At 43.7% G+C, this 71,933-nt stretch overlaps 4 protein-coding genes across 4 annotated transcripts; 3 read left to right on the forward strand and 1 right to left on the reverse strand.

Annotated features, from left to right (window-relative positions):
• The first annotated feature begins 4,678 nt into the window (after positions 1-4,678).
• LOC136487614 (chaperonin CPN60-2, mitochondrial-like) lies at positions 4,679-11,455 on the forward strand. Its single transcript, XM_066484731.1, has 17 exons — positions 4,679-4,943; positions 5,434-5,565; positions 5,834-5,993; positions 8,121-8,296; positions 8,387-8,482; positions 8,877-8,981; positions 9,072-9,158; positions 9,248-9,337; positions 9,406-9,486; positions 9,576-9,644; positions 9,751-9,828; positions 9,910-10,005; positions 10,139-10,238; positions 10,354-10,457; positions 10,533-10,638; positions 10,754-10,832; positions 11,049-11,455. Exons 1-17 carry the CDS (start codon positions 4,875-4,877, stop codon positions 11,149-11,151), a joined length of 1,731 nt encoding a protein of 576 aa, XP_066340828.1. The 5' UTR covers positions 4,679-4,874; the 3' UTR covers positions 11,152-11,455.
• A 3,780-nt stretch (positions 11,456-15,235) lies between these two features.
• Positions 15,236-16,930, forward strand: LOC136487626 (GDSL esterase/lipase At5g33370-like). The gene is made up of 4 exons (XM_066484738.1): positions 15,236-15,605; positions 15,702-15,829; positions 15,927-16,169; positions 16,276-16,930. Exons 1-4 carry the CDS (start codon positions 15,251-15,253, stop codon positions 16,762-16,764), a joined length of 1,215 nt encoding a protein of 404 aa, XP_066340835.1. The 5' UTR covers positions 15,236-15,250; the 3' UTR covers positions 16,765-16,930.
• A 9,112-nt stretch (positions 16,931-26,042) lies between these two features.
• Positions 26,043-27,214, forward strand: LOC136487637 (uncharacterized). The gene is made up of 2 exons (XM_066484742.1): positions 26,043-26,671; positions 26,762-27,214. The coding sequence occupies exons 1-2, from the start codon at positions 26,175-26,177 to the stop codon at positions 26,919-26,921; spliced, it is 657 nt and encodes a 218-aa protein (XP_066340839.1). The 5' UTR covers positions 26,043-26,174; the 3' UTR covers positions 26,922-27,214.
• An 8,193-nt stretch (positions 27,215-35,407) lies between these two features.
• Positions 35,408-36,841, reverse strand: LOC136459057 (uncharacterized). Its single transcript, XM_066458960.1, has one exon. The coding sequence runs from the start codon at positions 36,773-36,775 to the stop codon at positions 35,408-35,410; it is 1,368 nt and encodes a 455-aa protein (XP_066315057.1). The 5' UTR covers positions 36,776-36,841.
• Between the last annotated feature and the right edge of the window lie 35,092 nt (positions 36,842-71,933).

Consider the following 71,933-nt stretch of genomic DNA (forward strand, 5'->3'; position numbering starts at 1 on the left):
AGAGTTTCATTTTTCATTGGTTCTTATGCTGATTCTGTTGATTATGATATGGTACCTATGCAAGCCTGTTCACTTTTATTGGGTCATCCTTGGGAACATGATAATGATGCTACACACCATGCTAGAAGTAATAAATACACCTTTGCACATAAAGGAAAGAAAATTACTTTGGGACATTTGACCCATGCTCAAATTGTACAAGCTGATAGAGAACGCGCTGCTAGTTTGAATGATGTTCAATCTGAAAATCAGCAAGTTGCTCATTCTATTCTCCCACCTAAAAAGGATAAGTCTACATCTATTTCTAAGGTTGAGGGGATTAAATTGAAGGGTGGTGTTATGCTTGCAACAAAATGTAACTTTGCTAAAATTTCTGATGATGATATTTGCTATGCTTTGGTATGCAAACGAGCTATGTTTTCGTTTGATGATATTGTTAGCTCGGTGCCTTCTGCTGTCACTAACCTTTTGCAGGAGTATGAGGATATTTTTCTAGCTGAGATACCCCCGAGGCTGTCACCTATGAGAGGGATAGAGAATCAAATCGATTTGATTCCGGGAGCAACCTTGCCCAACCGTGCTGCCTATTGAACCAATCCCGAGAAGACTAAGGAAATTCAGCGATAAGTCCAAGACCTTTTGGACCGTGGGTATGTACGTCAAAGCCTTAGTCCTTGTACCGTTTCTGTACTTTTGGTTCCTAAGAAAGATGGAACTTGGCGTATGTGTGTTGATTGTAGAGCCATCAATAATATTACTATTCGGTATCGTCATCCTATTCCTAGTCTAGACGACATGCTTCATGAGTTGTGTGGTTCTATAATTTTCACCAAGATTAACTTGCGAAGTGGCTACCATCAAATTAGAATAAAACTTGGAGATGAATGGAAAACTGCGTTTAAAACCAAATTCGGGTTGTATGAGTGGTTAGTAATGCCTTTTGGTTTGACAAATGCACCTAGCACTTTCATGCGCTTAATGAATGGGGTTTTAAGACCTTTTATTGGTCGTTTTGTGGTAGTTTACTTTGATGATATATTGATTTACAACAAGTCTTTTGATGAACATATGGATCACTTACGTGCTATTTTTAATGCTTTACGTGATGCACGTTTATTTGGTAACCTTGAGAAGTGCATCTTTTGCATGGATCGAGTTTTTTTCTTGGCTATGTTGTAACTCCACAGGGAATTGAGGTGGACGAGATGAAAATTGAAGCCATAAAGAGCTGGCCAGTTCCCCAAACCGTCACACAGATGAGGAGTTTTCTTGGTCTTGCAGGATTCTACCGCCGCTTCATCAAAAATTTCAGAACCATTGTTGCCCCGTTGCATGAGTTGATGAAGAAAGGGGTGGTGTTTCATTAGGAAAAGGCACATGAGGAGTCCTTTGATACTTTGAAGGACAAGCTCACACACGCACCATTGCTACAACTTCTAAATTTTGGTAAGACTTTTGAGCTAGAATGTGATGCTAGTGGAGTTGGCATTGGGGGTGTTTTGATGCAAGATGGTAAACATATTGCTTACTTTAATGAAAAATTATATGGTCCTATTCTTATTTATTCCACGTATGATAAGGAATTGTATGCACTTGTCCGTTCTTTAGAGACGTGGCATCATTATTTATGGCCTAAAGAATTTGTTATTCATTCTGATCATGAATCACTTAAGTATCTTCGCTCTCAACATAATCTGAATCGTAGGCATGCTAAATGAGTTGAATTTATTAAATCTTTTCCTTATATTATCAAACGCAAGAAAGAGAAAGATAATGTGATTGCTGATGCTTTGTCTAGACGATATACATTGCTGTCCCAACTTGATTGTTGTATTTTTTGGCTTGAATCAGTAAAAGAACAATATGCGCTTGATCCTAATTTTAAGGACGTGTTGCTAAATTATAGAGAATGACGTACATGGAATAAGTTTATGATCAATGATGGGTTTTTATTTAGAGCTAACCGCCTATGCATTTTAGTTGGCTCCGTTCGTCTTTTGTTGTTGCAGGAGGCACATGAAGGTGGATTGATGGGACATTTTGGAGCCAAGAAGACCGATGAGGTGCTGTCCACATATTTCTTTTGGCCTAGGATGAGGTGAGATGTAGAACGGTACGTGGCTCGGTGCACCACATGTCAAAAAGCTAAGTCGCAGTTGAACCCACATGGTTTGTATATGCCTCTTCCTATTCCTTCTACTCCTTAGGCTGATATATCTATAGATTTTGTGTTGGGTTTGCTAAGGACTAAGAGGGGGAATGATAGTATTTTTATGGTGGTTGATCGTTTTTTCTAAGATGACACATTTTATTCCTTGTCATAAGAGCGACGATGTTGTTCATATTGCTGACCTTTTCTTTCAAGAAATCATTCGCTTGCATGGTATGCCTTCTACTATTGTTTCAGATCGCGATGCAAAATTCTTAAGTCATTTTTGGCGCACTTTGTGAAATAAATTAGGGATCAAGCTGTTGTTTTCTACAACATGTCATCCCCAAACTGATGGGCAAACTGAGGTAGTGAATCGAACATTGTCCACCATGTTGAGAGCAATTTTTAAGCGCAATTTGAAGATATGGGAAGAGTGTTTGCCGCATGTGAAGTTTGCATATAATAGGACGGAACATTCCACTACCAAGGTAAGTCATTTTTCAGGTAGTGTGTGATTTTAACCCTCACGCTCCTATTAATCTTTTGCCTTTACCTACCACTGAGAGAACACATAGTGATGCTAGAGAGCGTGCTGAATTCATTCGTAAGTTGCACGAAACAACTAAAGCAAATATTGAAAGAATGAATGAAAAGTATAGAATTGCTGTTAGTAAAGGTAGAAAAGAAATTAAACTTGAACCGGGTGATTTGGTTTGGTTATATTTGAGAAAAGATAGATTTCCTGAGCTGCGTAAGTCTAAATTAATGCTAAGAGCAGCTGGTCCTTATAAGATAATTGAGAAAATAAATAATAATGCCTACAAACTTGAGTTGCCACTCGAGTTCGGGGTTAGTCCCACCTTTAACATTGCAGATTTGAAGCCTTATTTGGGAGAAGAAGATGAGCTTGAGTCGAGAACGACTCAGTTTCAAGAGTGGGAGGATGATGAGGACATCACTCCTTCGGATGTACCCGCTGATCCTCCAACCGTCATGCAAGGTCCAATGACCCGAGCTCGAATGCATCAACATAATTTAGAGGTGAGCTCGTTCTTAAGAGATCATTTTATACTTTTGAGAATAGACTACTACCTAATGATGTTATCTTGCTTAGGAACATTGGAGAGGGTCATGAGGGACTTAGAGGAAGAGGTGGAGGCGTTGATGACAAGCAAGGATGTTCAACAGGAACCGGAGGCCCGGTCCAACATGATTTTGAGTCTGCCTCGGCCTTCAGGACCAGTCTGCCTTAAACTGGTCACCCAGGACTCCGGACTCCGTTTTTGACGATCCACATATGGTTGGAAAGCTAATTTTATAAGGAAGCCAATCCAAGTGGTCTCACGTCAAAACGCCTTCAGAATCAACGGGAATCGTCGAAACAAGTCAGCGTCCAGAATCTGCCAGGGTGCTGCGACACCGTCTTTTGGTCCGTTGGACCGTGTATCGTGTTTGGGCCTATTAGGGGGCGTGTCCAGGGTAGACGACGATCCTAAGACCTTTATAATCATACGCTGCCGCCGTCATTAGGTTTTAGGTTTTGCTTAGATTAATCTGTCAAGAAGAGTTTCGCCGTTCATCGGTTTGTGAGACTCCAACTTCGTGATATTAATCATTCATCTGTAATTTAGTTGCTTTCTTTCTTGTTCTTGCTTGTGTTCTTCGTTGCGCAAGCAGGGATTAGCCTTCTTGGCGAGGTCATCCAGATCCGTGTCTCGGTTGATAACCAGAGGAGTTGTGGTGCTAAGATTGCAGGATTTGATCTTTCGATCTGAAGCTGGATCGGTGTGTCATTCTCCACCACAACGATAGTTACCTATACCTGACGGAAGATCGGGATCCCCGTTCCCATTAATAACCCACCGTAAAATAAAAATCCGGTTACGCTTGTTTGTGAAGGAGCCTGGCTACCATGGAGGAGCTTGTCGCTAGCGAGGACACACCTCCAATGTGTAATTCATCGTCGAGAGACACCCAACCATGGAGAATTTTATAGTCGAAAAACACCTCACCATGGAGGTGTCCACTTAGATCCACGTGCCGCCAAGGAGGCAAGGTAGGACGCCGAGCGGGTATAGTAGCGAGGGAAGAACAAAGACAGGCGTGGACAGGGGGCGTGAGGGAGGAAAGCAGTGAGGGAGTAAGGCGGTCAGCGACGTCGAGGAGATGAGCAGCCGCATCAGGCCAGCGTCTTTATCAGGAAGACGAGAAACTACGTGAGGGAGACGAGATGAACATCGTTGGATCGTTGGCACGCTGTATATACCGTGGTCCAGTTAAAAAAGTGTCCGAGCAGGAAGCAGGTCGGACAGAAGCATTTCCGAAAGCAAAAGGGATATTTTCCATATTCGCTGGGTGGGCCTGCGCCGTGATATTCAGATTGATGGGTTGGAAGTGCCGGGCCGCAGCCCAGAAACATCTAAGCCCACTTGGACGACCACAGCGCCTGTGCTGGCTGCCGCGGCCGCACCCCGCCGCAAAGGCGATCAATCAACGAGTAAAACCCTAAACCCTAGTGGATGCTTCTAGTGCCGCCGCGCACCTCCATCCGTCTCGCCCGCGCTGTCTCTAAAAACCACCCGTCCCCCACCTCCTCGGCGCCTCGCGTCCTTTCCCCCTCCGCAAGAAAGAAGCGAAGCAACTCTCCGCCGCCTCCGTTCTTCCACACCACCCAAAGCTCTCGCCGACCACAGCCTCGGTCCCCGCGCCTCCTTCCGCAATCATGTACCGCTCGGCCGCTAGCCTCGCCTCCAAGGTGCGGCAAGCCGGGAGCAGCTCCGCCGCTCGCCAGGTGAGAGCAGACTCGTGTTGCTGGGCGTAGTTGTGATGGGTCTGATGAGGACCCCGCTCTCAGATTTGGTAATGAGGGTTCTGGTAGTTCTGCGTGCAGGGCTTAGACCCTCTTGAATCTTTTGGACTCTCTGCCACTTTAGATTGCTTAGGATTCAGTGGGTTTGGGGTTTGCTGCATGGTGCCTTTTGTTTTGGTGGCGATCTGCCGGAATCTGTAGTTCGCTAGTGCAAGATCTAGGCTAGCTCTCTCTGAGGGGCTTTACATTAATCTACGGTGGTGATCTCGTCGCTACCGTGCTCCAGTTAGCTGTTAGACCTCGAATGCACTGATAGGCAGCTGGGAAACTTTGATCTGATCCAGCAGAAATCGATGTCTTGTGAAATTTGTTATATTGTTGTTGTGTAACCTTGGGCAAGGCAGTCTCTAATTGATCACGTGGCTTCAAATTAAATGTGCTCATTCTCGGCTGTTGTGTGTGATGCTTACAGGTTGGAAGCAGGCTTGCCTGGAGCAGGAACTATGCTGCTAAGGACATCAAGTTCGGTGTTGAGGCCCGTGCTCTGATGTTGAGAGGTGTTGAGGAGTTGGCAGATGCGGTGAAAGTGACAATGGGTCCTAAGGTATAACCATGTGGTTATACAGATGACAAACAATTACCTGAACAATATAATGAGTACCAAATTTTCTTAATAGAACACGACTTCGCCTTCTAGTTATGCTGAGCACTTCCATATGTCAGTTTCCTTCCTTATGCCAATATTCTAGGAGCTACAAATGCTCATTATTGCACTCACTGATTCCAATATTGCTTGGTGTGTTTTACTCTGTTGTAATACTGTTGCATTAGTTGTTTGTTTTGTACTTGAACTTATTTCCTGCCTTCTGCAGGGGCGCAATGTGGTTATTGAGCAAAGCTTTGGTGCACCGAAAGTCACAAAGGATGGTGTGACTGTTGCGAAGAGCATTGAATTTAAGGATAGAGTAAAGAATGTTGGTGCAAGCCTTGTGAAACAGGTTGCTAACGCAACTAATGACACTGCTGGTGATGGTATGGCATCCTTTAGTCAACCAATTTCAACTTTGATTAGGTTTATACAAAATAGTATTAATATTTGTATCTCCAAATAGGTTTACTATGGGAATATATGACGTGATTAATCTAATGATGTTTATCTCGTATCACAAATATTAGTATTTTTTGGTATATATTTTGTCAAAATTAAGATTGTTTGACTTCTTGGAATGCAAGAGGAAGACTTATTTTGGGACGGAGGCAGTACTTGTGTGGAAGTATTCTGTTTTCCTGGAGTAGATGGTGCTGTTTCTTCAGTTCCACTGTTGCTACACATTTGATATACTGTTTGGATCTTTGGGAACTGTAGTATGTGATTCCAATCTTACTATATGAAACCTGCGCCCAAACCGCGGCCAGCCAGCGTGCCACGTCACGGGCTTTTCGCGGCCGTTCGATCGGGCGCGCGGACGGATTGGGCGATCCGCGGTCATTTTACGAAAAACCCCTTCTATTTTTCGGAAATCAACCGCGCTCTAGAGGCCCTCTCAGAATATTTTGCAAAAAACACCTCAGATTATTTCCAAATCAACCCGCAGTCCAGAATGGATGGGCTCTGGGTTTTTTTTTGCAAAAAAGACCTTCACTTTATCGAAAATCAACCCACGCTCTAGAGAGACTCTCAGCAATTTTTGCGAAAACCTCCTCAGATTTTTCTCAAATCAAAATATAGGCCACCTTTGATTATATCTCTTTTTTTTCAAAAAATAAATTAGCTGAAACTTTAAAATTGCATAGTAAATCACAGAAAAATTGTAAATTAGAAAATCAAGTTGATCTGAAATCCTAACGAGTAGAACTATGCAGTGCATCCATAATATCACATGTTTTAGTAAGGATTTTTTCATATAAACTTTTACCTATGCTTTTAAAGGGCAAATAAAATTATACCTTCATGATGATAAAGTCTCGAAAATACATAAAAATCATAAAATGAACAAAAAAATTGCTGAGTTTCCCATCACTACACCTATATTCTTATTGCCACTGGCCTAATCGAAAGGTAAGGCACGACAAAGCCGCCCCCGCGTTTCTAGTATGTTCAGTATTGCTACTAACAGCCTTTGCTATTTTGTGAAGTTTGTTAGCTCTGGTGGTGTGCACGCTGTTATTTTCTCTATTGGTGTGAATACCAGCTTTGATTCTTCATAATAAGATTATATAAGGTTATCTAATTTCTTGCTGTGCTGCTAATAATACAAGGGGACATCCCTTGGTGTATGCTTTTCGTGGACGATGTAGTGCTAGTTGATGAAAACCGGACAGGAGTGAATCAGAAACTGGAGTTATGGAGGGAGACTTTAGAGTCCAAAGGTTTTAGACTCAGTAGAACTAAAACTGAGTATATGAGATGTGACTTCGGCACTACTACTCGGGAGGAGGAATATATTACCTTTCGATATTTAGGATCAATGCTACAAAGAGACTGGGATATTGATGAAGATGTTAGCCATAGAATCAAAGCAGGGTGGATGAAGTGGCGCCAAGCATCTAGTGTCCTATGTGACAAAAGGGTACCACAGAAGCTAAAAGACAAGTTTTATAGGACGGCGATTAGACCTGCTATGTTGTATGGTGCAGAATGTTGGCCTACGAAAAGACGACATGTTCAACAGATAAGTGTCGCGGAAATGCGTATGTTGCATTGGATTTACGGTCATACAAGAAGGGATCGAGTTCGGAACGATGATACACGTGATAGATTAGGGGTAGCACCAATTGAAGAAAAGCTTATCCAACACCGGTTGAGATGGTTTGGACATGTCCAACGGAGACCTCCAGAGGCACCGGTGCATAGTGGAATCCTAAGTCAGGATATTAACATGAAGAGAGGCAGAGGAAGACCGAAGTTGACTTGGGTAGAGGCAATAAAAGGAGACTTGAAATGATGGAATATACCCAAAGACTTAGCCTTAGATAGGAGTGCTTGGAAAACAGCTATTCACGTGCCTGAACCTTGATTGCTTCTGCTGGGTTTCAACTCTAGCCTATCTCAACTTGTTTGGGGACTTAAAGGCTTTGTTGTTGTTGTATTGTTGAATTGTATGTAGCTTGTTGATGCTTTCTTCTAACCGTACCTGATCTGATATCCAAAAATTTCAGGTACCACATGTGCCACTGTTTTGACAAAAGCAATATTTACTGAGGGGTGCAAATCTGTCGCGGCTGGAATGAATGCAATGGATTTAAGACGTGGAATCTCAATGGCTGTTGATTCTGTTGTGACCAATCTTAAGAACATGGCCAGAATGATCAGCACTTCAGAAGAAATTGCACAGGTATATCTGCAAGGCTCTAGGTTACTTTATTTTGTTCTTATCATGTCCATCCCTTCTCTCTCTTTTTAATTCTTTCTCTATCCTGTAAAGGTGGGTACAATATCAGCAAATGGGGAAAGGGAAATTGGTGAGCTTATTGCCAAGGCTATGGAGAAGGTTGGCAAAGAGGGTGTGATTACTATTGCGGTAAGTTAAAACCAAAGCTTACCTGAGTTATTTTTAGGCTATTCCTCTACGGACCCTTCTGTTTCCACTGTATGATTAGTCCACTTGCACTAGTATTCTAATGCACACAGCTTCAGTGATTCTAATTGTCTACAACTCTACATGGTTCTGTTTTTGAGGTGTACTTGTGCTGATAAATGCACATTTTGATTGTTTCCTTGTTTGGCCACGTCACAACGTTAGTTATTAGAAATATTTCTCAAAAGTTTTGAGCCACAGCATTGGTACATGTTATTAGAAAAAGATCAAATAGTTGCTACAGTGCTGTATGCTTCATTCTTGTCTTTTCTGGCTTCCTCAAATTGCTCTTTTCTGCGTTGTGCTGTTTCAATTTACTGATCTAAATGTTCTATAGGATGGTAACACCCTTTATAATGAGCTTGAAGTTGTGGAGGGTATGAAACTTGACAGAGGTTACATCTCTCCGTACTTCATTACAAACTCAAAAACCCAAAAATGTGTAAGTGCCCTTTACCTCTATATATGTTTTTCTGAGACCTTTGGTTGTGTACACCACAAAAATATCTTAGTTGTACTTTTTGTGTAACAGGAATTGGAAGACCCATTGATCTTAATTCATGACAAGAAGGTTACAAACATGCATGCTGTGGTTAAGGTTTTAGAAATGGCTCTAAAGGTAATCTGTTTGCTGTCATTTAGTGGTATCAGTATTGGTATCATTGTGGCCTTTACTGATTCATTTTTTTCATTCTTTGCTTGGAACAGAAACAAAAGCCTCTACTGATTGTTGCAGAAGATGTGGAAAGTGAAGCATTGGGCACTCTGATTATTAACAAGCTTCGTGCAGGCATCAAGGTAGGTTGGTTCTGCCAAGTTTCTGTGTTTGGTACCATTTCTGTAGTTCTAATTGGAACGGTGTTCAGGTCTGTGCCGTCAAAGCTCCTGGTTTTGGAGAAAACAGGAAGGCAAACTTACAGGACCTTGCTATCCTTACTGGAGGAGAGGTAGGCTTCACAGTTGTTCCTGTTGTGCATTTTGTTTTTCTGCATAATTCAAAATAGCATGTCTGATCTCTGCATCTATCATGATTCAGGTAATAACTGAAGAGCTAGGAATGAACCTTGAGAATGTTGAGCCTCACATGCTGGGTACATGCAAAAAGGTATAGTAGAGGATTTAATAGTATTTTCTATTTTCTGACATGTTTATTGATTCTTGTGCTTTGATAATACTATTTTATATGCTGAACGACTTACTTTTCAATGCAGGTGACCGTCTCTAAGGATGACACTGTTATTCTTGATGGATCTGGAGACAAGAAATCTATTGAAGAGAGGGCAGAGCAGGTTCATGCAATATTACTTTTATTGTGTGCTTACTTAAATTGCTTCTAACTTTCTGGTTCTGATAGTTTATGGATGTTGCAGATTAGATCAGCAATTGAGAATAGCACTTCAGATTACGATAAGGAAAAGCTCCAGGAGCGGTTGGCAAAGCTCTCTGGAGGTGTTGCTGTACTGAAGGTGAGGTTATTGACCTATGTATTTACTAATGGCAGATTACATGTTTCAAACAGTTTTGTTTTCTATAGTAATAACTGTTACCTGTGGCTGTCTGATATTTGCTGATTTTGTGCCTGTGTGCCTCCTTTTCTAGATTGGAGGAGCCAGCGAAGTAGAAGTTAGTGAGAAGAAGGATAGAGTGACAGATGCACTGAATGCTACTAAAGCTGCCGTTGAAGAGGGTATTGTACCAGGTACATCATTTAGAGTTCATGGGATGTTTATGCTGATTTCCTTTGTGTTAGTTACTCCTATTGATTTCCTGTTGCGTCCGTATGCCTGATAGTCAATCTTTAATTGTATATGTAGGTGGTGGTGTTGCTCTTCTCTATGCATCGAAGGAGCTTGATAAATTGCAGACAGCGAACTTTGATCAGAAGATTGGTGTGCAAATCATTCAGAATGCTTTGAAGGTCTGGGAAAGTTGGAATTATTTTTTCTGGACTCGTACCTGTGTGCTAAGCTGACGTGGAATATTTTGTAAGCAGACACCTGTACACACCATTGCCTCCAATGCTGGGGTGGAGGGAGCAGTAGTTGTGGGCAAGCTTTTGGAGCAAGAAAATACTGACCTGGGTTATGATGCTGCTAAAGGTATGATGTCTCAGCATTTGGCTGCCAATTCATTCAAACAGTTAAAAGTGATCAGATGCTAAAGGTGCGGATGTTTCTACAATTCTACATATGTTTTATGAATGATATTGTACAGGCGAATACGTTGACATGGTGAAGGCCGGTATCATTGACCCACTGAAGGTGATCAGAACTGCTTTGGTGGATGCTGCTAGGTAAACTGACCTTTTATTTTGAACAGTAGGAAGTTATTGACTAGTTTCCACAATAAACTATCAGCAACAGCCAACGATGACGAAGAACGTTCAAAACTGCTCTATGGCTATTGAATTGGCAACAATTTGTTCATCTGGTCTTCATGACTAAATTTTTTAGGTATTGGTGTCTGCTTTTTACGCTGGTGTTAACAAGTTTGCCCTCCCATCTTGCAGTGTGTCGTCCCTGATGACCACCACGGAATCCATAATTGTAGAGATCCCCAAGGAAGAGGCACCGGCTCCAGCAATGGGTGGCATGGGTGGAATGGATTACTAAGACAAGCACACCCACGATACACATGAAAGCAGAGACTCTTTTTTAGGCGGTGCAAGTTCATCTTTACTGTATTTTGGTCGATGATGAGTTGGTTGTCAGGCGGATACAATTTTGAGTATGCGGACGTAGGACCTCTCAATAACTCCAAACGGAGCTGTAGTGTGGGAATAATAAATATGAACAGTACTTTGAGGTCTGAAGCTGTAGATCAAGATTGGATCCTGACACCTTGTGCCGAACCAACTGTAGTCTGATTATTAGTACATTGTTTTGGCTGAGGTAAAATCGGATTGCCGTTCTGTTTTGTCAGTGTCGGACACATCTTGCTTCTCCGCTACGATCCAATAGTCGGACACGTCAGATTTAGTAGCTTTCAGCTGGATGAGAGATCAGCTCGGAGACTTGGTAGAGCGGCATGAGAGCGTGCATCTGCATCACAAAGATTAGCGCTAGTTACGATCATAAGGTTTTTTGTTTGTTTGCGAAGAGTTACATTCATAAACTGTAGTACTGAGCTAACTATCATGGATGGCACACGTGATAGAGGAAGAAAGGCCTATGGCGGAGGAGCATTATATGCATTTTTTATAACGTTTTATTTTGATGAGAAAAAAATATTGTGCATTTGTTCGATTCGCTGAAATTTGACTGATACTGATACTTATGCTGATTTGTTGTTTTTTCGCTGAAAAGTATCGTTGAAGTAGTGCTAAAGAATAATATGATTTGTTTGGTATGGTTTCGGATGATTTCGTCTCTGCCACTTTTCATCCCTATTCATCCACTGTGGATGAGACCAGAGCCGCTGCACAACAATGTGCTACAGTCACGAGCAGGAGGACCTAGCTAAAAGGCCAAGGGAGCCAGGCCAAAGAAGGTTCTAGTCTCCAAACTAGCTGATCTACTGCTGATGTGGCTGCCGTGCTCCTTGCTGCACTTGCACAGCCTGCCGCTAGCGCGTTGCCGTCACGGCCGGTCGGCGCGGCGGTCGGCGACGCGACGTCTTGAATTGGTATCAGGATCAAGCAGGCGGCGGCGGGCAAACGAAGTGGTTAGGGGCTTAGGGCTAGCTAGGGCGGGCGGGGCTTGCCGATTCGGTCATGTCCCTAACTCCCTAATCCCTATGAATGGCCTGAAAATTGAGTTGCCATGGTACTAGATTAGGCGAGCCAATGCTGCCAAGCAGGACGAACGACAGGCGTCACTACTTCCTGGCCTGGCCGTCTAAAGACTACAGGTTACGCTTACGCCGCACTGCCGCAGCGCGTGCGTGTACCGTTCCGTTCGCCGACGGTGTAGTGCAGTGGAGGCAAAAAAAACCCCTGCTGCCTGCTGAGCGGGGTAAACACAAAAGGCTGGGCCGCGGATTGCCCGATCGTCGATCGATCACGCATGGCTGTACATGTCCCGTCGTCCCGATGCCCGTCGTCTCCAAGACCTCTCTTCTCGTGAGCGACGGCAACGCAGGGGATGGATGTGGGAAATGGGAGATGCAGTCATGCAGTGGGGCTGTACGTACGGTACCTGCAGAGAGCTAGGAATGCGACAAGACATGCTCACACCAGTCACTGATCCTGGCGTGATTCCATCCACTTTTGAGGTGCCACTGAACTGCCGGAACTGGCACGTATTTAATTTAAGGACCTCGACTTATCTTACCGTCTTTCTCTTTAATTATAACTCTTGTAAGCTCATCACTGGTGACGACCAGAAAACAATCGGAGGTTAATGAGGGGTCGTACGAGCGATCAGTAACTGACAATCGGAGTATATGATGGGCTAAACACGAGGTTTCATTAGTTTGTTGTTCGTGTAGGGGGTTGTTCCACGGTCACATCTCACGACCAAAAGACAGAGAGAGATGCAAGTACCAACCATTCACTACCGGAATGAGAAAGTTTGCCGTGTTGCCGTGTGCCCACGGTACACGGCGAAGCCCAAAAAACACTCGACAAAGCCTTTGCCGAGTGTTACACTCGGCAAACGGCACTCGGCGTACACAGAGTCGGCAAACGTTTCTTTGTTGAGTGTTTTTATCGGGCGCTCGGCAAAGACTTTGCCGAGCGTTTTTTTGGGCATTGACACTCGGCAAAAAAAAAATCAAAAAATATATAAAAAAACCGCCTCCGCCGCCACTGCCACCACGCGGCTCGCCCCGCCGCCGCTGCCACCCCATGGCTCGTCCCGCCGCTGCTCGCCACCGCCACCTCGCGGCTCGCCCCGCCGCTGCTCGCCCGCCGCCGCCGCCACCGCCACCACGCGGCAAGCCCCGCCGCTACTCGTCACCACCACCACGCGGCTCGCCCCGTCGCTGCTCGCCCGCCGCCGCCACCACCGCCCGGCTCGCCTGGCCTGCCGCCACCACCACCTGTGCAAAAAAAAGAGGGAGAGGGAGGGAGATGGCGGCGCCGGGAGGGAGGGAGGGGGCGGCTGCGGGAGAGGGAGGGTGGAAAGGGAGAGGGAGGGAGGGGAGGGGGTGGCGCCGGGATAGGGAGGGGAGGGGCGGCGGCGCCGGGAGAGGGAGGGGAGGGTGGGAGGGAGGGGGCGGCGACCGGATGCTTTTATAACGTGCCGAGTTTGCCGAGTGTCGGATCGAGGACACTCGGCAAAGCTGGCTTTCCCGAGTGTCAGATCACATCACTCATCTTTGCCGAGTGTCTAGGGTTTGGGGTACTCGACAAATATAATTTTTTTTTATTTTCTTGTTTTTCATAACGTGTTTTTCCTTGTTTGTTCGATGTACTTTGAAAATACCTGGTCAAATTGACTCAACAATATATATATATATATATATATATATATATATATATATATATATATATATGATTTTTCTACGAATATGATTCCATTATTTTATGTAGTTACAACTCAAATTTAATTTATATCAATTAAAATTCTATAATTGCACTTAATAAATTAAAATTATCAAACGGATCCAAAAAAATTACCAAAATTTCACATGAAACAATCTATGTTCTCTATTGTCTATACAAAAAGTTTTGAAGTCAAACCCCAATTCGACCGTCACTTCGACTCCAAATCTTACCGATTCCTTCTCATCGCTACGATTCTTCTTCTGAGATGCTTTGGTTTGTAAACATCGTACGTGACAAATTATGCGAAACCTTCTCAATTTTTTACCACAGCCTCCACGTATGATATCATCACATCATGACAAATCTCATGATTTTCAGACTTCGTTTGCCTTTTTTAGAATTTAAAAACCATTCGGCCACACGTTCGTGGTCGTGTTTCCTAAACAAGATGTTCGAAATTTCTTTTTACTCATTTTATTCTATTATTGAAATCACTTATAGTTCAAATTTGACTTATACAGTTCCTAGAAATACAATAAATTAATTAAATATAGCAAACAAATCCACAAATATACCAAATTTTAACATGGAATACCACATGTTGTATGTTGAGGGTAGAAAAAGTTTCAAGGTCAGAATAGAAAAAAAATAAAATTATTTGCCGAGTGCCAAATAGTTACACTCGGCAAACATATTTCTTTGCTTAGTGCCAGACAGTTACACTTGACAAACATATTTTTTTGCCGAGTGCCTAGTTTTGCCGAGTGTTTTTTTTTCTAGTTTGCCGAGTGTCGAACTTTGCCGAGTGTTTTTTGCATCGTTTGCCGAGTGTATTTATTTTACCAAGTGTTTTTTCGCAGCACTCGGCAAAGGGTTTGTTTGCCGAGTGCCCAAAAAAATACACTCGGTAAATATAAAAACACTCGGCAAATAGCCGATTTCCGGTAGTGCATCTTAAAGCTCCGGTACAAATTTATTCCATAAAAAATGTGAGTGATGGCATTCTAATCTACACGTTCCGAGAGAAATGACGTCATCTTAAATAATCCTGAATTGTATATATGCGTGATTACATACGAGTAGTACAACTTAATGCTGATGGACTGATCGGGAAAGGTGGAGTGTATATATGCAGGAACGCGCAAGCAGCAGCTTTGGAGGTTAATTTATGAATGAAGTGCGGAGCAATTTAATTAGTTTCATGCATCTAAGATTGTGGCTCGATTAATTCCGTCCCATCGGATGCGATCATTCTGCTGCCCCCATGAGGCCATGATCGAGCAATGCCAATGCTTTATAAACAGACAGCCCTGGAGCTGCAGCCTGCAGGTGGCGTTGTGCATGAAGAAGCCATGATTGAACGCTTCACCTACTCCAAGGACCGATCGACGATGAGCAGGAGCGGCATTGCCTCCTTGTCCTTGTGGGCGGCCGTGCTGGTGGCCGTGGGCATGCTGGCGAGGCCGTCGGAGTGCGCGCGCGCCTTCTTCGTCTTCGGCGACTCGCTGGTGGACAACGGCAACAACAACTACCTGATGACCACGGCGCGCGCCGACTCGCCGCCGTACGGGATCGACTACCCGACGCACCGCCCCACAGGGCGCTTCTCCAACGGCAAAAACATCCCCGACATCATCAGTACGGCCGGCCGGCTTCCCTCTCTTTCTCTCTCTCGTATGTGGTGCTGCCACGTACGCGCGCGCTAACGACCCCATGCATCTGTCATGCATGCAGGCGAGCACCTCGGCGCCGAGCCCACGCTGCCGTACCTGAGCCCCGAGCTCCGCGACCAGAAGCTGCTCGTCGGCGCCAACTTCGCGTCAGCCGGCGTCGGGATCCTCAACGACACCGGCTTCCAGTTCGTGAGTAGTGCTGGTCGATGGTCGTCGTGCCCAATCCATCAGGAACTCTTTATATATATTTGATTTGATTTGAGGACCCATGCATATATATATGCAGGTGAACATCATCAGGATGAGCCGGCAGCTGCAGTACTTCGGCGAATACCAGGGCAAGCTGCGCGCGCTGGTGGGCGCGGCCCGGGCGCGGCAGATGGTGCGCCGCTCGCTGGTGCTCATCACGCTCGGCGGCAACGACTTCGTCAACAACTACTACCTCGTCCCCTTCTCCCTGCGCTCCCGCCAGTTCTCGCTGCCGGACTACGTCCGCTACATCGTCTCCGAGTACAAGAAGATCCTCATCGTACGCAAGCACAGCAGGGGCTTGCACCCTCCTGTTTTCCTAAAAAAAAAAACACTGCTTGCATTGTTATGGTGTCTCTGACTGCTGCACGCGTGCATGCATGCAGAGGCTGTACGCGATGGGTTGCCGCCGCGTGCTGGTGACGGGCACGGGTCCCCTCGGGTGCGCGCCGGCGATCCTGGCGCAGCTCAGCCGCAACGGCGAGTGCGCGGCGGATCTGATGCGCGCGGCGTCGCTCTTCAACCCGCAGCTGGCGCGCGTCCTGGACCAGCTCAACGCGCGGTTCGGCGCGGGCACCTTCATCGCGGCCAACGCGTTCCGCGTCCACTTCGACTTCGTCAGCGACCCGGCCGCGTTCGGCTTCGCCACGGCCAAGGAGGCGTGCTGCGGCCAGGGCCCCCACAACGGGCTGGGGCTCTGCACGCCGGCGTCCAACCTGTGCGCCGACCGGAGCAAGTACGTGTTCTGGGACCCGTACCACCCCACGGAACGCGCCAACCGGTTCATCGTCAGCCAGTTCATGTCCGGCTCGCTCGACTACGTCAGCCCCATGAACCTCAGCACCGTCCTCCAGATGGACGCCGCATTGGACTAGAGACAGGCCTGATCCCCAGACGAAACAACCAATGCAAGCCTGCCTACGTCGTTTGTATCTGTGACTGACCCGTGTGTCAGTGTGTGTATGATGATCACATAAGCAACATATATACCGTGAGTTCATTATAAAAAAAAATATGTACTGTGAGTTTGGGGGTGTGGTTCTGATTTATCCATGTTTGCTTCGGATGACGTGTCAAATGCAGAGTGCTTGTCTAGTGTACACGCTGAAAGAGAAGAATTGGAACGATCGCGAAAATCATGAATTATATATTTGAGTTCAGAACATATATACTCCCACCGTCCTAAAAGATAAGCATATTTTAATCATGAAAGAGTCAAACATAATAGGTTTTACTGTTAGTTTTTACTAGAATAAAATGTGAGTTGGGTCCTTAAACTTTTGGGTATTTCCATTTGTGTCCTCGAAATAAAAAAAAGCGACTACTGCCGTCGCATGCCAACGGTCTAAAACCCGCCACGGCAGCACCAACATCTGACGTGGCCATGCTACAGTGACAGCTGGACGCTGGGGCCATGCCAACCTCTCAAAAAAACCTTCCCCTTTCTCTTTCTCACTCCCAAATCCATCCTCCACACCATGCTCTCCTAGCGTGCCGCGGATGCGCGCCTCCTCCCCACACCCATGCCAGCCCTCTCCTAAAAAATTCATAACTTTTTCAAATGAAGTCAGATGAAGACAAATTTTATATAAAAGTTATATATCTTGAAGATATCTACAACTTTATTGTTGACTACCTTTTTATTTGAAATCATTTGGATCCAACAAATTCAGTTTGAAGTTCTGACATTTTGAAATTCCATTTTTTAAAATTTTCCTAACAACCTCGGATGGAGAAATGACCAAAACCAAAGTTATAGATCTCAAAAAAATATAAAGCATTGCAGCTGATAAATTTTTCATTTGAAATAATCTATGGTCCGAAAATTTTGTTTGAAACCCTCACGTATTGAAATTTAAAATTTTCGAACGACCTTGGATGGAGAAATGACAAAAATAAGACTTGTATATCTCAATGAGTTATATGGCTTTGTGGATGATAACTTTTTTATTTGAAATCATTTATCCAAGAAAATTTTTGTTTGGTTTTCTCATAATTTGAAACTCAAAATTTTCAAATGACCTCGGATGGAAAAACAAGCAAAACCAAAGTTGTAGTACTTGATATCTACAATTTTGCAGATAAAACCTTTTCATTTGAATTTGCATAGGGCCCCAAATACTCATTTCAAAATTGGGTGAAGTGAATAAAGAGAAACTTGGGGGTGGAGTGATCAAGCCCGCTACACGTGAGGCCTAAGAGCATCTCCAATATTTTCTAAAATAATCACTTGGTAAATTAATGAGTTCTCCAAGTGACTAAAAAGCTGGGAGCATATTTGTTGGCTTTCCTCCAATAGTTTCTAAAATCTCATCCTAAAAAGTAGAAGGTAAAATTAGTTTTAAATTACCCCAACCACTTTTATACTTTCTATATCTCTTGTACATTTGCATCAGGAACTCTATCTTACTTCTTATTCTTCCCGTCGTCCTTTCACCATGGGATTGGCATGATGGATAACACACGTATTTATCCACATGTCGAGGTCATTTTTTTCCAAGTGTGGGAAGATTGGGAGTTGAGATAGGTGTCGGCGGTCCTTAACGATCATATCCGACCGCCAATTAATATCCAAAATAGGAGAAACAAGCAAACTTTCGACACATATGCATTTACTATTAACATATTTTCACATGTATTGGATACTTAGAGTTTTGCAGGACATACATATGAAATACATGGGAATATAATAAAAAGGCGCAACACATGAAAACGTAAAGCAGAAAAGCACAAAGGAGCCAAGCACCACCGAGGAAGCAACCCAGGCCCAACCAGCAGCCCACCGGAGCAAGGTGGTGGCGAGCGGGGCCAGCCCTGATGCGGCCGCAACAGGGGTGCGCCCGCACCCCCCACCACCGCCTCTTGGGCTCACCTTGCTCCGGCGGTTGCATGGCGGCATGCAAAGGTGGCTCTCTACAATGTTCTACACAAAGTATGTTTTGGTTTGGCATATGACTTTTAACGATCATACTTTTATAGGCTTTTTAAATTAAGCATGGTGCTTAGGTTGATCACCCTACCTTGATCAAATTAAACTAGTTTGATCATTGAACTAGAACTACTAAGTATAGACATGGATGGACATGGATGGAATAAACAAAGTATAAACCTATAAGAAAAACCATATAAAAAATAATAAGTACTAAATAACCTACCTCGGAATCATCATCCAAGCAACTGGCCATGAGCTAGCTTGGGGGAGGACCCCGTATTGGTAATTTGTATCTTTTATTTTTTGTATTTTAAATTTTCGCATTTATTTTCTACATTTATTTATTAGCATTAAAAAAATATCAAAAAATTAAAAATACCAAAAAATGAAATATGATAAAACAACAAAAATATGAATTTCACTCTCATATGTGTTTTAAGAATATTTAGTTTCTAATAAGTTGAAATGATGAATAGTTACTCTATCTATAATTTATCTGTGCATAGGCTGTAACTTAGTATTTCCAAGATTTAAATTTGTTGGCTAAAAAAATATATCATCCTAAAAACTTGAGAACTTTGGGGTTGCAAAAGCATGCTCCTTTTCTAAGTTGTTACAAGTTATGATATGGTATAAATAGAATTAGCTATGATTTTATACTTAGAGAGACTAGACATCCGGAGTTTTTAATTTTAAAAGTGCTAAAATTCAAAGTTCCTCAATGATTATGAATACCTACCTAGGCGATATGACATGATTCAAATTCAAACCTTAGTCATATGCTACTTGTTTGAGCATTGAGCTTTGTCAAATTGTTGTGACCCTTGTTGAGATTCTCGTCATGCGCCCATGATCAAGACACGTACACCCACAAATAAAATGCTAACTCTTATACTAAGAGTTATGCAAAAGCATGTTTTTTTCCGTCCACCAAATACTTACTCCATCAATGTTTCATGAGTCTCTCTTTCTAAAGTTTCATATTCCAAAAAGAATAGTATGGGCTATGCTAAAAAAAAAAGAAGGAAAAGAAAAGAAAAGTATCCATGCCAAAAGGCATGAGAGGAAAAAAATGCATGCCAAAGAGCATAAAGAAAAAAAAAGAAAAGAAAAAGAGAGAAAGAAATAAAGATAGCCCATACTTTTAAATAAAAGGCATTCTCCAAAAAGAGAGAGATTCATGAATCAAAGGAGTACCAAAACAATATTTAGAATTAGGAAGTTATAAAAAAATCCACACACTTGCACGTCTTGATCAAAGTGTATAACTTACATCTCCTTAAGGTCCGGTTTTTGACTTAGCAAAATATGCGATGCAAGTATGCCTCAATTTCATACATACCCAAAACTCCACAAAAAGACTTTAGTCATAGGATGAAAAGAAGGCAAAATATCAAAATGGGTTTCATACACATTGAGCGATCGAGAGAATCATTTGAGGAACTTACATTTATTTTGCAAAACTCATAAAAACTCCGGATAGACAGTTGATCAAGGAATGAATGATTGGTGATTCTATTATAACTGTTCTATCTTGCAACCGTCCAAGAACTTGGAAAAGCTACACGTCCCACAGGGATTAAGTAAAAAGGGTGGATAAAAATGCCAACTTATTTGAATTGCGGAAGAATACTTTGTTATAGGCATGGCACTTGTGAAATATATTTGGCATAGTAGCAACTCCTGATCAACAACCATGTATTAAGCTATTTGCTTGGGACGAGTAAAGGTTAAGCTTGGGGGATTTGTTGGCAGTCCTTAACGACCATATCCAACCACCAATTAATATCCAAAATAGGAGAAACAAACAAACTTTGAACACATGCATTTACTATTGACATATTTCCACATGTATTGGATAGTTAGTGTTTTGCAGGACATACATATGAAATACATGGGAATATAATAAAAGGCGCAACATAGGAAAGCGTAAAGCAGAAAAGCGCAAAGGAGCAAAGCAAAAGCCCACCTACAAGCCAAAACTAGGCCAAGCACCACCGAAGAAGCAACCCAAGCCCAGTCAGCAGCCCACTAGAGCAAGACGGTGGCGAGCAGTGCCAGCCCTGGTGCGACCGCACCAGGGGTGCGCCCGCACCCCCACCACTGCCTCTCGGGCCCACCATGCTCCGGCGGTTGCATGGCGGCATGCAAAGGTGGCTTAGGGTGGTTTTCCTAATTTACCAGCGCCAAAACCGACCATAGGGTAGTATAAATGTAGGGGTGGAGTTCATACTCAACACACACCTTATGTGAAGCCAAACACCTCACACCTCTCTTGTAATCTTTTCCCCTTTAGTAGTACTTTTGTGAGCAAGGCAAAGCTATCAAGGAGAGCTTGGCTCCTTGGAAGAAGAGAAACATCTTGGTATGAATACTATGAAGATTTCTTACAAAGTCCTGCTCTCATATCTACAATATAGTTGTGCTATAGAACTAGAGTATAATTTTCATGTTATAATCTTAACATATGAACTAGCATATAGTTTGTGTGTTATGAGCTTAACATGTAGAACTTTATGCTTAATCATTCATATAACTTGTATGAGTAGAGGTAGAGCTATGTTGAGGTGGCGGCTCATCGTTCCTTTGGGTTTGCCCATGTCCTATGCTTGTCGATCCGTAGGGTCGGAGTCTTGAGAGGTTATGGGTAGTTTCTTTGTACACGGGCGTGGTGCCCGGGTGCACGGGAACCTTTGGATATGATGGTACTCCCCGGTTGAGGGGTAGGCGGTAGGTGGTGATAGCCCTGTCCGTCCCTCGTAATCCCCCACGTTCGAGTATTGTGTAGGAGTCTTAAAGTCCCCCTGGCTTGCTAGCAGACCAGTGCCCGGAGATCTCCCCGTTCATCTTACACTTAGTTCTAACTCTAATAATAACTGTTCTTTGCACGGCTATATTTGAACATGCCTGCTCCACTTAGGAACAATCTTTTATTCTTTGTTTTTCTTTTATCCTTGAAGTTGGCCCGAGTGTGTGTCCACTATCCTTGAAATACCATTTTGACCCCTGCCATAGACTATTGGTTCACTATGCAAGTATGTAAATCTTGTTCATATCCATGCTAGACTCTTTATACCTTACCCTGCTTTGGGAAAATATAAATAACGATACCCTGAATACTTTCGGGTGACATGCTACAACGATAGATCCGTACGCTTATGGATATTATTTTTGTAATCGTTAAGAACTATCGTGGTTGGTGTTTCTTGGCAGTGTCGCTAAGGTTTACTCAATCTTAGTGATGGTGCTAAGAAATACCAATAGGCGTTTCTAGCGCCACTCTATGGATGGACTCTAACTCCAAACTTGGTAGTGACGCTAAGAAATGCCAACAATAGAGTGTTGTTGGAGAGCATTTTTTTCAATCTTTCTAAAATGGTAGAGCTAGCGCTCGGACGTCTGGATGCCTGCCCGCGCCTGCTCCGTGTCACGCGCCCCCAATCGGATTCACATGCTCTGTTTCCCATGCTCACGCGGGGACCGTCTACGCCTACTCTGTTTCACGCGCACGCGGGGGCTACCCACACCGCCTGGACATCTCGCCCCACCCACACCGTCCACCGCATGCGAGGACCGTCCGCGTCCCTTTGTTTCTCACACGCACGTGTGGACCACTCATGCTTGCTCCATTTCACGTGCACACGCGGGAATCCACATCCCCCACCTGCGGATGCGCACTACGTGAATCTGTCCGTCCCATACAAAAGTATACACTTGAAACATGAAACACTTGATGCAACATACATCTGAAATGGCTAAAGCATTTGGAACATACACTTGCAACATATGTGTGAAACATATGCAATATCTAGATACAAGCACTTGCAACATACATATGAAACGGACAAAACATTTTGAACAGACACTTGCAACACATGTATATAGCCATTGCAACATATGGATCTACTTTTGCAATTTATATGAAACACTTGCAACATACATACGAAACATCTGAAACACTTAAAAGATATGTTTGCAACATGCGCTTTCAGCTCAACATCTTCTTGCTGAGGTTGCGCATTGCAGCGGCCACGACCTTCCTGGTAGGGAACTGCAGTAGCAGTAGCAAGCTTGGGTCAGTGGTGGCAGGGCTTCCTGTCATGGTATCTTCAGCCAACCACGGGAGATGATGTCCCGACCGTCAGCGACCTTCTCCTGGTGGCGCTAGCATGGTGGTGGCGTGGTGCATGCCATCGCCGCGATGGGCAAGGCAAAGTGGGGCGCGATAGTGGATGGGGGAGTGACTGGGGATGGAGCGCGGCGCGGCGGTGGACGCAGCGTGAGATGGAGGCACGGCGGGGGATGGCAGTGGTGGCAAGGCAGAGTGGGGCGGGCAGACGTCACGGTGAAGCCGCAACGGGTGAGGAGAGGGGAAATTTCTGTCGCAGGGGTGCTGTATTTTTTTGGGTGCAGCACAGAGTAGAGAGATGGGGGAGAGCGTAGAGGGGAGCAGGCCGGTTGCCTGTTGGGCCGGACCGCTGCGCAGGCCTAGGAACGCAGTGTCTGGGCGGACAAACGCCCTACACAGAGCATAGATTGGGAATGGGTTTTGGAAAATTAGAGATGTTATAAGGTTGTAGGTTCGAACCCTTACGGTCACACAAGCACATATTTCGCATGGAAAAAATAACGTGACCTATGACTTGACGGGGCCGCCCTAGATTAAAAAATCTCATTTCTAAGGGCAACCGAGGAGCCGCCTCTACAAATGCATACTTATAATAACAAATAAAAAATTAGAAAAAGAGGGCTACTAGAGGATATATAGGGTTCTGAGCGCTCGGAACCCATGAACCCTATCCTAACCTGCACAATATCATAAAAAATAAAATAATATAAAGTATGAAAAGCTACTTTGTTGGCCTTAGAACCTATTTAATTCTCTAGTCTAAACTTTTGTTGGCTAAAGTTGAGAACTAAAAACTTTACACCATTTTGTCTAAAAAAAGAAATTTTAGACCACTTTAGCTTACTTATGTGGTCAAAAGTTTTTATGAGATTAGCTAAATTTTAGACAATACTTTAGACCTGGTGTTTAAACCATGAAAAGCTAAACTGGTCTAAAGTTTAGTCGGCTAAATTTTAGATGGTGAGATCCAAACAGGGGGCTTAGAGCATCTCTAAGAGTTTTCTAAATCCCTTCCTAATTTTTGGTTTTTAGCAAGATAGAGAAAAAACCCCTCTTCAACAACTCCTAATCTATCCTCCTAATCTTTTAGAACTTAGGAAAAGTCACCCTGTTCCACGTAAAGTTAGGCGCTTCCAAGTTGCGTGTATCATCTCTCTCCCGCGCGTGTTTGTCGGCCAATCTAAATGTGGAAGGACGTGAAAATAATAAAGAGTAGAAAAGGGTTCCTGATGTAAATGTACGAGAGAAAGAATATATAAAAGTGGTTAGGATAATTTAGAAATAGTATATGAGTCCTGATGTAAAATTATCTTCTATATTTCAGGAGTGGATTATTAGAAACTCTTGGAGATGGGCTTCTTTATTCCTTCCAATACTTTTTTAGGAGTTGTAAAACTTCATGTTTTAGGAGGAAAATATTGGGTACTCTTGGAGATACTCTACTTGTTGCTTACCACATCACTTAGAGCGTGAGTTAGGAATGGCCTCAATCTCTAGTGCTTGGACTGTGAAAGTTTTGCATTTTGGTCCTTTTAAAAAATACTTTTTACAAATAGAACCATGGTGAAACATTTTCTGAAAATAGACCAACAGCTCAGTGCATTAGGACCTGACGCCAAGGTCAGAGGCTCGGCGTAGCGTCAGGTGACGCCGAGGTGGTGCCACATTAGTGACGACGTCGGTCGAAGTATCCGCCATGGCAATTGGGCCCACATAGCTCAACGTCGTATTAGTTAACACTGAGCCATCAAACCTTGGTGTGGGCCGACTTGAGTCGAGGCCTGGGCACTTAAGTGGCGCCACGGGCCCCTTCTTCTTCCTCTCTTCTCTCTTCTCTGTTCGGCGTGGCTGCCTGCTCTCTCTCGCTCTCTCTCTCTCCCCTCCGCCCCCACAAACCCTAACTCCCAAATGCTCCTCTAGGGCGGCCAGATCTCGCTTGCCGACGGTTCCGAGGTAATGCTCCTTCCCCTCCTCCAATCTATTCGCATAGATTTAGTTGCATTGTCTCTGAACTTGTGAACCCTGGGTATATGGTGGTATGATATTTTTGTAGATGTATTTGTGGAATGTATGGCTAGTTTGATTTGGTGCCTTCTTTGTGGTATGCTTTTTAGGATGGACTTGTTAATTTATGGTTTGTTTGTCAACGAGTTGTTAATTGGTCATTAGGGTTTCTTGTTGACTGTTGGACAAATTAGTATTACTAATTATTTGGTTGAAGGCAACTAACTACACGGTTGAAGGCAGTTCCCACCACCGTCCTATTCAAAAAATAAAACCAATTTCGTTCTAAGAACTGAAACAAATGAACTGTACAAATCAATCCTATGGTTTCCATTTGTTGCAAATTGATATATTAACGGCAAAAAAACACGATGGACAGAGGTTATCTTGGTTTACTAGATTTACCACGCCTTGGAGTACCTACGGTCGCAAATGACATCAACCAACCAATCAAAGCCACTATCCAAAAGATAAATAACAAATGCAACCGAATCTAACCGGATACAATAGAAGAGGGAAGGAGGAGCACCTTGGGGAAGCGTTAAAAACCTCGATCTGACCTCCCTAGAGCTGCGTTTAGGGTTTAGGGTTCGTAGGAAGAGAGGGGGAGAGAAAGAACGCCACCAAGGAATGGAGAGAATGGAGGAGGGAGGAAGAAGGGGCGGTGCTCGGCCTTATGTGCCTGGGCCTTGGCGTTGAGTCGGGCGACGCCGAGGTCTGAGGCTCAACCCTAATTGGCTTAAGGCCGAGGTCGGTGGGCCCCAGTGCCACGCTGTATGCTACGACCAGTGTTGTTGCCGACGTGGCAACTGCTCACGCCGAGCCGCAGACCACGGCGTCAGGTCCTAAGATGCCGACCGTTCGGTCTATTTTTAGAAAATGTTTCATGAGGCGTCAATTTATAAAACACAATTTTTAAAAAGGACTAAAATGCAAAATTTTCACGCTTGGCCTCAATACCGGAGAAAAGCATGTCCCGAGAAAGTGAAAATTAACCATGCTACCCCGCGCGGGCGCGTCTCCCGCTAAGCCGCTTCAAGAGAAACCGCTGCATTACAGCATTATATCCGAGCGGCATGCAGCATGGTGGCCCCTGAAAAGCTTCTCCCCACCTTCCCCAAACTTGGCAAACGCACCATCCCCGAAAAGCTTCTCTGTCGTTAAGCCAGGCCGGCGAGGCTGCGTGCGTGCATGCGGCGACGTCGGCCGGCGGCTGCAGCATGGCCCTGATCGACCTCGGGCGAGGAGGAGGCGGCGGTGGCCGCGCCTCAGGCACCGCGCCGGCCAAGCCCCGGCTGGTGATGGTCGTCGCCGATCCCGGCCGCGAGTCGACAGCGGCGATGGAGTGGGCGCTCTCCCACGCCATCGTCGAGGGCGATGACATCCTGCTCCTCCACGTCAACATGCCCTACCCCCACAACGGGGCCGCGGGCGGAGCCGCCGGGCCCTCACGCTCCTCGTCTGGCGGGAGCACCGGTTCCCCGATCGCCGCGCTTCTAGGCGGTGGCTCGGGAGCCGGTGCGGATCCGGTGGATTTCGTGGAGGCGATGCGCGCCGCGTGCAAAACGCGGTACCCCCGCGCGCGGGTGCACGGGGAGCGCGTCGAGCCCGCTACCGAGGGCCGGGAAGCCAAGGCGCAGACCATCCTCGCCGAGTCCCAGCGACGGGGCGTCGAGGTCCTCGTCATTGGCCAGCGCCGCGTGTCCTCCTTCCTCGGGTAACTGCGCGTCGTCTTGCATTGCATGGGCTCGATCGATGCCACTCATCAAACACTTACTAATGATCTTTAATTTAATTTGCTCATCAGGTTAAGGAGCCCGAGCGCGTCGAGCCGCGGGCACGACACCACGGCGGAGTTCTTGATCGAGCATAGCAAGTGCCTGTGCGTAAGCGTGCAGAAGAAGGGCCAGAATGCCGGATACCTGCTCAACACCAAGACCCACAAAAACTTCTGGCTCCTAGCATGAACGTATATGTACTGGATCCATCTTCCATCGATCGATCGATCAGGCTTGTTTTAATGTATGTATATACGTGTACATACATTAGGCATCGCGCGCATGCATGCTCCTACACTATGCTTGCTTGATTTACCAGTTAGATCCTTGCTTGCTCGAACCGGCGGGTGGTACAAAAAAGGGAACAAACAATGTCCGGCTTTGTTCGTGATCGATTCGCCCCCCTCTTTTTAACTGACCACTTGAGCTCCTCGGCTTACCGCGTGGGGTAGACATAATACATACAGAGATGCTGAACTGTATGCCCTTGTTTTTCCCCAATTCTTTTTTTTCATGATGTGGCTAATCACATGTTTCAATATGCACTCTGCAAGCTTTTCCTTCAATTCCACTAGAGATCTAGCACAATATCCATGCATGTCACTCTTAGTCTCATATGGAAAGCAACAAATTGTTCCATAGAGAAGAAACCTAGCTTTCACCAAATAACGAAGAAAAAATTCACAAGATACCGTGACATTGATTGAAAACAATACAAATAAAGAATAAGAACAAAAAAATATGTAACTCCTCGCCTTCCATTTTTGACACCATAAAAAACCCTCATGGTTCTTTCAATTACCTGCAATAACCTAAGTGTGTTCAACCCCTACTCACACCCAAACCTATCCCTTGGATCTATATGTGATATTTTGGCTTTACCATATTGAAGAGAAACCTCCTCGCCACCTTCCTTTATAGCAGCCGAGTTGGAGTGCAGAAATGTCTTTGGCATCAATGCTCTCTCTATCTCCGTGTCGACGATACCTAGGGGTATGCCCAAGGTAGTAGATTATCGGCAGACAGATGCGCAAGCTACAAACAAGATGGTGACACAAGACAGACACAAGATTTTATCCAGGTTCGGCCGCCGTAAAGGCGTAATACCTACGTCCTGCGTTTGATTGTATTGTTGTATGTCAATGAGAGATGTTTTTAGAGGGGTCCCCTGCCCGCCTTATATAGTCTGGGAGGTAGGGTTACAGATCTGGAAACTAATCCTAGCCAGTTACAATTGCCATAGGTGGCCGGATAAGGATTCCTATTCTAACCGACCAGGATCTCGTTTGACCTCCAAATCTGCCTTGATTCCTTGCACGGGATTCCGAACAGATTGGCCGGGCCGCGCGTCGTCTTCTAGTGGGCCAGACTTCCTGATCCGGGCCGGCCCAAGCCTAGCCGTAAGGGTATAGGGGTTAATACCCCCACAGCTAGTCCCCGAGCACCATGTATTATGCTGCGACACGCCGTTCGATCTCCTTCAACTAACGCGATCCGTCGTAATGTCATCTCCAACTGGTTGAAATATTGACCAATTGAATGTGCCCGAATTCTGGTCAGAACAGAGAGCAGTGGACCACGATTATAGCCGAAGATTCCGGTTGTCCGAAGAATGCATGGTGCTCTAAAGAAAAAAGAAAAAAGATTTCTTTCCTTATCAAGTGTGCCCACTTGTATTTCTGAAAAGAAATGTAAGTGACCCTTGGACAATAGTAGTTCTGGCGAACAGTCTGAACGTAGGGGTCGATAAAATAAACACATTCACCGCAAGGTGAAGTGTGCCTACATAGTCCTCGAGCCTGGTAGTAGGTGACGTAGGCACGTGGTGCCAGGATCTAAAAAGAATTTCCACTGAAGTTAAGAATCCAGTCATCGTACAAGCAATACGAGATGCACCGGCAGGTGCATCATACCGATGTAGTCCCCGAGCTTGCTGGAAGGCGAAGTATAAGCCTTGTAGCAAGGTCTAAATAAATGCTTCTCAACTATATGTGAGTACAAATCACATGTAGCCGAGGAGAGCGGTCTCCGAGTAGTGGTCGGAACAGTTCCCGAGCACGATAGTGGTCAGAAAAGTCCTCGAGCACGGTAGTGGTCGGAACAGTCCCCGAGCACGGCAGTAGTCGGAACAGTCTCCGAGCACGGTAGTGGTCTAGACAGTCCCCGAGCACGGTAGTGGTCTAGACAGTCCTCGAGCATGGTAGGTGCGGTGAAAAAACAAATGCCACTTGGACTATTATTTTGTGTATTTATTTATTTACTTGCTCTGTCAAATCCAATCTGACACGTTTGGTCAAAAAAGTAGACGGGTATAGCACGTCATACTGTCTTCTTGTCCTTTCAAGCAAACAGTTACGTGGCACCTGTAAGTAGGTGAGTCAGCGTGGACCCTCTCACACTGGTAACGAAGAGGCGCATACACTGATAACGAAGTGGCGCATATATTGGCATAGATCTCGAGGTTGTGAGAACAATCGTCTGCGGCGCGTGCGCACGACTCCCAAGAATCTTGGGCAGACGAAACGATAGAACTCTTGGTTAAATACAGTATAGAATTGGTAAGTTACATTCTACTGAACCCATTACCATTCGCCGCCGTAGCCTTCTTCTTCCTCTTGCCAACCCTAATACCTCCAAAATCACCATCAATCAATCCTCCATCGTTTCCTCGTTCATCAGCAAGGCCGGATTCATGGCGAAAAGTGACGCCCAGAAGAAAGCAGGAGTCATGGCGAAGGAATGGTGGAAATCGAGAAGCAACGAGCAAACCATTGAAGACCTCGTCACCATGGGAGTACTCCACAATAAAGAACTCGCAGGATGGCGTGCGCCAGAGGGCGAGGGGTACCCCGATCCACAACTAGGTGAGATCGTGGTTTTCGAAGACTTCTTTAAGAGGGGTTTTGGGATTCCAGTGCACCCTTTCCTTCAGGGCCTCTGTCTGTACTGCGAGATTGGGATTTGCAATCTGCATCCCAACTCGATTCTCCTTGTCTCCACCTTCATTCATCTTTGCGAAGCATATGGCAGCTTCCAGCCCCATTTCGACTTCTTTCACCATCTTTTCTGTCTGCGGAAGAAAGGAAGCGGTGGTTCGAAGATAGCCGGAGTTGTGTACCTCAACCTCTGTGACAGGATGAAGGCCCAGTACCTACACTGCCATGGAACACGTCGCTTGACGACTGGTACAAGAAGTGGTTCTACATCCACGAAGAGCCGAACATGATCACACTGTGCGACGTGGGGTTCATTCCGGAGAAGAGGACCAGCTAGTCGGAGAGCCCGAGCGCTTGGAACAGATTCCAGAAATACTTGGGATGATCCCGTGGAAGAAACTGGATGGTCCTAGCATAGTCAGGAACTTTATCAGCCGAAGGATCCAGCCCTGCCAGAGGAGGGTACATCCTGGCTACGAGTACCAAGGTAGCGCAGACCCAATGAGGACGAGGCAGGAGGCGCTTGACAAGATCGAAGTCAGAGCTAGAATTGGAGAGCAATTTAATTTAGCTGATCCAAATTATGTTAGATTGAGCGACATCAAGCATGCTTTCAAGCTCGCCCGACCTCCCCCAAAGGTATCTCATCTTGCCTTGTACCCGTAGTCTCATATTGTAGTAGAAACTTGATGTGTGATCTGCTATTTGTTTCCCAGATTAATGGTAGGGATAGAGCGACAGTGTTTGTGTCGCCACCCCTTGGTGTAGATTGGCCGCAAGTTGCTGACCCGACCACCCAGACCAGCATCGGGGGCGAGGACGTCGACTGGGCCGTGCTCGGAGTTGGAGAGGAGGCAGCGGCCAAAGCTGCTGGTAAGCGGCCAACGGCCAGCAAGCGTCGTCAGGCGATCTTGACTTTGTCGGACGATGACACAGAGGATGCAGACATCTTTCGACTCGTCCCTCGAAAGAGGAGGAGGCAACTAGAGTTGATAGAGCAAGGTGGCTCCTCCGTGCCGATGGGACCCACATCGCCAACCACTGCAGCGCGGAGGACAAGCAGTGGAGGGGTCGAGCACCAAGCCCCAGCGTCGGTGCTGGATGTAGAGGGAGACCAGGTGTCACCCACACAGCACGTGGAACGAGCACGGCCGAAGAGACGTGCCTTTGCCACATCATTCCGCGCTTCCAACATGTAAGTATTTGTAACTTTGATGTAAGCTTGCAATTTGTATTGGTTGTGGTTGCCTTCTGAACTTATCTCGGATGTACTAGTTCGGCGTCCATTGAAAATTCAGACCAACTAGCCGGTAGCAGCATGGCTCCGCTAGCCATTGCAGAGGAGACTGCCCAGCAGCCGGTCATCAAGGAACCCATGGCAGAAGATCCGTTGAGGCTTCAGCAAACAAGCGGTCAGACAATGGTCCCCGAGCAGATGGTCGAGGGAAGAGACGAGCCAAGCACAAGTGCTCCGAGCACTAACCCTGCTGAAGGCAACACCTCAGCACCAAGGATAACGGAACAGACTGAGGAGCAGCGGTCAGAGGTGAGAGCACAGAGCACGTTTGTCGATGCTGTAGCCCGTGGAAAGGCCATAGTGATCGCAGAAGCTGCTAACTCCGGACCAGCACCGATACCCAAAGAAGAGCCCGAAGAGGACGAAGTAGAGGAGGTCTTGGGCCGTCCGTAGGACAAGCGACAACATGTGTATGTGACGCGTTGGCGGAACGACCAGTGGGTTGTTCATGAGGAAATCCCAGAGGTCGAAGAGACCAAGAAAGTTGAACGAGCAGCGAAACGACTAGTGACGGAGGTCCAGGTATGCTTTGCTTCACCTCCTGATTTTGCTGTCTAGTCAAACTTTCTTAATTATCTTTTTGCACACAGGACTTAATGAAGACCGCGAGGTACCGTAAGAAGTGCTTCAACCAGATCGAGGGGATCACTGCAAGCAATAAAGAGCTGACGGCAGAAGTGGAACGCTTGCGCCACCAACTTGAAGCCGCCAATCATGAGAGGACGGAGCAAGAGTCCCAGAACCAGAACCTGGTCATCCAGCTCAGTAACAAAGAGTAGGAAAGAACAAGTAAGTAGTCACTTTATCACAACGAGTGCATAACAAGTGTTGTTGCGTTGTTGGTAGTAACAGCTGTAGTGCAGGCTTAGAAGCCGAAGTGGTCCATCTCCGAGAGGAGAAAAGTCGTGCAGTCGTAGAGTGTGATCGCCTGAAGGAGGACAACAGAAAACTGGCGCACGACCAGTCGCAGTTCCGAGACCACACGACAAAGATGAAAGAGGAACTAAAAAGTAAGTTTTCCAAACCCCTTTGCTCACTTTTGTTGCCCACCTTATCTTGTCGTGGTATGACGTTGTAATAGCTTGTGCGGTTTGCAGTTGTGAAAGTTAATGCCAAGAAGCATCTGGAGGCCGTGATAAAAGATCGTGATGGCTGGAAGGCGCAGTGCCAAGAGATCACCAAGGATTGGGACACATGGAAAAAACCTGTGCCAGGAAGTGGCAACGGGCATTTTGCCGGTCCTCAACCTTATCGATCCAGCGCTTACAGAGGACGTGCCAAGGACGCCACAGCTCGGACTGGTCGATAGATGCTGAAAGGCATGGGTATGGTTCTAGGAGTTTGTGAAGGAGGCGGGTGAGTACACAGGCACACATGTGCTAAGCATGGTGCGTGCTCACTACCCCTTGATCGATCTCAAGCACCTAGAGGCTAGATACCTGAAGGAGGTAGATCCAAACAAGGCTGAGGAGCTTTGGATGACCCAGCTAGACTTGTCGGCAAAAATAATTGGTGACATTAACCTGTGTGGAGGCGGAACAACACCTGTACAGGGTATGCCATCAACAAGTCAGCTGGAAGCGCCATCAGTTTTAAGCCAACCGGCGAAGCCTGTGGTCTCGACCAGCCAGGCATCGACGGGGCCATCTTCTTCAGCTCGACCAGTACAAGAGTCCTCGGGACTCAAGCACGATGTCGGGCCCAGCGAGCAGCAGGTGCCGCGTGACCCGACCAGCCAATAGTATAGGCTATAGCTGTAGAAGAAGATGTAGTTGTGTTATTGTAAACTTGGACCTTTTCAGGCAAGCTTGTAATAACGTAACTGTATATCTGTGTAAGCTTGTTTGTTTTATAGAAAACTTATTTAAGCTTGGATCTCGTGTTGGTGTAACTAAGTGAGAACATATTAGCGTTCTGTTTAGTTGTACCAGTTTAGTCGACACGTCATCCTGAAAGGTTTGTATAGACCTGGTTTGTCCTGTGGTCGGAGTGTGAGGTGCGTAGCCTGTGCACACGTAGATGCACACAAGTCAAACCAGAGGGGACCTGCCGATCACCTGTAGCGTAGAGAGCAGATCCCATGCACGCGTTGGGAGGAACCGAAGACAGGGTCTGTTCCAAAAACCCGAGAAGGAATGGTGGTCGGTTTTGACTGGTTGAGTTAGGATAACAATAGACTTCGAAGTGACACCTTAGAGGAATAATTGACCGGGGAAATGATATTTGCATATTCCATTCTAGTTACAAACCAGACGATGAAAATTAATGTTTTTCTGCATAAATTTGGTTCCTTATATGGAACCAACTGTGTATATGCTATTCAACATTCTATTCTTTATTAGCCTTCAGATTGTACTAACAGTTATTTAATTGTAACTGAGGTAGTGTTTAGTTTCCAAAATTTTTCAAGATTCTCCGTCACATCGAATCTTTGGACGCATGCATGAAGCATTAAATATAAATAAAAAATAAAACTAATTACACAGTTTAGACGAAATTCACGAGACGAATCTTTTAAGCCTAATTAGACTATGATTGGACACTAATTGTCAAATAACAACGAAAGTGCTACAGTACCATTTCGCCAAAAAATTCGCCAACTAAACAAGCCCTGACTATGATCTGAATTTGACATAACATTTCAGCCAAAACCATCTTGTGACTATATAGACCAATTAATCAGGGGCGGCTACGAGTACAAGGAGGTGACTACGGGCGTGATGGGGCAGGTGCAATGAGGTGGCGAGATGGCTATAGGCGCGATGGGGCGGGCGCGACCGAGTGGGGGCAGCTACAGGACCGATGGGGTAGGGAAGTGGCAGCAGGCGCGAGTATACGCGCGGGGATCCAGAGGTGGCGGTGGGGCGGGATATGCCCAGCACAATGGGGCGGCACCAATTAGGGTTTGGGGCTGCTTCAAAAAAATTAGGGTTTGGGGCTACTTTTAGAGGCTACTGCATGTGGACCCAAGAAAATGGTAGCGTAGAGTTCAACGCCGGTCCTATGATTTTGAGGGCCCTCTGGCAAACTCATCGCGACGGCCCCTCTAGACCATAAAATTTTAGAATATATAAGATAATTTTATTTGTATAGGGAAAGCAAATCCAATAATATATTTTTAATTTAATATGTCTAATAATTATCGAGAGCGAGAAACAACGTAGACTAAAAGAGCAATATATTTGTACTTCTAGAACTAATATGATTACCTTAAAGAAGAATAGAACTCCATCATATCCACTGCTTCTTATAAAAAGATACTTCTTCGGGCATTTCTTGATGCAAAATCATCAAGGACGGTATCGAGATCAATAGTGTCTAAGATATCCTTATCGATGGTGCACATAGCCAAGCAATTTAACCTTTCTTGTGACATAGTTGATCTCAAATAGTTCTTCAACAACTTCAATTTTGAGAAACTTCTTTCGGCCGAAGCTACAGTCACAGGTACAGTTAAAAGAATTCGATAGGTAACTGAAATATTTGGATAGCAATCTGCATCCATAACAAACTTCAGAATCTCTGGCGCCGACATCAAAGAATCTGGCAAAGTCACTTGCAACACCTTTAATTCTGAAAAAAAATCATTGATCTCAACATCGGATGAGTTATCATGAGAAAAATTTTCCACAAAAATCTTGCAGCGCAACCAAAGATCAGCTTCATCCAAGGATTTCAAATTTTCTGAGTTGAACAAGAACCCAAAAACATTATCAAATGCTGTCATCTGCTCAAATCTACTGGTCAATGAAGCAATTGCAGAATCAATCATAACTAGGAAGTACTCTCTTCTAAAGGAGTCCACAGCAGACTGTTGTATTTCCTCGTCTTGGTCATCTTGTTTATCAAAATATTTTTTCTCTTTCATTGACGTTTTGTAGGAAATATTGGCTCTATATCCAATTCAGATGCAATGTTTTTTGTTGTATTCATACTAGAAGTGAAACCTTCATCTCTATACTTCTTAAAATATGATATGACACCTTCAATGTGTTTGAGAGTAGCATCTATACTCACAATTTTAGATTGCAACTTGTTGCTAACTTTATTTATAGAGAATAAAATATCGTGCCAAATAACCAAACCAACTATAAATTCAAAATTCTCAAGTGCACTCACCAAAGATTGACATTCACTAACTGCCATTGGGTCATCAGTTGAAGCCTTCTCTAGCGCTATTAAAGCTGATCTTATTTGAGGAGTTTGGAATCTGATAGCTTGAACACTTTTTATTCGGCTTTTCTAGAACTGTCAATCATGGGACATTGTCAACCAAAATCTTCCATCTTTTGGTAGATTTTGCAAACATGGTATATATACGTTGGATAATGCCAAAAAAAGAAATAGCTTGCCTACAAGATTTCAAATATCACAAATAGTAAGATCCCAAATAATGGCATATTATATGAAAACAATATATAACATATAAAAGAAATAATAGTTTACCTGCAAGATTTTCCCATATCACAAAGAGTAAGATTCAGACTATGACATACACACAACATATATAGTGCTCTTGGATTAATTTCAAGCAAGCGCGTCTGAACACCTTGGTGTTTCCCCTTCATATTTGAACCATTATCATACCCTTGACCCCTCACATCATCAATATTCAAACCAAGAGAGGCCAATGCACTCTTTAATTCATTAAAAAGACCCAATCCTGATGTGTCATCAACCTTCAAAAACTCTAGGAAGAACTCCTCTACCCTTGGAACATTTCTCGATATATTCACACACCTAATAATTGGAGTCATTTGTTCTTCATGACTCACATCTGGAGTACAATCTAAAATCACAGAAAAATAGTTATCCCTAATGATCTTTAATATAGTTTGTTTTACACAATCTGCAAGAAGAGAAATCATCTCATTCTGAATTTTATGCCCAAGGTAATGATGATGAATCTCACTATTTTGAATCCGCCTAATATGGTCTTGCATCACAGGATCAAATTCACCCATCATTTCAACTGTGCCCAAAAAGTTACCATTGTTAGCTTGATAAAGTTTCTCATTTTGCCCTCGGAAAGCCAAATTATGTTTAGTAAGAAACTTGACAGCAGAAACAATTCTTACTAAAACATGTCTCCAACGCTCTCTCTCCTTTGCAATTTCTCGTTGCAAATCATCATCAATTGTTTTATTTTTGCTCAACCTCAACCTAAGTTCATTCCAAGTATTCATGTTTCTTATATGCTCAACACTATTCTCATGTTCCTTGAGTCTTAAACTAAGATGTTTCCGGTCCCTCAATCCATCGTGTGCTACCAAACTTTTGTTCTGATCTGATTTGAACAATTTGCAGCAAAAATAAAAAACTTTGTCCACATATTTAGAGTAAACCAACCATTTTCTATCAACCACCTCACCATTGCTTAACTTTCTGGAGTAGTAAGCATATGAAAAATGTCTATTGTGAGCATCTACAGGGAACTCAAGATTCAATTCTCTCACCGGTTCTTTTTCAATCAAAATATCTCTACCCTTATTATCAAGATTCTCCCAAGTTCTGGGATCAAATACATCATGAATAGAAAATTGCACATCATCAATTGAATTTTTAGGTTGAGAGGAAGGCTGTAAATTTTCATTCTCTATAGCATCAACTTGTTCACTTAAATTATCATTAACTTGTTGTTGCTCTTCTTCTTGATTATCAGGTGCATCTATAGGGTTGTCATCATGCACAACACTACTTGAAGCTGAAAAAAACTTATCTAAAGCACCTTGTTGTGACTGAACAAACTGTTCTTCTTGTCTTTTCCGTTTTCTTTTCGCAGCCCCTGACAAATGTTTCTTAGGTAACATTCTAAAATTCTTACACCTGACCTAAATTATAAGAAAAACATGACTATATGAGTACAAAGTACTAGATAAAATTTAAACAAGGAAAAAAAACCCTAAGGCCTAGACAATTTAGACATGAATTAATTCAGAACCAAGATTCACAAATCACAAAAAGAACATAAGGCAATAACCAAGATAAATCTTCAGATGTCGTCGACTCGTCGTCCTCGTCGAGCCCTGCCTCGGGCCCTCGGCTGCCTTGTTGCGGCGCTGTGTCTCCTGTACGAAGTAGCGATCGGCCGATCGCTCACGCTGTGCAGGGTGCGGGGCTGCGGCAGTGCGGCGTTGGTGGCGGCTCGGCTCAGTCCTGATTGCTGAAAAGAAAGACAAGACGGGCAACGGGCTGTGCCTGTGCGGCGCGGCGCTGCTGGCCTGCTGGCTGCCTGGCTTCTGCATTAATCCCGCGCTGATGGGCTGTGCGGGCGTGCGGTGCTGCTGGCCTGCTGGCTGCCTGACTTCTGCATTAATCCCGCGGTCCTGCCTAGGCCCCCGGCCATCGCACCTCCCGCACCCCCCCTAGGGCCGGCACTGGTAGAGTTTTAGCATACCTTGCGCTCATCGAGCGAGCATGTGACTTTGCTTGATTTTTCACACTCACGCCTTGAGAAGGCTAGAACCTGAATTTCATCGGTTTTCAGGTCGATAGGAAACAAAGTTCTTGACAGTTTTTCCTAACTGTCGGGAACTGCATTCTTACTCCTCACAGCATATTGGTTTTCGTTAGGTTATAAGAAACCGGCAAGAGTTATATATCCGGCTATTTCCTGCCGGCTTTGTACGATCGATAGGAGTTATTCTTGGTTCCCATCGGTATTTTAAAACCCGTCAGGAATTAACAAAACCAACAGGGAGTAGTGTTCTGTTCTCTACTTCTCTAGTATGTTTGTAGTCATGTATTCGTAGTTTGCCTTGCTTGTTGACTACTGCCATGATACGCTCATGTACCGGTCAGCCTAGCATGGAAACTATTTGGTGCCAATCTAAAGAGAGGAATTGGTCCATATTTTTTCTTGTGGATACAGAATTTACTGCCCTCACATATAAAACCAAGCAGCCAAGCTCATACAAAAGGAACAAAATAAAAAGTAAAACAACTGAAACAATAATATCAATTACAGGCTTATAGAAAAGTTAGAAACAATAATCATACATATCTTAGTTGTTTCCTTTAAGGAATTATAAGTGCATATAATTACATATTATACTATTCGATAGTATAATTATTTGAAATACCAAATTAAGTAGGTCTATATAGTAGTAAAGTAGTTCTTGTTCGCTCCAGTATTTATGTTACTCTCAAGTAGGCAACACATATACAAATGAGTTTCAGTACAGGATGTAATAATACTCTACACATAGGCTGTCATTATTCAGGACATGGCATATAAGAGCACATTATTACCTAGTTATGTTTCGTGGTATGATGCATGTTTATAGTGATAGAATCACTCATCCGCCTCGAAATTCCATAAATACGTCGTTTCAGATCCCTGTTTCTCTGAATCCCATCTGAAATCCTGGAAACCTTGAGGTGAGTCGTAGTTGTTTCGTTCTCCCAAGCATACAGTCTGAGCCACTTGAGATGTCATCCTTGGGCAAAGAGTAGTCTGTGATCCCCAAGCATCCATCTTGATCAAAATACGTTGAATTCAAAGAACTGTTGAATTCGGTTCTGAGAATGTTTGATTCATTGGGATGGCTTGATGGTGAAGGCGTGTCATCCTTGTGCAATGTTTGATTCAATTTTCTTAGGTGAAGCCTGTATTTCTGCATCAGTTTTTTGAAGTAAAATTTTTATGGTTCACCAGTATATCCATAAACAACACAATTATATTACAGGAGTATTACAAAATGAAATGATCCATATGCAGTTCTAGAACGAATTTTATTTGAGCTAGCTAGGTTAGCACATGCAAAATAATTGTACTTTTATATACTAGTTTGCGTTAACATTAACATCATGGATTTTTAATGATGGAGATATCTATCATGCATGCAACTTGTTCTCCTGTCCAATGTTTAACCTAGGAGACATATTCGTGTGGCATGCACCTTTGCCTTGTACAAGAACATATATATCAGAATATATATACTAATTAATTACCTGGAGGTGGCTTGTAACTTGTTCTCTTGTCAAATGTTTAACTTTCATTGTCTCCAGTATCTTCTTTGGAACTGCCTCTGTAAACCAAGTGTATAACCAATATATACATAATTAACACAAATAAAATACGTACACTATGTTAATATATGAACATGCTTAAAAGGCTAATAAGGAAATGTGGTTGATCTATCACTACTCACTTTCCCCCAGGGAATTCACAGCTGCAATGAATTGGCGGTGCAGCTGTATGGTCCAGCTGAGCCTTGACTTCCTGAGATCCTGTATATCTGTGACCGTCCCGTTAGTCGTCTCTCTTGTCGCGCTCTCCAGTGTCGCCGTGGTGGCTTCAGTGATTATTCCCGTGATTCTTGTGGCACATGTAGAAGCAGGAGCTATGGTTGGTGGATATGAAACCTGATCGACGTGTTGATCATTGTTGCAGTTCTCCCCGATCATCAGCTGCTTCCGGAACACATGCTGCCATATGTTCTTCAGCACTTCAATTCTCACAGGCTTTATCAGAAAATCGGAAGCCCCACTGGTGATATACTTCATAACTATGCTCGCATCACCGTTTGAAGACATTACTGGTTAACATGGATATAATGTGAAAAGCTTAGTGAACACACGCATAGCTCGTATCACCGTTTGAAAACATTACCGGTTAACATGGACATAACATGGAAGGTACATACTTCTAAACTCAACTGGAATAGCTAACCCTTATCTTGGAGGAGAATATAATTAATCTTCACTACAGCCGGCACATATGCAAGTATTTGTACTACTTACCAAATCATAGAACCGAGGGCCATCAAGAGGTTTATAGCAAGCAAAATCAGAAACAAAAAAAATAAAACCGTCATGCAAGGAGAATAAATAAAACTAATGCATCTATCTAATAAACTTGAGAAAATTTCTATGTGGAATAGATAATAAATACTCCCTCTGTTCCAAATTAACAAAAAAGTCAAAGCGACTTATAATTTGGAACAGAGGGAGTAATAGAAATCTAGATAAACTAGTCACAGGAGATGTCGCAAGCAAAATCAGAAAAAAATAAAAATGACATGCAAGCAAAATAAAAACTAATGGATCTATGTGACAAATTTCAGAAACTTTCTATAGAGAATGGAGAGTACTCCCTCCGTTCTGAAATACAAGGTATCGAAGGCTTAAAACTTGTCCCAAATTGTAAATTATTATGAATTATATTGCTCAACCTCACACATATATGTGCTTGCCTTTGAAACACCTTCCATGCATGCCTTTTTGCGAACACATGGTTGATATGTGTCCATGTGTGAGTGATGAGTGACTCTTAATGAGGTGACGGGTACTTTGGTTAAGTGTGTGTGAGACTAACCATAGAGCGAGTGAATTATGTGTGCAACATGTCTATTGGCTTTGTGATATGTAGGTGTTGAGCGTGAGATGGTTGACAGCAATGGAGAAGGGTGAGGACTCCGTGCGCGATGAGCCAGGAGCGGTGAAGGGTGGACCTGAAGGCTTAAACTGAGGGACCGAGGGCCCAACGATGGACCGTGGACGGCTAGCACTTGGACATGTTCACAAGCAATTGTACATGCAAGGATGGTGATGGAGACGGTGTTGACCAAAGTTAAGATGGCAACTAGACCAAGTCAAGGCGGGTGTGCGAGCACTTGATGATCATCCATTCAAGGATGAGTGGGACACATGTCAACATGATGGAGAAGGTGTAGCGGCTACGTGACTCCAAGTGGGTTTGGCGTTTTAGGCCTCAAAACCGCAGGCGGTAGGTTTGCCGGGTTTGGGCCTCAAAACCCGATGGAGGATCTCAGGGCGGCTTGTGGTGTCATGATCTTCCGTCGAGGCGAAGTGACTTCATGAAAGGCTCATGGCCATCCGATGTATGGAAACCAATTTGGATCATTTCACTCCTGTGGCTAAGTGGTTCAAGACTAAACCTAGGGGCACTCTTAGAATTATGTAATAGCCCTATAAATAAGGATAGAGGCTGGCGAAGATAGCTATCTCTTCCACCTCAAGTTATTTCCTTAGGCTAGTTAAGTGCTTCTTGCAAGGGAGATTAGAAGTAGAGACAGATAAGGACCCATGTCTAGTGGGAGGATGAAGGCAGGATGCTAGACCTGGTCTTGTAAAGAAGATTTCATGGTTATTTAATCAAGTAGAGACAGATAAGGACCTCTAGCTCTAGTTGCCGCGCTGGAGGAGCTGGAGAGCACCGCGCCCGAGCTACCGGCACCCTTCGCGGCCGCGGCCGTCTCCGTGGTGGCGATGCTGCTCGACTCCGCCGCTGGCTGGGGTGGGGACCTCAGTGAGCGTGCCGTGGCCGCGCTGGCCGCCCTGGCGTCCTTGGACGCCGTGCGGCCTTCCCTGGCCCAAGAGGCCGGCGCCGTGCTGTAACACCTCGGGTATTTAAACACTAAAACCTGTCATGTCATCATATGCATTGCAAAGCATTTGGCATTTAGTGAAAATTTTGATATATATACAATAAAACAAGTTTACCTTTATGTGGTATGTGTTGAATTGTATTGTTTGAATCAAGTTTGAAATTTGGTTTGAATTTGAATTTTCAAGAAAACCCTGATTTTCAGTATTTAAATACTACCCTAAAAACCCATTTCAAAATCTAAGCACATTTTGGGGTTGAGCCTAAAAGCAAAAGTGTAGAGCTTGTCAAGTTATACAAAGTTTGTTTTTGGAGTTTTGAAAGTTGTTATGAAAAATTTGAAGTAATTTGAAAAGGCGAAATTCGTTAAATGTCCCCTATTTGAATTCAAAAGTTCATTTCAAAATGTAGACCGAATTAGGGGGTGGTTATAAAAGCAAAGTTGTAGAACTTTAAATTTTGAGCAACTTTTATTTTTGGAGATTTTTGAGTTGTTATACAAATTTGGTAGTAATTTGGATTTTGAAACGAATAGCAATTCTGTAATTATAGTGAATAGTGTCACAACCACCGCCCCACCACCGGCGACCTTCTGCTCGGTTCCAGACGCGCCTGTGGCCACTCTTAGCTTCGCGTTGGCGTGAGAAGGCCACTGCATGTCGTCTCCTTGGTCCCTTGGCCGCTCTATAAAGCTCAGACGCCGTCGCCGACCTTCCTTTCATTGCTCTGCTTTTCCCGTCGCCCTTGCTCAACTCCGGCGAGCCCTCGTCGTCGCAGCAAAGCGCTCAATAGCTTCGCCTACTCCTTGCGCGCCTAGCCATCCAACTATGGTTGTCTAATTTCACCGGGAATCGTCGCTAGCCACCTTTCTTCCTCACGGCCGGCAACCTCACCGCCGCAAGCGCATCTCTGTGGCCAGCGCTCTCCGGTGAGCCGTTGCCCTTGCTTTGTGTACCTACAGCTCCGTTTCGATGCCGTGGTGCTTATTACCTTGTTGCTTTCTCATTTTGTCCATCACAATCGCCTGAAGACGATAGAGTTCCGTCTACTTCCCTAGGCCCTCGACCTCAGCCTTACCCCTAGTGAGCAGAGTTTCGCAGCCGGCAGAGTTATCTTTGCCGAGGACGATAAATGCCTTCGCATCTCGGCTATCCACCTACTGGAGTAGGATAGGTACGTGACCTAGCTGGAGCAGAGGAGACGTCAGGACTAGGTCCTTCTATGGGAGTACCAGGAGCGAGACTCGCAGGGAGCACAGGAGCGAGCTAGTCTACTTGAGGCAGTTGCCAAGCTACAGGACGAGCTCAACCATTGTGAAGAAGTCCACAGAACCAAGGTCGTAGACTTACAGGACAAAGCTGCCGACCTAGGCAACAGGAACCGCTACCTCGACAGCAAGGTCTTGGAGTTGCAGAGAGAGTTGGATGACAAGAAGGCCGAGTTCAACCACAGAGGAGACAGAGAAAGGTCCATGGGGATTGATATGCTGAAAATCCAATCTCAGAACAAGACCATGACTCAGGATTTAGAGGAGTTCAGGAAGAAGGCCGTTCGCAACCAGGGTCACCTAATCGAGGTGCTCAGGCAGAACGAGTACCTATAGGACAAGTGTGAGAGGACATGGCAGGCTTGGCAGAAGTCTAACAGGAAGCGCCTCAGGGAGATGAAGGGTATGTGGGATCAGCTACCCAAGGAGATTCGTAGCAAGATGAAGCCTAGGATAGAGGAGTTTGAGTTAGCCCCGACTCGCCTCAACCTAGATGCCTGCCCTACCCTACTTGGAGCCAAGCCTACTGAGGAGCTCACCGAGGCCTTGAAGTACATGTCCCGACTTCACAAGTCTGACGAGGAGATCGAGATCGAGAACAGTCGTATCCCAGCTGCGGTGTACGAGTTAGAGTAGAATGACCCTGCGTGGTCATGAGTCATGTCAGTAGCTTCCATAAGCTGTACCCCATGATGTACCCCTTATGAGATGTAATATGAGACACTATGCGTAGTACGATTCTCGCGAGTCTTCAAGTGTAGCTACTGGAGATGATGCTATGTAATAAAACCCATGTAATGAATGTTTTGGATATTATTGCATCTTATGGATCTTATTGCTTCTTTGTAATGAGTGTTGGATAGTATAAATGTTTTTCTTTAAATCGTCAAAATCATGTAATCATACTGAATTATAAGCGCTTATGGCACAAACACTAAAATTCCTATGATCCATGTTGCAGATGCTGAACCGCCGATCTGATCGCCTAATGAACCATGGACGTGCGCCCACCCCTGAACCAGTCGAACCAAATGGGGGGCATGGTGGCAACAACCATGGCCGTGGCTGTGGCCGTGGACGTGGAGGGATACCCTTCAACCTGGAGAATACCCCGCCGCCTAAGGAGAACCTTCCACCACCACCACCACCGAATCTGGTAGAAGTGATGGCACAACAGACCCAACTTCTTGCAGCCCTTGTTAATGGAGCAAACTATCGCCAGGGAGGTCAGCAGAATGACTTCCAAAGGAAGCTGGAAGGATTTCTGAAGCTAAGGCCACCTACATATGATGGCACCGACCCTGACCTACTTGTAGCCGATGACTGGCTCAAGGAGATGGAGAAGAAGCTTGACCTCACTACTTTCATCGACGATGAGTGTGTTGGAGCTGCCACACACCAGCTTATAGGTGTAGCACGCGCCTGGTGGGACAGTTTTAGTGATTCCCATGAGGACCCTGCCAACATCTCGTGGGATGAGTTCGCCAAAGCATTCACTGAGTATCACATTCCCAAGGGTATCTTGGAGGCCAAAGCTGAGGAGTTCCGCAACATCAAGATGGGAAAGGATAGGGTGACTGAGTACACTACTCGTTTCACCAATCTTCTTCGCTATGCACCTTCCTATGTTGTGAACTCTGAGAAGGAAAAGCTGTACTATTACCACAAGGGACTTAACCCGCACATCAAGCTGAAGTTTGGCGGTATTGAGAGTAACATATTGCGTGCTCTAGTGGATCGCTGCATCCAGATTGAGAAGGACCATGCTAAAGCTGGAGAAGAGTACAGGGAGAGGAAGCGTAAGCCTGAGGAGTCCCTCCATGGCCGTGATCACAAGAGGTTCCACAGAGACGCACCACCCAGGAAATGCTCTCGCCACAACAGGGATGACAACCCTAGATCGAGTAGGGGTAGTGGAGGCTACACCACCAAATACTCTTGCCCTGCTCAGGATCATTACACCTGGGATCGTTATGCTCAGGACCACAACAATTAGGACCATTTCAACCATTCCCGCTCTGTGAATGAACGCCTAGCACAGAACCGCTCCACACCAAGCACTGGAAACTGGAAGGCACCCGCGCCAACCCCTACAGGCGGTATGCCTTTCACCTGCTTCGCTTGTGGCCAACCAGGTCACAAAGCCGTTGAGTGCCCATAGAACTTAGCTGCTCAGAAGTCTCAGCTCAAGGGATCTGCTACCCGTGGACGTCTCAACCATCTGGACGCTGAGGAAGCACAGGCTGCCCCTGACATGGTGTACGGTATATTTTTAGTTAATGACAATACTACATCCGTTCTATTTGACTCTAGAGCAACTTGTTCTTACATATCATCCAAGTTTGCACGAGAACATGACCTGCCTGTAACCCCACGTGAAAAGCCTATCATCACCAGTTCACCTTTAGGAGACCTAAAATGCACCCACATCTATAAGGGAGTGAGTCTTACCATTGAGGGTCTTACCTTTAAAGCCAACCTAACCATGTTACCTTCCACAAACCTAGATGTCATCTTAGGCATGGATTGACTAACCATTCACCGAGGTATTATATCATGTTCACCTAGATACGTCCAAGTGACCCACCTATCAGGCCAAGTTATTAGATGTGAACCCCAGTCCAGAAAGTCCACTTCCATCCTATGCGCCCTTAAAACCAGTTCAGAATCACAAAAAGAGGAGAAGACAGTTCATGATGTGCCTATGGTCAAAGACTATCCCGATGTATTCCCTAAAGAATTACCGGGTATGCCACCAGACCGTGATGTAGAGTTCATCATTGATCTTTTGCCTGGAACAGGACCCATTGCTAAGAGACCCTATCGCATGTCAGTTGATGAACTGATCGAGCTCAAGAAACAGCTTGATGAGCTTATCTCGAAGGGATATATCAGACCCAGTGCTTCACCCTGGGGATCCCCTGTTCTGTTTGTTAAGAAGAAGGATGGCTCAATGAGAATGTGCATTGATTACCGGAACTTGAACGCAGTTACCATCAAGAACAAGTACCCTCTGCCAAGGATTAATGATCTGCTTGACCAGCTTAGAGGTGCCAAGTATTTTTCCAAGATTGATCTCAGATCTGGCTATCATCAGATGAAGATTCAAGAGAGTGACATCTCGAAGACAGCTTTTGTGACTAGGTATGGGTAGTTTGAGTTTACCATGGTGTCCTTTGGACTCATGAATGCTCCTGCATACTTCATGGACATGATGAATAAGGTTTTCATGAATGAACTAGATAAGTTCGTGGTGGTATTCATTGATGACATCCTTATCTATTCACCCATCGTTGAAGAACACAAACATCATCTAAGAACTGTGCTTGAGAAACTAGCCGAACATCAGCTCTACGCAAAGTTCAGTAAATGCAAATTTTGGCTACAGAAAGTTGCCTTCTTAGGCCATGTACTATCAGCTGAAGGTGTCATAGTTGACCCGGCCAAGATTGAAGCTGTGAAAGAGTGGGATCAACCCCGTAATGTGATAGAAGTTAGAAGTTTCTTGGGATTGGTGGGATATTATCGCTGATTCATTGAGAACTTCTCCAAGATAGCCCGTCCAATGACCAACTTTCTAAAGAAGACTAAGGAGTTTGAATGGACGCCCAAGTGCGAGCAAAGCTTCTAGGAATTGAAACAGAAGCTTACCACCACTCCTATGCTAGCATTGCCTGATATTAGTAAAAATTTCATGGTCTATTGTGATGCATCCCACCAAGGACTTGGTTGTGTATTGATGCAAGATGGAAGAGTGATAGCATATGCGTCTCGACAGTTGAAAGAACATGAGAACCGTTATCCAACCCATGATCTTGAGTTAGCAGCAGTTGTGCATGCCTTAAAGATCTAGAGACACTACTTGATAGGCAACAAGTGTGATATCTACACTGATCATAAGAGCTTGAAGTACTTTTTCACTCAAGAAGATTTGAATATGAGGCAACATCGATGGCTAGAGTTGATCAAGGACTATGACCTAGAAATTCACTATCATCTGGGAAAAGCTAATGTAGTCGCAGATGCTCTCAGTCGCAAGAGTTACTGTCACACTTTGATCACTGAATCCGTACCACTTGAGCTCAAGGAAGAGATTGATGATTTCCAACTTGAGATACTACCGCATGACTTGTTGAATGAGCTCCACATACAGTATGATCTCACAGATTGCATCCGTCAAGCTCAGAAAAGTTGTGAAGAGATCGAATATCTCTGTGGTCTGATGTAACTAGGCTACAAGACCAACCACTAGGAAGATGAACAAAGAACCATCTGGTTCAAGAACAGAGTCTGTGTTCCATTTGACCTAGAACTACGAGAGGAAATTCTATCAGAAGCTCATGATTCCAAGTACTGTATTCACCCTGGAGGTTCAAAGATGTATCAAGACTTGAAGAAACACTTTTGGTGGAAAGGCAGGAAGACAGACATTGCAGGACATGTGACATAGTGTGACACCTATAATAGAGTCAATGCTGAACATCAAAGGCCTGTAGGATTGCTAAAGCCTCTTGACGTTCCTGAGTGGAAATGGGAGAGCATATCTATGGATTTCATAGTTGGATTGCTCCGTCGTGGCCGCTGTGAACGTCGACCCACGTCACCGTTGTTTCTCTGGTCTCGCTCTTTGCTCCGACGTGTTCGTGGTGAGCTGCTGAACCTTCCTGTGCCTTTTGTTTGATCTTTACCGGCCTTGTTTCACCGGCATAGTGCAGCCACTTGGCTGTGTCCGCCATGGCCGGCGTTGAGGTGGTATGGAGTCGTAATCAGTGCAAGTAGATACATCAGTAGGTGCGCCTAGTCTTGGTGATCGTGTGGGTGTCTTCGCCGTCGCCGTTAGTCTCACCGGCGGTGAGTTATCGCCGGTCAACGCGTCGTCGCCGTGGTCAAACGCAGGAGGTTAGGGATGACAGGTGGGACCCGATGTTAGTGACTCATGAGTTTTTCAATTTTCAGAGAAGAATGAATAGTGTATGTTTTTGTTATTTTTGTATAGATTTATTTAGAGCTCCAAAAATTATGAAAATTTTTGTGTAACTTCTCTGTGATGTATATTATTTAGGAAAAATATGAAATGTTGATTTTCAGTAGTTTTTGAATGTGATAAAAATTGCTCAATTAATTAATAAATGAGTTTTCATGATTTTTCTAGGCTTAATTAATTATCCAAAAATTATGAAAATTGTTTTGCCACTTAGTTATCATGTGATGAATCTTTACAAAAATTTTGATCTCAATTAGAAGAAGTTGATTTATTTCATAATTTTGAAATTAAATAATTAATTCATAAAAGCAAATAGTAACCTTTAATGATTTAGGTTTTGTTTGAAATTTTGGATTTGAGTGATGACCTTGGGTCATTAGTTGATAATGATCCTTGGCAATTGATGTATGTGTTATGAAAAAGATTTAGTTAGTTTGACTTGCAACTGCACCGTGAAGGAAAGTTGTATTCAAATTGTTAATTTTACATTCATCATCAAGCATCATGTTTCGTATTCCGCATCATGTTAAACATGGCATTGTTACTATGTGTAGTGAACGAAGGTGAACACATGGTAGTTAATCAAGTTGCGGAGGAGGTTAATCCGTCTGTTGAGGTCGGATCGGATACTTGTGGAACGTCGTAGGAACCTAACTTTTCCGTCAACGAAGGCAAGCCCCGGATGCATTTAACCCTACCTTGTGTTTTACAAATTTTATCGCTTTTGCTTTTATATACTGCATTAAGTGATTAGGAGTTAAGTGGGAACCTAATTAGTGCATTACCAACCTTGTTTTTCCATATCTACCTTGATTACCTATTTTATTCGTAAATGTCTAGATATGCTTAGTCATGCTTAGTCGGGTGATTACCTGTCACCTAAGAATTTTAAATGGATCTTTGGTTACTTATGTTATCATGAGAAATGAGCATGGAAGTAATAAATCTAGACCGGGCGGACTTAGTGTATGAGAGCCACAAGACATGGAGGCCTTGTGAGCGGCTTCTTTCCGCCTGCGTCAATTAAGGTCCGTCCGTTGTTGAATTGCATGAGATGAGACTTTGTAGTACTAACCACATACTCCGGTAAGCCTTAACTCGACTATTCTATTACGAGAATGGCTACTCGTGCACTGGGAGTGGAGGGATGGCAGGAATAGCGTGTACCCACATGGCAATGGGCCGGATTGGTGGAGTACTGTATTCTCAGGTGGTGCGGACCCGTTCTTGTTTTAGAAGATCTGAGGGTAGGTTGATATATGTAAGTCGGGGACATGCATATGTCGTGTGGTCTGGAATCCCCAGCTGGGTTTAATCGGTTTGAATCATCATTGCTCCACGGTTATAGAGACTCAACTCACTGTTCATCATCGTAGTTAATAACTGAAACATGTGCTGGACTTGAGAAAGAGTTTGATATGAAGTTCATGATCTCATTACAGATCATGGCAGATTCATATATGGTTCTTATGAAGTTTAAATGTTGAAAGACTAAAATTTTGTTAAAGAGCTTTTACACAAAAGAACTTTGATTATTGCTAAAGCCAAACCTTGAATCCCTGAGCCTGCATTCCTGAGTCTTCTCAATTTTTATTTCGGTTAAGTCTTGTTGAGTACTTTTGTACTCAGGGTTCGTTGACCCTTGTTGTAGGTGAGCCTCATGAGCAGGTCTGTTTTGGACCTTGCTGCATGACTGTTGTTCCTGTCGATGATGATAAGTGAATGTGTGATCCTTGGGCAGGATGCTTATTTTGTGTGTTATGTTTATGTTAATTATGCCACTCCACTACTACTATGGTTTGTAATAATTATCGAACTTAGTTTGTAAGGTTTGAAACAACTGGTTTGTAAATTAAGTTATTGTAAGAGTTCCGCTAATTTACTCTGATGTATATATTTGAATAAATGTTGTAATATTGCAATGACTCTGTAATGTGATCCTGCTCGGAAATCGTGGATGATTTGGGGTTCCCCGAGGACACCCGACAGACTTCTTAAGTTACCAGGAACATATGCATAGTTGTCAAAGGTCGTTGGATAGTGACAAGTGCATGTGGGTCCTATAACTTAGGAGGTTCTACCACAGAATGGTATCAGAGTGATCGTTACAAAGTCTTTATTGTATTGTTTTACAAAAACTTCAAAATGATTTGGGACAAATAGATATAACTTGTTAATTTGGTCCAAATTGCTTCTGGCTTATCTTATTTCATTCTCACCATTCCTTAATTGATTAAAAAGGCTTTGTGTGGTGGAGTAGTAATCTTATTATGCCCTATATAAAAATAATTGTGGTTATGTACCCTATAAGCTTTGATGTTTGTTCGTAAGAATGATTCATGCGTCATGATTAATTCACTTGTTACTTCCTTCACCCTGAGTCTAGGTTGGGTAGTGAGTTTGGGTTGAGCTATGTAATCCATCCTGGCTGCTCTTTAGATTTTGATCTGATGGTCTTAATTGGATTAATCTTGCTTCCTACAGTATGGCTTGCACCAAGGTAACACTCCGTAAGTCTGTTGGACCTAAAGGAGTTCCTCGTCACCAGCTTGCCCCTAGAAATGACAGTGCTAGCAGTAGCAGCTCTAGGCCTGATCCCTAGGCAGAGATATAGAGGCTTTCAATGGAGTTAGCACAGGCTACTAGGGATAGAGCCTTGGATGCCATCTGGGTGGGCAAGTTAAAAGATCAATTGAAGTGTAGCACCACCGCTCATAAGAACTGCGAGCGTATGTTAGTTCGTATGGTGGAAGGGAGAAATGAGGCTTGGCATAGGGAATATGTAGCTAGAGCTAGAGCGCATGAACTAGAATTTTATGTAGAAGATTTAGAAGAACATAATACTACTTTGCATGAAGAAGTCCATAGGCTGAGCAACCTCCTAGATCCAAATCATGAACCTCAAGCTGATGCAATGGACCCTAGTGTCATCATTGCTGATGATGATGAACTTGAAGAAGAAGAAGAAGAAGATCCTGAAGAATTAGTGATGGTTGATGAAAGTGATAATGAAGGCGGAAATGTTTTCGGAATGGATACCAATCATGAGGTTTGATGTGGTTGAGGAGAAGAGTAGAGTTGTAAAATAGGGGGTCTAGTTAAGTAGTCTTGTTTAGGTGCGGGCTTGTGCTTAAATAAGTAAACCCAATGTAATGTGTTTGCAGTGAGCTCTTTTATATCTCAATAAAAGCTTGTGAGTAAAGTTTGGTTTGTTATGAACAGATGCCTCGTACTCGTGCTTCGGATATTCCTGGCTCTTCGCATGAAGAGGGTGGTGTTCTTGATCCACCACCAGTTCCGCCAACTTTGGCTGATGCTATAGTAGCACTGGTCCATGTGACCGTAGAAAATGCTCGATTGCTTCGAGAGATAGCTCAGAGTAATCAGAATATGGTGCATAATCAGAATATGGTGCAAGGAAACTGTGGTCGCAATCATAACAGGCAGGAGGCTACGTATGTTGATTTTACAGATACAAGACCTCCAGTGTTCACTAAGGCAGATGAACCATTGGAGGTTAATGATTGGCTTCGGACCATGGAGCAGAAATTTGATCTTATTCCATGCATGGAGATGCAAAAGCCTGTGTTTGCTGCCCAACAACTTAGAGGTGCAGCAGGTGCCTGGTGGGCAAATCTAGTGGCTATGCAACCAGCTGGCATTCCAATAACTTGGGCTGAGTTCCGTACTGCCTTTAGAGCTCATTATATTCTAGAAGGAGTGATGACCATGAAGCTGGATGAGTTCCTTGCTTTGAAGCAAGGGGATCAAACGGTTATGCAATATGTGGGTAGATTCAATCACCTGTCATAGTATGCATCTGAACATGTCAATACAGATGCCAAGAAAAAGAAATGATTCATGAGGGGACTGAATACCAAATTACAGACAATGATGACTGCATGTGCCAATGTTACTTATCATGAGGCAGTGAATATTACAATTGCTTCTGAGAAAAAGTATTGGCAGCATAAGGAGATCAAGAAAAAGAAGAGTGTGCCGTCTGGATCTTTTGGTGGAAATCAAAAGAGGCAAAAGATAATCTATCATCCAGTCAACCATTATCGTCCTCCTTATCATCCACCGTAGTTCTAAGCCGGGCAACAGTCAAATGTCCATCCTGCTATAACCTACCCGAATTCCCAACAGACAAATGCTCCTGGTGGCAATGCTCCAACGTCCTAGGGACACAATTATCCATGTTACAATTATGGAAGGACCGGTCATTTCTCTAGGGAATGTCCGTATCCCAAGCAGGCTAATCAAAATTATCAAAAGGCCCCTATCAATCAACAACAGGGTCAAGCACAGAACAAGAACCACAATCAGAATGCTTAGAAGGGCAAATATGAAAGGAAGACAAGACGGGTGTTCTATATCCAAGCTGGAGAAATTTCGAAAGGGGAGCCAGTGATGATGGGTATGTTTCCTATCGCCGATCACCCTGCTGTTATGCTTTTTGATTCTGGTGCATCTCATTCATTTATCAATAGAACCTTTGTCGTAAAGCATGCAATTCCAATTGGGGAAACAAAGGAAAGTTTCTTTATACAGTCGCCCGGGGGACGTCTGTGTACTAAGGAAATGGTATACCAGGTACCCATAAACCTAGGTGGGCATATTTTTCCCACTACCATGATTATTCTCAAGGATCAAGATATAGATGTGATCTTGGGAATGAATTGGATGTATCAGCATAAGGCTGTTATAGATGCTTTGCATAGGACATTAAGGGTGAGTTTGCCTGATAGTAGTTCTCAGCTTCTTATCCAACTTCCAACCTTAAGGAGATCAGTGGAAAGAGTTTGTGCAACTTTTGTCAAGGAGATTAGAGATATCCCGGTAGTTTGTGAATTCCCTAATGTTTTTCCTGAGGATTTACCCGGTCTACCACTAGATAGGGATGTTCAGTTTAACATAGAGTTAAAGCCTAGAATAGCTCTTATCTCTCGGAGAGCTTATAGGATGCCTCCCAAGGATTTAGCCGAGTTGAAGACTCAGTTGCAAGAGTTGATTGAGAAAGGATTTATTCAACCTAGTTCATCACCTTGGGGATGCCCTGCAATTTTTGTGAAAAAGAAAGATGAGACCCTGAGGTTATGTGTTGACTATCGTCCGTTGAATGAAGTGACCATTAAGAATAAGTATCCCTTACCTCGGATAGACTTGCTTTTCGATCAACTGGCCGAAGCCAAAGTTTTCTCCAAGATTGATTTAAGGTCAGGCTATCACTAAATCAAGATTAAGCCTAAAGATATTCCCAAAATGGCATTTACCATGAGATATGGATTATATGAATACTTGGTAATGTCTTTTAGTTTGACAAATACCCCAGCTCATTTCATGTATCTGATGAATTCAGTGTTCATGCCTGAGCTAGACAATTTTGTGGTGGTGTTTATTAACGACATCCTAGTTTATTCCAAGAACAAGAAGGAACATGCAGAACATCTCAGAATTGTCGTGACCTGCTTAAGAGAACATCAACTATATGCCAAATTCAGTAAGTGTGACTTCTGGCTTAAGGAAGTACAGTTTCTTGGACATGTCTTATCAGCTGAAGGAGTTGCTATTGATCCAAGCAAAGTTAAGGATGTGCTTGATTGGAAACCACCAACCATTGTTCATTAGGTTTGGAGTTTTCTAGGAATGGCGGGGTATTACCGTCGTTTTATTCTAGATTTCTCTAGAGTATCCAAGTCCATCACTGTGTTGTTGAAGAACCAAGCCAAGTTTGTCTGGTCATCCGAATGTGAAGAAGCTTTCTAGACTTTGAAGAGACTGTTAACCACTGCACCAGTATTAGCACAACCAGATATTGAGAAGTCATTTGACGTTTATTGTGATGCTTCTGGTATTGGTATTGGATGTGTATTGATGCAAGAAGGCCGAGTCATTGCCTATGCTTCCAGACAACTTAAGCAACATGAAGAGCACTATCCCACTCATGATCTAGAGTTAGCAGCAGTTGTTCATGCTCTAAAGATTTGACAGCATTACTTGCTTGGTAATACGTGCCATATTTATACAGACCATAAGAGTTTAAAGTATATCTTTACTCAATCGGATTTGAACATGCGACAAAGAAGATGGTTAGAATTGATTAAAGATTATGACTTGGAAGTATATTACCATCCTGGTAAAGCAAATGTAGTTGCAGATGCCCTCAGTTGAAAGAGCCATTGCAATTGTCTGACAGTAAGAATAATGGGTTTGACTTTATGCCAAGAGATGGAAAAGTTGAGTATAGGGGTAATTCAACAAGGTAGTTTGACCAATATAACTGTTGAAGCCACTATTCAAGATCAGATTATTGCTGCTCAGAAAGAAAACAAGGGTATAGCCCATATCAAAGAAAGAATCAAGGATGGGAAAGCAGAATGCTTCAAAGTAGATGATGAAGGTGTGTTATGGTTCAAGGATCGCTTAGTGGTACCAAAGGTTCCAGAGTTGCGATAGTCAATTCTTGAAGAAGCCCATGCTACTAGGTTATCAATTCATCCGGGAAGTAATAAGATATACCATGACTTGAAACAAAGGTTTTGGTGGACCAAAATGAAGATAGAAATTGCCCGGTATATAGCCAAGTGTGATACTTGTCAAAAGGTAAAAGCTATACATTTGAGATCTACTGGAGAGTTACAACCATTACCTATTCCAGCTTGGAAGTGGGAGGATATTAGTTTGGACTTTATTGTTGGTCTACCCAAGACATCAAAAGGTTTTGATTCAATATGGGTCATTGTAGATCGACTAAGTCAGCACATTTTCTTCCCGTCAAGAGTATATATCCTACTATCCAATATGCCAAGATGTACTTAGCAAGAATCATGAGTCTACATGGAGTACCAAAGACCATAGTGTCAGATCGGGGTACACAGTTTGTCTTTAGCTTTTGGAAACACTTGCATACTTCGTTAGGTACCAAACTACTATATAGTACAACTTATCATCCACAAACCGATGGTCCGACTAAAAGGGTCAATCAAGTACTTGAAGATATGTTAAGGTGTTGTGACCTTAACTATTCCAAAAAGTGGGACGGATGTCTGCCTTTGGCTGAATTCTCATATAATAATAGTTATCAGGAGAGCATTAGAATGGCTCCATTTGAAGCACTCTATGGTCGTAGATGCAGAACATCACTGAGTTGGTCTGAGCCCGGGGAGAGAAGATTCTTTGGAGTTGACCTTGTGAAAGAAACAGAAGACAAGGTTAGGCAAATACAAAGTAATTTGAAGATAGCTTAGTCCCGACAAAAGAGTTATGCAGATAAACGACGTAGACCATTGGTGTTTAACAAGGGAGATTTTGTATATCTGAAGGTATCACCAATGAAGGGAGTTACCTATTTTGGTGTAAAAGGCAAGTTGGCACCTCGATATATTGGGCCATTTCAAATTTTAGAGAGGTATGGAAAAGTGGCATATCGCTTGAAGCTACCCGAACATCTTTTAGCTGTACATGATGTGTTCCATGTTTCTCAATTGAAGAAGTGTCTTCGAGTGCCTGAGCAGAATGTTGAGGTTGAAGGAGTGGAACTTGAACCTAATTTGACCTATTCCGAATATCCTATCCGAGTTCTGGATCAGAAAGATTGTGTTACTCAAAGGAGGACAATCAAGTTCTACAAGATACAATGGAATCAACATTTCGAAGAAGAAGCTACTTGGGAATCCGAAGATTTCTTGTTAAAAAATTTTCCAGAGTTTCTTGCGTCATTATAGAACAATGTTAGTTGAGCTCGGTTGTTGCTAGTTGTGTTTTGTAAAGAGACCTCAGCTGTTTTATGGATAGATTTTGTATGTGTTCTCGCGACACATTTCCTTTTCCATTACTTACCCTATGGCTTTGAATCTCGGGACGAGATTTCTTTTAGGGGGAAGGATTGTAACACCTCGGGTGTTTAAATACTAAAACCTGTCATGTCATCATATGCATTGCAAAGCATTTGGCATTTAGTGAAAATTTTGATATACATACAATAAAACAAGTTTACCTTTATGTGGTATGTGTTGAATTGTATTGTTTGAATCAAGTTTGAAATTTGGTTTTGAATTTGAATTTTCAAGAAAACCCTGATTTTTAGTATTTAAATACTACCCTGAAAACCCATTTCAAAATCTAAGCACATTTTGGGGTTGAGCCTAAAAGCAAAAGTGTAGAGCTTGTCAAGTTATACAAAGTTTGTTTTTGGAGTTTTCAAAGTTGTTATGAAAAATTTGAAGTAATTTGAAAAGGCGAAATTCGTTAAATGTCCCCTATTTGAATTCAAAAGTTCATTTCAAAATGTAGACTGAAATTAGGGGGTGGTTATAAAATCAAAGTTGTAGAACTTTGAATTTTGAGCAACTTTTATTTTTGGAGATTTTTGAGTTGTTATATAAATTTTGGAGTAATTTGGATTTTGAAACGAATGGCAATTCTGTAATTATAGTGAACAGTGTCACGACCAGCGCCGGCGACCTTCTGCTCGGTTCTAGATGCGCCTGTGGCCACTCTTGGCTTTGCGCTGGCGTGGAGAAGGCCACTGCGTGTCGTCTCCTTGATCCCTTGGCCGCTCTATAAAGCTCAGACGCCATCGCCGACCTTCCTTTCGTTGCTCTGCTTTTCCTGTCGCCCTTGCTCAACTTCGGCGAGCCCTCGCCATTGAACCAGCGTCTGTGCCGTCGCAGCAAAGCGCTTAATAGCTTCACCTACTCCTTACGTGCCTAGCCATCCAACTATGGTCATCTGATTTCATCGGGAATCGTCGCTAGCCACCTTTCTTCCTCGTGGCCGGCAACCTCACCGCCGCAAGCGCATCTCCATGGCCAGCGCTCTCCGATGAGCCGTTGCCCTTGCTTTGTGTACCTACAGCTCCGTTTCGATGCCATGGTGCTTATTACCTTGTTGCTTGCTCATTTTGTCCATCACAGTCGCCTGAGCACCACCGTCGTCGTCGCTTGCTCTGTCGTGGCCGCTGTGAACGTCGACCCGCGTCACCGTTGCTTCTCCGGTCTCGCTCTTTGCTCCGACGTGTTCGTGGTGAGCTGCTAAACCTTCCCATGCCTTTTGTTTGATCTTTACCGGCCTTGTTTCGCTGGCATAGTGCAGCCGCTTGGCCGTGTCCGCCATGGCCGGCGTTGAGGTGGTATGGAGTCGTAATCAGTACAAGTAGAGACATCAGTAGGTGCGCCTAGTCTTGGTGATCGTGTTGGTGTCTTCGCCGTCGCCACTAGTCTCACCGGCGGTGAGTTATCGTCGGTCAGCGTGTCGTCGCCGTGGTCAAACGCGGGAGGTTAGGGATGACAGGTGGGACCCGATGTCAGTGACTCAACGGTTTAAAAATGAGTTTTTCAATTTTCAGAGATGAATGAATAGTGTATGTTTTTGTTATTTTTGTAGAGATTTATTTAGAGCTCCAAAAATTATGAAAATTTTTGTGTGACTTCTCTGTGATGTATATTATTTAGGAAAATATGAAATCTTGATTTTCAGTAGTTTTTGAATGTGATAAAAATTTCTCAATTAATTAATAAATGAGTTTCCATGATTTTTCTAGGCTTAATTAATTATCCAAAAATTATGAAAATTGTTTTGCCACTTAGTTATCATGTGATGAACCTTTACAAAAATTTTGATCTCAATTAGAATAAGTTGATTTATTTCATAATTTTGAAATTAAATAATTAATTTATAAAAGCAAATAGTAACCTTTAATGATTTAGGTTTTGTTTGAAATTTTGGATTTGAGTGATGACCTTGGGTCATTAGTTGATAATGATCCTTGGCAATTGATGTATGTGTTATGAAAAAGATTTAGTTAGTTTGACTTGCAACTGTACCGTGAAGGAAAGTTGTATTCAAATTGTTAATTTTGCATTCATCATCAAGCATCATGTTTCGTATTTCGCATAATGTTAAACATGGTTTTGTTACTACGTGTAGTGAACGAAGGTGAACACGTGGTAGTTATTCAAGTTGCAGAGGAGGTTAATCCGTCTGTTGAGGTCGGATAGGATACTTGTGGAACGTCACAGGAACCTAACTTTTTTGTCAATGAAGGCAAGCCCCGGATGCATTTAACCCTACCTTGTGTTTTACAAATTTTATCGCTTTTGTTTTTATATACTGCATTAAGTGATTAGGAGTCAAGTGGGAACCTAATTAGTGCATTACCAACCCTGTTTTTCAATATCTACCTTGATTACCTCTTTTATTCGTAAATGTCTAGATATGCTTAGTCATGCTTAGTCGGGTGATTACCTGCCACCTGAGAATTTTAAATGGATCTTTGGTTACTTATGTTATCATGAGAAATGAGCATGGAAGTAATAAATCTAGACCGGGCGAACTCGGTGTATGAGAGCCACAAGACATGGAGGTCTTGTGAGCGGCTTCTTTTTGCCTATGTCGATTAAGGTCCATCCGTTGTTGAATTGCATGAGATGAGACTTTGTAGTACTAACCACATACTCCAGTAAGCCTTAACTCGGCTATTCTATTACGAGAATGGCTACTCGCGCATTGGGAGTGGAGAGATGGCAGGAATAGCGTGTACCCATGTGGCAATGGGCTGGATTGGTGGAGTACTGTATTCTCGGGTGGCGCCGACCCGTTCTTGTTTTAGAAGATCCGAGGGTAGGTTGATATATGTAAGTCAGGGACCTGCATATGTCGTGTGGTCTGGAATCCCCAGCTGGGTTTAATCAGTTTGAATCGTCGTTGCTCCTCGGTTATGGAGACTCAACTCACTGTTTATCATCATAGTTAATAACTGAAACATGAGCTGGACTTGAGAAAGAGTTTGATATGAAGTTCATGATCTCATTACGGATCATGGCAGATTTATATATGGTTCTTATGAAGTTTAAATGTTGAAATTCTAAAATTTTGTTAAAGAGCTTTTACGCAAAAGAACTTTGATTATTGCTAAAGCCAAACCTTGAATCCCTGAGCCTGCATTCCTGAGTCTTCTTAGTTTTTATTTCGGTTAAGTCTTGTTGAGTACTTTTGTACTCAGGGTTCGTTGACCCTTGTTGTAGGTGAGCCTCATGAGCAGGTCTGTTTTGGACCTTGCTGCATGACTGTTGTTCCTGTCGATGACGATAAGTGAATGTGTGATCCTTGGGTAGGATGCTTATTTTGTGTGTTATGTTTATGTTAATTAAGTTATCGTAAGACTTCCGCTATTTTACTCTGATGTATATATTTGAATAAATGTTGTAATAATGCAATGACTCTGTAATGTGATCCTGCTCAGAAATCGTGGATGATTCGGGGTTCCCCGAGGACACCCGACAGACTTTTTAAGTTACCAGGAACATATGCATAGTTGTCAAAGGTCGTTGGACAGTGACATATGCATAGTTGTCAAAGGTCGTTGAACATATGCTCAGAAATCCTTTGCCGATTGTTTTTTAGGCTTTGCCGAGTGCCCTGGGCACTCGGCAAACCTACTGTTTCCGGTAGTGGTTAAGGGTAATAATGCTTTATCCATCGTGATATTATAAACGTAAATACAACTAGAATGTTTTTTAATAAGCAAAATATCTCTAATGAATTACCCTTGTAGCTGCACTTGATAAGCAGTTCTTCTATAACTGACAAATATGAAGAATTGTTATCAATAACTAGGACCCTTAGCCCAGAAGGCGACAGCTCCCGGTCCATTCAACCTGATTATCAAGAGAGAGAGAGAGAGAGAGAGAGAGAGAGAGAGAGAGAGAGAGAGAGAGAGAGAGAGAGAGAGAGAGAGAGAGCAATCTTACTCCATGGTAGGCCACATAGATATACTAGCATATTTACCCTTCAATCCAACACTACTAGAAAACTACATGTACAGTTGTTTTTAGGCACCTTCAATAATAGAGTCAACTTGCTAGCTCATATAAACATAAAAAAAAGATAAAAATGGAGTAACATATATAACATGCCAGTATAGAAAAATGTGTAAGCATAGGCATATGAACCATAGGAAAATGTATGACCTTAGCTCTTCATGAAGAGCTAGCTTATCATTCTCTCTTATTCTATGAGCTAGCTGTTTTAACATTGCTGGAGCTGCCCTTGTTACATCCAACTTGGACTTAAATACATCATGTCAGTCATTCAGTTAATTAGTAATGTATCACATATATTTTTGTTCGATGTTTCATTCTTAGTTTTATACCATTCCATGTTATCTAGGAGTTCTTGAATGAACCACTATAGAAGAAGTCAAACTTAACATTCCAAGTTAGAAATATAATGCAAAATTGGTTGTAGTCCAGATTTGCGGATCAAGATAACTTCAAATAAAATTTTATCAATGCAACTACGTAACTATAGACCGAACCCATGAAGCGCTACAGTTCCATGTACATGGAAGAAATCCATTTTACTCCCCCGAACAATCAACTTTGTCCACTTAACCTCTTAAAAAATAGACTAAATTTAAACTTTCCAACAAAAAATATTTCAATTGATCCAATCTACCCCTAATGAGATCTTCCTTCTTTTTATTTCTGTGCATACAAGTTGAATTTTGAGTAATAAAACTTGTACTATATCTCTAGGCTAATTTAGTATGATGATGTAATATATTAGAAAAATACACTGAGACTTTTTTTATGATTACTTTCATGCAATTCTATATCTCTAGGACTAATTTGGTGTTAGATGCTCCTAACCTATGACTATGTAAGTAATCATAACAATTCTATTATACTCTTCTAACATAGGGCACCATTTCTAGCACTGGCCCACAACATCTGAACTTAACACTCTTTTCTTTACAAACAAAAAAGACTAATCTCAATGTTTGGGTTCGATTGGATCAATTAAAACATTTTGTAGTAATAAACTAAGCCTAACTAGTGGACAAAGTGGATTGTTCATGGTAGTAAATTAAAATGGGCCTTTTCCTAGAAAATTTGTTTTCACCTGTTGGTTAGAATGTGACCAACTAGTAAATATTAGTAGTTTTACCGTACGTTGTGATCGGAGATGTCCTAGCACTCAATGACACAGGATTTATACTGGTTCAGGTAACATGCCCTACGTCCAGTTTGGGTCGGTCAGCGACTTTATTCCTGAGCCCAGGTGCTTGAAGTTTACAGTGGGGTTACAAACAAGAAGGAGAAAGATGGGGTATACAAGAGGTCCAGTCAGCTCCGGTCGGAAGGGCTGGGAGCGACAGGAGCTATGCTATGAGCTAAGTGTTCAAGCGCGTGCTTGAGGTCCGAACCTGGCGGTTCTGTGGTCGTGGACTAGTGAACTTGGTTGAACTAATGGGACTAAGAAAGGTTCTTCAAAAAGCCTTAGAGAGAAAAAACCCTTCTCTCCTTGGAGGGAGCGCACCCTCTTTTATAGATAAAGGAGATGGCTTTACAAGTGAGGGTACGTATGCTACAGAGCTTTGTTGCCCACGCCGGCGGGTACAAGATCATGGTAGGTGCCCACAACACTATTGATGTCACTGTAGAATATCGGATGCATGTGGGAGGTTGCGCTATCTTGTTTAGGAATGGTGGACGTCGGTACCTACAAATACTGTTTGATGCCTAGAGGCATGTGAGGAGTGTCACCATGTTCACCCCATATGGTAAATCCTGACGCCCACAACACTATTGATGCCCAGAGGCACGTGGGGGGCCTTATCGTATGGGAGTTTTAATGACGCCTACAATACTGTAGAGGAAAATGTCAACGCCTACAATACTGTTTGTGTTAGGGCGGTTTGCAGAGTACTGTTCCTGCAGGTGTACAGGCTTGCTTTCTTCGTTTGCCCCTGCCTCCTTCCGAGCGGGCGTTCCTTGTTGGATGGCCCCAGTCGGCTTTGGTCACGCCAGTCAGAGAAGAGCGGTGAGCAGGGTTTCTGTGCACCCTGGTCGGAGACACAGGTTCAGAGTTGGAAGTAGCGGTTTGGGCTAGGTATTTCGATTGGAGAGGCCGTTTGGAGGCGGCTGGAGTCCGAAGCTAGCGCTCTAGTCGAAGAGGTGGGCCGAAGTAGTTGACGAGCGGGCGCTGTTCCTCTTCGGCCAGACCTTTCGGTCGGTGACTAGACCGTCCTTCCGGCCAGTCGTTTTAGACTCTCGGGCTGGCCCATGAGTTGAGTGCTGCCTTCTTGGGCCGAGCCTGGGCGTGGAAGCCGGTCCCTGAGGGACCCTAGGTTTATGAACCCGACAGGAGCCCCCGAGCCCCTGGGCGATTCGGGTAGAATCGTGTGGGGGATATACCCCCGGGTACCACAAGATGGTACATGGGCCGCACCATCCGAGGTGGTCCGGCCCGTAAGATCAAGGCGTGCACATCAAGATTACAAGTTGTACTAGATATTGTAATAGTACCAAATTGGATACTTTACTTGTAACCTTGTCTCTTTGGAGTATATAAGGAGAGACAAGGGTCCCCTAGAGGACAGGTTAATCTGTATACATCTCAATACAATACACCAAAGACACAGGACGTAGGGTATTACGTCGACCAGACGGCCCGAACCTGTCTAAATCGCTGTCTCTGCGCCTTGTGTCACCATCTGGTTCCTGATTACACGCACCGTCTACCGACAATCTACCACCACGGGCACCCCCCTCGGTGGACTGCCGACCATATTTTGTCGACAGTGGCATGCCAGGTAGGGGTCCCCTTTAGGGGTTGTGCGCGCTGATCTTTCGACGAGCCAGATGGGAATTTTCGTTGATTTCTACCAAGTAATTTGGTGAGTCGTTCTGAGCAACGCTTTTGATTAGATCAATCTGCTCTCCACATATCTAACTCAGATTAATTTTTATGCACGTCATATCTCCGTGATCCAGTTCGGCGGTGAGCCGCTTTTCCTGTCACATGCCGCCACACGAGGGGTTGAAACTTGGCACCACACGCATGCATCCATGGTGGACCAGTGGTTACTGGCCTGACAATCAACAACGTGCCTTCGGATCTCGTTGCAACTTCACGGTGGACAGCATCAGCGTACCCGTCCGTCTTCACACTTTGGACTCACGATATTCAACATATGCTGCCGGTTCTCAGGCCTCAACAACTCAACACGTGCGGGCAATGGACTCCTAGTTCTGCATGGGCCAGACATGCTGAAGGGGTCGAGATGGCGACTAGAGGGGGGGTGAATAGTCCTTTTTGAAACTTAATCATGTTGGCTAACCGAAACAAGTGTGGAATTAAAACTATTGGTCTAGCCAAGACAACACCCCTCTATTTATGTTCACTAGCACCTTGCAAAGATACTAATTATGCAACTAAGGTGCCGGGCTAGCTAGAGCTCTCCTAAACAATTCTAGGAGCAAGGTTACACAAACCTATGCCACTAGTACTTTAAGCAACAAGGGAGCTCCTACACATGCTAGTAAGCAAAAGCACAAAGCTAACTAAGCTCACTAGCAATGCTCAATAACAAGGCAACCAATGCCTAATTAGAGAGCACAAATACTTAGCTACACAAACTAAGCAATGTGACTAACAAGGTTACTAAAACCAAATTAGCCACGCAAGGGAGCTACTTCTATGCTACACAAGCAAGAAGGTAATTAGCAAGCTACACAAGCTATCTAATTACAAGAGCAACTACACAAGCTTAATATGTATAAAAGTAATCGCAAGCTTGTGTAATGGGGATGCAAACCAACAGAAAGAACAAGGTTGACACGATGATTTTTCTCCCGAGGTTCACGTGTTTGCCAACACGCTAGTCCCCGTTGTGTCGACCGCTCACTTGGTGGTTCGGCGGCTAATTAGCATCACCCGCTAAGCCCGCACGTTGGGCGCCGCAAGAACCTACCCCTTGAGTGAGGGTAGCTCAATGACATGCTTTACTAGAGTTGCTCTTCGCGGCTCCCGTGGGGCGAGCACAATGCCCCTCACAAGCACTTCTCTAGAGCATCGCACAAGCTTCTTGCGGGCTTCCACGGAGACCACCACCAAGCCATCTAGGAGGTGGCAACCTCCAAGAGTAACAAGCACCACCGGTTTGCAACTCGATCACCTAGTGCCACTCGATGCAACCTCATGATGCAATTGCACTAGAATCGCTCACTCACACAATCGAATGATCACTATCAAGTATGTGTGAGATGGAGGTCTCCTAAGCACTCTCAAGCATGGACACAAAGTCCCCCAAGGTGCTCCACACCAGCCATGGTCGAAGGCCACTTCTATTTATAGCCCCAAGGGCTAAACTAGTTGTTACCCCTTCACTGGGCAAAAATCGGGCCGACCGGACGCTCTGGTCGTGTTGACCGGACGCTGGACCTCAGCATCCGGTCGCCCACAGACGACCACGTGTCCTGATTCCAACGGTCACTTGACCTAACCGGACGCAGCAGCTTCAACTGACCGGACGCTAAACCCCAGTGTTTGGTCGTTTCCAGTAAGGTACCGACCTCGACCGGACGTGTCCGGTCACACTTGATCGGACGTAGCCAAGCGTCCGATCACACTCCAGCTTCTGTGTCACCGTACTTTAGCCTAACCGGACGCACCCTGCCAGCGTCCGGTGCTTTCAGACCCAGTGTCTGGTTAGTTGACCGATGCCAGCGCCTTCACGATCAACTCATTCTCACTTCTAACTTCTTCACCCTTGCTCCAATGTGCCAACCACAAGAACTTGCATCCGGCACAATAGAAAATAGGCATTCCATTTTCCCGAAAGCGCCAAATCCCGAGAGAGGAACCCAAACCCATCTCAACCCTACAAACACCACCTCCTTTGTAGATGTGCCAACACCACCAAGTGTACATCACCATGTGTATGTGTGTTAGCTTTTCACAATCATTTCCCAAAGGATGTTAGCCACTCAACTTGCCACGCCACTCGATCCTAGCGACAATGCAAAGTTAGATCACTCGAGTGGCACTATATGACTGATATGCAAACAAGTTTGCCCCTCTTGATAGTACGGCCATCTATCCTAAACCCGGTCATAAACTTCTCTACACACCTATGACCGGTGAAATGAAATGCCCTGGGTTATACCTTTGCCTTGCGCATTCCATTCCATCTCCTCCAATGTCGATGCAACACATGCACCAACACAATCAACAATGATATGATCCACTTCATATCATCACATGATCATATTGGTTCATTGATCTTGACTTTACTTGCTCTTCACCGTTGCTACCGTCCATCGGCGCCAAGTCTTGCTCAAGCTTCACCGCCACGCAGTTCATCACTCCAAAGCCTTCGACTTGCCCTTCACGCTTGCAACCGGTCCATCAAGCCAAGTCTTGTCTTGATCTTCTCCACCTTGATCACATGACTCAATGTCATGTCTCATGTGCATTTAAGCTCCTTCATCATCACATGTGTGAGCTTTGCAACATTTCCAAGCCATTTTCATCTTCATGGCATATGTTGCTCACACACATGTACCTATGGACTAATCACCTGTGTATCTCACATAAACACAATTAGTCCACCTAGGTTGTCACTCAATTACCAAAACCAAACAAGGACCTTTCAATCTCCCCCTTTTTGGTAATTGATGACAACTCTACAAAGATATGGAAATTAAGCTCTTTTAGATTCATGTTGCTTGCCCAAGCAATTTTACCATGTGAAAATGATTTTGGACAAGTACCACAAACCCGAAATGGTAGTATTAGCTCCCCCTACATATGTGCCAGAGTATTTAATTTGAAGCTTGCACATATGCAAAGATAAAAATGTGGGATAGTAAATACTACAAAATGATGCTAAGGTGTATAGAATAAACCTTTGAAGCGTGTACCAATCGGAGTTGCACCTTTAAGTTCATCCTTAGCACCATGGTTAGCTAGATGTCTCTTGGCAATAAAAACACTAGATACCTTGTGAGATCAACATTAAAAGCAAGGTACTAGCATTACTTGAAAAGCATACCAAGTGTCTAGCTATCATCCTATGCATGCTAGTTATCAAATCATCATTCAAGTTCTATAACTAGCATACACCACACAAACATGCATATTGAATTTAAAAACTTATGCAATGCAAGCAAGCACATGAATATGCACATATCAAATGCAATCAATCAAAGTTCATGAGCTTGCTCCCCCTACTTGTGTGCTTCTCTTGTCCAAGAATTTTGAACCATCTCTTTTCTCCAATGTTGCTCCCTCTTTGTCCATGTCTAACCTCTATTTCTTTTATATCTCATCTCTCCATGTCCAATTTCTCCCCCATTCAATCAAGCTTTCATATCTTTGTATAATCTCTCCCCCTTTGTCATCAATTTCCATAAAAGGTGTGCTTCTCATTGATGCAAAGGTATGCATTTTGGGGTAGATGGTTGAGGCTTGAATCTTGTATTTTTGATGGACATCACTTGATTGTTGGAATGACACCACTTGTAACTTATACCACTTGTATCTTGTGTAGGGCTTCTTGAGATACCACATGTAGGATCTTTGATCTTGATACCAATTTGTGTGACACCTCCCCCTATGTGATAGCATGGGTCATCCATTTGATACACTTGAACTCTTGTAGTTGAGGGATGCATTCTTCATTTTATGATCACTTAAAGTTGAGGATCACTTGTGGAACCATCGTCTTTTATGGTTGATACCAATTGTAGGATACCAATTGAAGGTGTGATATCTTTTTAAAGAATTTTCTAGTATGGAACCACTTGTTTGATTTATCAATAAAGACCATTTCTTGAACATTTGCTATCTTCATGAGTACCACTTATAGGATATCACTTGTGAGTTGATCTAGACATCATTTGTAGATTCTTGATAAAATACTTGGGTCTAGATACCATTTGAAACATATAAACTAGATATCCATTTGCATTGTTGTCTTGTGCTTGTACTCTTATCACTATCATGAGCTTCTATGATTGACTTGAACTAAATTGATTTGCCTAAGCTTCCAAGTTCGGTTTGAACCAATGACAAGCTTCTTCACACCTCTTTTAAGGGTTATCTTGTCAATGTTGTACTTGTCACTTGTTAGCAATCTAAATTGATTCAAGTACTTGGGTTCACTAGCTCATGAACAAATTCATATACTAACCACTAGATCAAGTAATCATTCAAACAATAGTGGTAGGCTATGAATTTAAACATTTCATTTGTTATGCATGATCCTATGAAGCATGTACTATATGCACTAACCGCATACTAGTAAGGGATGAAATAATCATGCACATTACAATGATACCTTTGCTATGTTGGAGTAGAGGATAGTCACATAGATTCCAATTCATTACTCCAATAGCAATGTGAAGTCCAATTAAAAGCTTGGTGAAGACCAATAGATACCAATTTGAATTCCATTCTTCACCCATATGAAATGAATACCACTTATAATCAAGTGCACTTTCTTGTTGTGGTTGACTTGCTTTCTCTTTTGATGTTTGCTTTCATGAGAGAACTATTTAAAATACCACTTGAAATAACTATCTCTCTTTTGGGTGTTGCTTGCTTTTCTTGATCAATCCTTTTGATTGCTTCAACTAAGCATCTCAAGTGTCCTTCGGATCACCACTTCCATGTTAGCCTTTCAAGTACCACACTTGGTTAACCTACTCATAGGCGGCAAGCCCCTACACTAGGGAGAAGTGACCTCTCTCCAAGAACCATTCTTGATACTCACTTGAAATGACTTGATTGATTGATCCAAGTGATGGACTTAACTTGATGAGTAACCTTGATTCCTTCTTTAAGTCCTTTTCTTTCTTCTTATTTAAGTTCTTTTCTTTCTACCAAATGATTTCCAATAGTCACTAGAACTTAACCTTCAACTTTATCTTGAGTTTGATCTTGATCTTCCAATTTGAGTACCAAATATGTGCAAAATACACTCCACAATCAAATAACCTTGTACTCATATCTTGTCATGCTTCTAGATCATCTCAAAAACCAAACTTAGGTACCTCAAACACTTGTAAATATGTTTCCAACTTGAGGACCTTTCAATCAAAGTGACTCTAGATCAATCCATTACTTGTCACTTTTCTGGCAGATTCTGTACTCTCCAAAGAAGTAAGCATATTTCTCAAAGTACAAATCCAAATACCACGAAATTTGGTGGAGATGAGCTTCACTAAGTTATCTAGCAGCCATAAAAATTTTAGCTTCATTTGATCTCATATGGACTGCTAAATTTTAATTCTTCCACCACTGCTACATGCTGAAAACTGCTGCACTATAGCTGACAAGAACCACTCCAAAACCGAAGCATTTCTTATCTAATTTCCATGAAACTTCTACAGCATCTCGTACCATAAGTCTAGAGCATGTACACAAATTTTCATGCCAATCCAATAGGTTTTGATCACTCAAACATGGCTAAGATCACATCTAGCTCAGATTTTGCAATATAGGACAGATTTCAACAATTGAGCTATACTTCATCAAATATGAATCAAACTTGAAACTAACTTGTTAGAATACTTCCATAAGACATATATCCATTCAAACATCTTACTAAATGTCATCTTATGAACTTATCCAACACAAATCAATCCAAACTTGACTACTAATCAACTTATCCATTCAAACATCTCATAGCAAGCAACATTGCATATTTATCCAAATCAATCAACTCATATGCACCCAAATGAAATGATCAACAAGAGATATACCTTGGTTAGCTCATGATCATCTAACTAGGCAAGCTTCAATTCAATTATTTGCAAGTCATCAAATATATCCAATAAATCACCACAACTTTGAATATGACACTTGTATGTTGTAGCACTTGGACTTCATTCAACTGTCATGGCATTGGGATAATGATAATCACTTAGCAATACTTGGCTCAATTATATGATCAATAAGATGAATATCATTTGAACCAAGCCTCCAATGCCGATGGTACCTACAATCAATCATCCACTTTTTGATGGTACCCAAACAAGTTTGGGTCCTCTCAAGTTAGGAGCAACATACTTAGGCAACGCCTTAGTATGAGTAGCGGCATGTTTTGCAATTGCAACCAATGAGGTACCATTACCATCCTTTCTAAGCATATCATGATCATCAATTGAAATAGGCTTAGAAATTTTACCTAGGGGACATGAATGTGCTATGTGTCCCCTTTCCCAGCATGAGTAGCACTTTCTCTTTGCTTGAGCCTTCTCTTCTTTGCTCATGTGGTGCTTCTCATTGCCTTGCCTCTCATGGATTGCTTGAGCCTTCTTCTCAAGCTTGTTAGGACACTTAGAGGCAAAGTGTCCCGTACTTCCACACTTTAAGCACTTGATGTGAGCATAGACTTTCTTCTCATCGTCATTCTTGCTCATCATCGTGGCATCTTGAGTTTGCATTGGATGCCTTGCCTTTCCACCCCTTCTTGTTTTCTTCTTCTTTATCATCAAATTACCACCATCTTCATGGTTGATCTTGATTTGCTCTTGGGGTGTCTTCTTTTGCTCAAATTGTGGCTTTGGTTGAGGCTTCACTTGTTGCTTCACCAATTGCTTGGTTGGGCACATTGAGGTAAGATGACCCCAAGTGCGGCACTTGAAGCACTTGACATGCCTTAGCCTCTCTTCTTCTTTCTTCCACTTGAGCTTTTCTTCATTGGGGCAACCATTTGCAAGATGAACCACTTCATGGCACTTGAAGCACATGAAATGAGAGAGCTTCTCTTGTTCTTGCTTCTTCATCTCTCTTTCATATCTTCTCTTGCCCCATCTTTTGCCCTTGATCTTGCTCTTGTTGAAGCTAATGCCACTTGTGTCATTGCGGCTTTCTTGATGATTGACTTTGCTAGTCTTGAAGCCGACTCCAGTCTTGTCACCAAAGTTTCTTTGAGTCTTCAACATATGCTCAAAGGTGACTTGAGAGTTGTAGCACCTCTCTAACTTGTTGCTCAATTTCTTCACTTCATTTTTGAGCTCATTGTTCTCCTTCAAAAGGTTAGTCTCACAAGACATAGAACTAGAACAAGCATTTATATGTGAAGAGCATGGCATATCTAATAAATCATCACAAGAGGTGGATACATGCTTCTTGCCTACATCACAATGGTTAGCAACATTTTGCAATTTATCATTTGATCCATGTGATGAGCTCTCATTATTTTTAAGTTTCTTTGTAACCACTTTAATGAGAGAAGCATGTTGTTCTAATAATTCATCATGAGATGCAAGTAGTGTCTCATGATTCAATTTTAGCTCATCAAGTGAAGATTTATAAGCATCAAGTAATTTCTTATGTTCTTCACAAGAGTTCTTTAGAAATGAGTTTTCATTTTCTAATTTCATTATTTTAGCTTTCTCATTTTCTAAAGACATGGTCATGCTTGCAAGTCTACTAACAAGCTCATCATATGAATCAACATGATCAACCACATTATCATTTGATACCTTAGTGTCACCTTGTGACATGAAGCAATGTGGTGATGTAGATGGAGAGCTTGTAGTAGCATTATCATCATGGCTCGAGCATGAATCATCATCACCATCAACCTTGTCAAGTGAACTTGTAGTGGATTGATCATCATCATCCTCACTTGACAATGAGGTGGAGTAATCTTCCACAATCACCAAATTGTGGTTATGCTCAACACACTCATGCACCTCCTTCTTGGGCTCATCCTCCTTCTTGAATTTGCCATCATCCCATGTGGAGGAATCACCGAAGGTTTTCTTGATGGACTCCCATATCTCACGAGCGGTTCCCTTGATGTTTACTTGTTTCATCAAATCAAAGCTTAAAGCATCCATTAGAAAACAACAAGCATGTGCATCAAATTCATAGAGAACTCTTTGAGCTTTTGTGAGATTTCTATGGTCCAAGACATGGGTGAGACCACTAGTGACAACCCACCAAAATTTAGGTCCCTTTGCACGAAAATGATCAAGCATGTGATTTTTCCAAAGTGCAAAGTTTGTGCCATTAAAAATGTGTGCCTCACAAACATCTAGCCAAGACGCCATCCTCTCGGGTCGGTGAAGACCACAAATGAGAGACCGGGCTCTGATACCAATTGAAGGGGTCGAGATGGCGACTAGAGGGGGGGTGAATAGTCCTTTTTGAAACTTAATCACGTTGGCTAACCGAAACAAGTGCGGAATTAAAACTATTGGTCTAGCCAAGACAACACCCCTCTATTTATGTTCACTAGCACCTTGCAAAGATACTAATTATGCAACTAAGGTGCTGGGCTAGCTAGAGCTCTCCTAAACAATTCTAGGAGCAAGGTTACACAAACCTATGCCACTAGTACTTTAAGCAACAAGGGAGCTCCTACACATGCTAGTAAGCAAAAGCACAAAGCTAACTAAGCTCACTAGCAATGCTCAATAACAAGACAACCAATGCCTAATTAGAGAGCGCAAATACTTAGCTACACAAACTAAGCAATGTGACTAACAAGGTTACTAAAACCAAATTAGCCACGCAAGGGAGCTACTTCTATGCTACACAAGCAAGAAGGTAATTAGCAAGCTACACAAGCTATCTAATTACAAGAGCAACTACACAAGCTTAATATGTATAAAAGTAATTGCAAGCTTGTGTAATGGGGATGCAAACCAACCGGAAGAACAAGGTTGACACGATGATTTTTCTCCCGAGGTTCACGTGTTTGCCAACACGCTAGTCTCCGTTGTGTCGACCGCTCACTTGGTGGTTCGGCGGCTAATTAGCATCACCCGCTAAGCCCGCACGTCGGGCGCCGCAAGAACCTACCCCTTGAGTGAGGGTAGCTCAATGACACGCTTTACTAGAGTTGCTCTTCGCGGCTCCCGCGGGGCGAGCACAATGCCCCTCACAAGCACTTCTCCAGAGCGCCGCACAAGCTTCTTGCGGGCTTCCACGGAGACCACCACCAAGCCGTCTAGGAGGTGGCAACCTCCAAGAGTAACAAGGACCACCGGCTTGCAACTCGATCACCTAGTGCCACTCGATGCAACCTCACGATGCAATCGCACTAGAATCGCTCACTCACACAATCGAATGATCACTATCAAGTATGTGTGAGATGGAGGGCTCCTAAGCACTCTCAAGCATGGACACAAAGTCCCCCAAGGTGCTCCACACCAGCCATGGCCGAAGGCCACTTCTATTTATAGCCCCAAGGGCTAAACTAGCCGTTACCCCTTCACTGGGCAAAAATCGGGCCGACCGGACGCTCCGGTCGTGTTGATCGGACGCTGGACCTCAGCGTCCGGTCGCCCGCAGACGGCCACGTGTCCCGATTCCAACGGTCACTTGACCTGACCGGATGCAGCAGCTTCAACTGACTAGACGCTGAACCCCTAGCGTCCGGTCGTTTCCAGTAAGGTACCGACCTCAACCGGACGCGTCTGGTCACACTTGATCGGACGCAGCCCAGCGTCCGGTCACACTCCAGCTTTTGCGTCACCGTACTTCAGCCTGACTGGACGCACCCTGCCAGCGTCCGGTGCTTTCAGACCCAGCGTCCGGTCAGTTGACCGATGCCAG

This window comes from Miscanthus floridulus, chromosome 1, assembly GCF_019320115.1.
Source record: "Miscanthus floridulus cultivar M001 chromosome 1, ASM1932011v1, whole genome shotgun sequence".
NCBI classification, from domain to species: domain Eukaryota; kingdom Viridiplantae; phylum Streptophyta; class Magnoliopsida; order Poales; family Poaceae; genus Miscanthus; species Miscanthus floridulus.

Coding starts and splice junctions, on each gene's coding strand:
- LOC136487637 (XM_066484742.1), top strand. CDS start 26,175: ATGGCCCTGATCGACCTCGGGCGAGGAGGAGGCGGCGGTGGCCGCGCC. Junction 26,672..26,761: donor CGCGTGTCCTCCTTCCTCGG/GTAACTGCGCGT, acceptor TTTGCTCATCAG/GTTAAGGAGCCCGAGCGCGT.
- LOC136487626 (XM_066484738.1), top strand. CDS start 15,251: ATGCCAATGCTTTATAAACAGACAGCCCTGGAGCTGCAGCCTGCAGGT. Junction 15,830..15,926: donor ACGACACCGGCTTCCAGTTC/GTGAGTAGTGCT, acceptor ATATATATGCAG/GTGAACATCATCAGGATGAG. Junction 16,170..16,275: donor AGTACAAGAAGATCCTCATC/GTACGCAAGCAC, acceptor GCATGCATGCAG/AGGCTGTACGCGATGGGTTG.
- LOC136487614 (XM_066484731.1), top strand. CDS start 4,875: ATGTACCGCTCGGCCGCTAGCCTCGCCTCCAAGGTGCGGCAAGCCGGG. Junction 5,994..8,120: donor TAATGACACTGCTGGTGATG/GTATGGCATCCT, acceptor CAAAAATTTCAG/GTACCACATGTGCCACTGTT. Junction 10,006..10,138: donor GAGGTGTTGCTGTACTGAAG/GTGAGGTTATTG, acceptor CTCCTTTTCTAG/ATTGGAGGAGCCAGCGAAGT.
- LOC136459057 (XM_066458960.1), bottom strand. CDS start 36,775: ATGTTACCTAAGAAACATTTGTCAGGGGCTGCGAAAAGAAAACGGAAA.